The sequence below is a fragment of the Pseudoliparis swirei genome, chromosome 12 (genome assembly GCF_029220125.1).
Source record: "Pseudoliparis swirei isolate HS2019 ecotype Mariana Trench chromosome 12, NWPU_hadal_v1, whole genome shotgun sequence".
Lineage (NCBI taxonomy): Eukaryota > Metazoa > Chordata > Actinopteri > Perciformes > Liparidae > Pseudoliparis > Pseudoliparis swirei.
In genome coordinates, this window is record NC_079399.1 from 12,256,064 (window position 1) to 12,326,621 (window position 70,558).

The window sequence follows — 70,558 nt, forward strand, 5'->3', positions numbered from 1 at the left end:
AATATTGTCTTGAGCAAACAACAGCTCTAAATATTAAACATGTCAAAGAGTGTTCTTCTTCTAATGTAAGACATGAAAGAAATGCACCCGTCCTTACATTTAAGTTAAGTCAACAAACAAAACTTTGACAGTGAAGAATGAGTTATGGGGGCACTCATTAAGTATTGGTCTCATGTCCGCTCATTGGCCGACTGTCTTTACGTTTGTGTTTTGCTTTGTCCACTGACGCCCAGAGAGGAAACCCATCCCCATGAGCAAAGTCCATGAGGCGGGTGTTCCCCACCCAGACCCTGGTATTCTGCCCTGTCATTGGTCACCACCAAAATCTGCATCAGTTTAAAACCAGACACCAGTTTCTTCTCTCCCTTCACACAGCACTACCCCTAAAAAAACACAGAAAGGGAGACTGTGAGAGATACGCTGGTCTCAGGATGCCTGCGTACGCCACCAACATGAGGATGAAGTTCCCCATTATAGCCTTGGCTTTGGAGATTATCACCATTATCCTGTTTGCCGTGTTTGTGGTCTATGATGATGGGAAAGGTCACGGTCACGGGCACGACGCACACTCCAATGAGACTCATCCTAAACCGGCACAGCCCATGGAACTCTACCCCAGTAAGTCTACGGGGGGGGGGGCTGCTGAAAGAGGGATGCTCTGCTACTGGATGCCTCTATTGGGTCATTAGGCTCAAAAGGATGGAAAATAATATTTTTTGTCAGATGGTTCTAACACATTGCCTTCATTGAAGCTTTGATATTGACAGAGGAAAAAAAGGTCATTGTTGTGCAGATTTTCCGTAGAATATGACACAATAGTGTGTGTTTGGGAATATGCTAAAACTAAGAGAAAAAAATTATTTTAAAAATCAATCAATCTATGAATCTCCCATATTTCTAAGCTTCTTTGAAGAGTTGATCAAACTGAAAAGGGGCTATCTTTCCTTCATTGGAAGAATGTTAATGCTGTTTTAAGGGTATAATGTTCCAATTATTTTCAAACAGAAATAGAAGAATTTGGAGGCTGTTTCCAGAACAGGTCTGCTGATTGCGATAAGGAGTCACGGGGTCACATTCCCATTTCTCACAAAGTCTATTCACACACATGCAGCTGGAGACTAAAAGAGGATCCTACTGGGAAAAGTGTCAGGTCTCATAGAGTGGAGGTCACATGTGATTTCAATCAATGTGCCAAACACACAGATAACAGAGAGTATTAGCAGATTATAGATATGGGGGAAGAATACTGAATACTGTGTGTTTTATTAAACTAAGGTACTCATTGAGCAGAGAGCGGCTTCTGCAGTTATGGGGGGAGTTATCTGCATTAAGATGTCACAGCTGTTGCATGTCTGCTCATGATTGGGTGGGGCAGGTGTGCGCCAAAGAGATTAGCTTATTGACCATCAGCTCATTATACCTTCTACTTTAAGTAGGATAGGCTACTACAACATTACATTACATTACATTGCATGTCATTTAGCAAACGCTTTTATCCAAAGCGACTTACAATAAGTGCATTTCAACCTAGAGTACAAACTAAGAACAACCAGAATACAGGAAGTAACATTTCCTCAACATAGTCGAACGACTAAAGTACCATAAGTAAGAGCTATTTAAGTGCCACTGAAGTGAAAATCTGTGTTTTAATCCAGATATAGTCGGAAAAAACATGCCGGGCATTATAGTCATTCGGAATTTATATCACTATTGTGGGTTCCTCTTTACTTTTGGATCACACTGAGTGACGGTCTTCATGACACACATTAATCCTCTCCTCTCTCTGTAATACGGTTTCCCCCCCAAAATGTTTATGCTGCAATGTTAAACATTCCTAAAATTATTCACATGCCAACATCTAAGGGAGGTAACCATAAGCCATTAAAAAAAGAAGGTCTACCTTCAAACTGTTGAAGGACATATCTGCAAAAGCTTTTACATTTTTTTTTATCAAGAATTCAAATTGTGATGAATGAGCCATGACCATTTATAATGTAATTGGATACCGTGAAGACTTGTGGTTGCGTGCAAAGAGATCGGCATACCAGGCATCTGTAGCTACGGGATCAAAGGAAGACGTATAAGCAGAGCCAGGTGGACCACTTGGAGTGAGTTAAAGCACAGGCGGCTCAAATCAATCATGAAAAAATGTTAACGGACAAAATACTGCATGTATTTATAATTAAGACGCTTTGAAAATCATTTTATCTTAATAAGGAGTGGATTTGAAGAATGAAATCATTAAAGACGACAGCTCCAGCATTTAAAAAAATGAAGTCATAATTGATGTTTCAACACCGGTTGCATCCGTCCTCGAGCGTCTGCTCGGCAGTCGGTCCTGAGGGGATTCTCTGGTTCTCGGATTGGCTCACCCAGTTCTTCAGGAGACGACTGGGTGTTACCCAACATCTGGGCGTGGTGCCAGACACGGTGGCTGCTTTCCAGCTTTACATGCTCCCCATCCTCCGCCTACTGTTCACTGGAAGAATAGAAATGCAAAATACTACAAGAAAACAAGTCTGTCACCCGACTGAGTTTGGGAGGGGGGTCGGAGTCCAAATTGAAGGTTTTTTTCAGCTCTGTGGATGTGAGCCAAATCAATATTTACACCTCAATTGGCCTGTGGCGACATCAGCGCTGACCACATGTTACGCAGCGCTATGAGTACATCAGGACCTTTTTAAGAGGATCATTAACACATATTTCATGATTATTATTTTCTTGGTAAATTATACAGACTCAATATACCATTACACGCAATACAAATACATTACTTACAACTTAAAGAACACTTCATTTATTATTATTTGTATTATTATTATTTTATATATGGATATGATAATTATGTTTCCACCTATTTGTGTATAAAACAGTCCTGTATATTCTTTATTTCATCAGTCCAGCTTTGTTGTTGACTATAATGACTTTAATCATCCCTGAATACAAATGTATGATAAGATACTCAAAGTTAAAACGTTGCCATGTGTTGTTTTGTTGTGTTGTTTTTATCTGAGTGAAATAGGGTATTTTTTCAGTTGAAAAAAGGGGAAGTGGTAAAACATTAATCCCTTTAATTTGTAAAACCCTAAAACCACTAAATAGATATTTTGAATATGGAGCACTCAGTGAGATTGGAGCAGTTGTGTTTTTATCTGATTGGTTCATGATTAAATCAGCCTGCAGCATAACATCTGTTTTCTTTATTATAAAAATCAAGTGAAACACAACACAGTTTTTACTCTGTAGCGTATTTGGATTTAGCCTAACTAAAGTAGATATAGGTGTTTCACTTTATTTCATGACATATTAAAATCAGCTGACATGTAAATATTGCTTTTGAAAATAGATCTGGATGAATTTAATCTCCCTCATACTATCATTCTGAAGTGGCTGCATGAGTGCCTGCAAGATATTCAGTGTTTTATATGAAGTAGATACAAATATTTAAATGATGCCAGTGTTAGAGGTTTTTCTAATAAACAAACAAAAATCATATGTACTCATATTAAAATAATGTGTAATGCATACCAATTGCATGTTTATTTTTATTTAAAGGAATGGTGTTGTGAGATCCGCTGAACCCTAGAGGCCGGTCTAGACAATAGGGAATGCAGCACATAGTTTCTTAGCCGGCACACCTTCACCGTGATGTATTTACCACATGCAGGGCTCAATCTATCAAGATTAAAGGCTTTTAGGAAATAGGAGTTCTACGTAGGTCTGCCGTACAACGTATAACCTCCTCTTATAGACCCTTGTCTTGTGTTCTTATTGCTGAAAATATAGAAAACACCAGGAACTGAGGATGAAATAGACTCCAAACCCGGTTGTCTTTGTCCGACTGTTAACACAGAGCAATAGATAAGTGTGTGCTCAACCATAAGTGAAATGTATTAGGGTCATATGCACTTAATAGAGACCGAAACAGCAGAAGCATTTACCCAAAATCCCATTCATAGTGTGATTGAATTGCTTTTGCAGCTGACAGGTCACGGCTGACCCACAGCCCCTGTGGAGGGAAGAGACTCAAGCGAAGTGCAGCAACTGCTCAGTAAATCATCTCAAAGTCAAAATAATACCACCATGTCAGGCAAAGTTTAATTTATAATTAAAGGCGGGGGAAAAGAAACATGAAAGTGTGTCATGTAGTTAAATTCCATGTCAGCATTTAGCTCAAGTGGCCCTCTCACAACGAAGCAGCAGAAGTGACCTCCCTTCTCATGTCTCCAGTGTTTCAGGATGTCCACGTCATGATCTTCATCGGCTTCGGGTTCCTGATGACGTTCCTGAAGAGATATGGGTTCAGCAGCGTCGGCGTCAACTTACTCCTGGCGGCCTTCGGCCTGCAGTGGGGCCTTCTCATGCAGGGTCTCTGGCACCTGGAAGATGGCAAGATCAAAGTTAACATCCTAAAGTAGGACTTTTTTTCTCTACACCTGTTGATTTTCAGCAACTCCCTGATGAACAATTATACAGTGATACATACATCAGCAACTGAGGAGCTTCTCAACGACCTGTCATGTTGACTGCTGAGTAACGAACATAATTAGCTTCAGTCAATGCTGAATGTTGAACTGTGCTGGTTTGGAGACACTCTTCTCCTCATCATCCTATAATGATGTTCTCCTAAAGACTTGTGTTCCTCACTATCCTGCAGAATAATCAACGCAGACTTCAGCACAGCCACAGTCCTGATCTCCTTCGGAGCGGTTCTGGGTAAGACCAGCCCTGTACAGCTCCTCATCATGACCATAATGGAGATCACCATCTTCTCCATCAATGAACATCTGGTGGCCAATGTCCTCGCAGTAAGCAAACAATGACACGTGCATGCGTTGCTGAACTAGACGAGCAAAGTACGCTGTCGATCCCTGCGGTACGACCCGGAGAGTTCATCGTGTGTCCTGAATTTGAATGAAGTGCATCACCTCGTCTTCCCCAGGCTAATGACGTCGGTGCCTCCATGATCATCCATGCTTTTGGAGCCTACTTTGGCCTGGCAGTGGCTCGAGTACTTTACCGACCGGGTTTGAAAAACGGACATGATAACGACGGCTCTGTTTACCACTCCGACCTGTTTGCCATGATCGGTAAGAGACAGGTTCAAATCTTCCCTCGCGGGTTCTTCACTGGCCTCCTGAACATGTACGACTTATGTCACCTCGTGGACCGAATAACTATGCAGCGTGTGCAGCGATGTTATCCATCCTGTTCAGGAAATTGCATAAATCCTTAAATCTATAAGTACGTTGCAGTGTGATTTGATAGGAATGAGATTTTTAAGACCAAGTGATACAAATGCGTTTTTTTCATCACCCTCTTCTTCAGGAACCGTCTTCCTGTGGATGTTCTGGCCCAGTTTTAACTCGGCCATAGCCGAGCCGGGCTTACCTCAGCTCACAGCAGTGATCAACACCTACTTCTCCCTGGCGGCCTGTGTGCTCTCTGCCTACGCCATCTCCAGTCTGGTGGAGCACCGAGGAAAACTGGACATGGTCAGAGAACCTTCAATTCACATCTAATAACACTCGTTGAAAAGTAAAACATCATATACTTATTTACATATATTTATTTACGACAGGTGCACATTCAGAATGCCACCTTGGCCGGTGGCGTTGCTGTGGGAACGTGTGCCGACATGAACATCGGGCCATTTGGGGCCATGCTGATTGGTTTAGTGGCCGGCATCATCTCCACCCTGGGCTTCAAGTTCCTCTCTGTAAGTTGAAAGTCAAGCCAAGGTGCAACATAAAAAAGGCTGATTTTAGGTGTTATGACATATTTGATGAGTCAATTAATCAATTCATCTTTCCCCCCTATAAACGTAATGATGGAGTAATTGTTTCAGTCCATTTTTTAACAAATGTATTAATTTCAGTTTCTCAAGTGTGGATGTTTCTGGTGTTCTACTCTTCTATGATAGTTAATTGAATATCTCAGAGTTTGGGACTTTTTGTCCGACAAAACAAACATTTGAATGCATCGCCTCTGGCTCTGGGAAGCTGTGATGGGAAATCTGTTTCCATATTTATTTACCAACAATAAAACAATAGAATATTAGGTAAACTAATCCTGGCCCAAAAATGTATGTCAGCTGTCTTTGAAATGTCGACATGTCCTTGAATGTTAGTTACTGCTGATGTGCAGGTGGTGACTCGACTCGAAAAGCGCTCCACAAATACAGGTCCAAAAAAGACACTAATTTGGTGACAACAAGGGACCTTTTTTCTCCTCTGCAGCCGATCCTGTCATCCAAACTGGGCATCCAGGATACCTGTGGCGTCCACAATCTGCACGGCATGCCTGGCATCCTCGGTGGATTGGCTGGAATTGTGGCCGTGGCTCTGGGAAAAAAAGACGGGTAAGGGCCGCAAATCTCACAGATACATGTGAATATATATATATATATATATATATATATATATGTGTGTGTGTGTGTGTATATATACATATATATACTAGGGCTGAGCTTCTAGTTAAAAAAAACTGTCGGTCATAGACTCATTTCATATCTTTATGACAATATATGGTATGTTCTCTGGAAACTCCAAAATGTTTCTACATGTACATATTTGACAATCAAGTATATTCTCATTGAAACAAGAACTTGAGTGTGAAATGATCAGACCGGAGGAGACACCTGAGTTATCACAGGCTTGTTATTTTCAATTCAAAGAATGTAATTGTGCATCACGATATCTAAATATATAATCTCATCCCAATACGATTCCATGGAAAGACAGTAAATTATCAAATTGAATAATTACACAGCCATAACACACACACACGCACACACATATATTGTGGGCTTGAAGTAATTGTATGCTTCAGTTAAATGTCAGCGCTTACATTCTACATTCACGTCCTCCCTCCTCCTCCTCTTCCTCTTCCTCCTCCCCCTCAGAGGTGATGCTGCCATGCAAGCTGCTGCCTTGGCTTCATCCCTCGGGTTCGCCTTGGTTGGAGGGGCTGTTACAGGTGGGTGGAGATGAAACTTGAGGCCATCAACGTGACACAACAGTTACATTCATAAGCACAGAGAGTGTGTGCTCGTGTCCTCTTGTGATTTCTTTAAAAGTCAGAGCAATCAAACAATGCCTTTTCTTCTTCAAGGTTTAATAATGAAGTTGCCGTTCTGGGGCCAGCCTCCAGATAAGAACTGCTATGATGACTCTATATACTGGGAGGTAAGACATCCCACTTCTCATTAATATTACCTCTAGTTCTTGACTGCCGAGCATCACAAGTAATAGAAGCAGTAGCCTGCATTATTTATTTATGTATATATTATTATTATACGTGAGGTTAGGATGGTACGAGGTGATTCAAGATGACATTGATAGATTAGAGTTCATCCTGTGGACATGGCAGCTCCAGGGTGACGCTTGTTTCTCTCCTGCTGACACACGAGCCAATAGCTGTTCGATGTCCACATGACGTTCACCCATGTTTTATGAAGTCTCTTTCATTGTGCTACGGACCAATCATTTGGATGTTTTCCAGGTTCCTGAGGAGGAGCATGAGGAGCATGAGGAGAGCTTGACTCACGCCGATCACTCAAAGAACAAAGCAGAGGTTTAAATATCTGCTCACCATCCATTCAGCTTGGAAACTATAAAAGGAAAGGACTATTAACCTGCTCCACCATGTCCACTCATACCAATCTGTCAATAAATGTAAAGTGTTTTTTTGTTTGTTAAATAGATGATTTGTTGTACTAACCAACACACGTACACTTTGAAACTGTTTAGTGAGATCTACAGCAGTGAATCTCAACGTACAGTTTAAATGTGAAATGTGGGCAGTGAAGGTTTTACACAAGTCTCCAAAACACACAAGTATTTTAGTTTTATTGTTAGATTTTATTCATTTAATTTACATTAAAAAACTACTTTTTAAGAATTTGAAACAAGGACCTTTAGGGATTTTTTACACAAAAAATTGTAATCAATCATTTTGAAAGCCCAGTAGGTCACTCCATAGATTCACTGCTGATACAAAACTACATCCCACAAGCCTTTCCTTTATGTCGTTTTTATATAATACAATGACGCATTAAACTATGTTTTTAGATATTAGAATAGTTTTCTTCATACATTATTTGATATTTCCAGACACCTCATGTGTATGTCGGCTGAAGCTTGGGTCAAAGAGGAGTTGAATCTGCTTTGATCTTCTGCTTCACGCCACCTCACCGGAGCCCGTCCTACTGCAGGGAGTCAGAGTCCGACTGTGGGAGACCAGCAGCGAGGCTCTGACATGCACACGGAGTCACAAGACATGTTGACAACTAATGAAGCTCTGCGTTGCTCCCACTGCTTACAATCATTTTCTATCCATCCAACGGCAGCGTAACCATTTCTTTAAAGCAAAGAGGAATGCATTGAGCATTAGATTGCCTGTCACTGGGCAAGCTAACGTTATTTTTTGGGTTTTCAATTTATATCCCATGTATTCTTACATGTACATATAGTTTAGTGTATACATGAATTGACAAGGTCAGTTTTATTGAAGTCCTGCAATGTAAAAAAAAAAAAAAACTGGTACTGTATATTTTTCAGATGCCTAAAAGATTTCAACAGGAACTGGCAGTTATAGAAGATGGAAATGTGACAAATAATACACTTTTTTATACCATATTCATTGTACCATTATATCCTTTTCCGCCCCTCGTCTCTGTAGCTGAGTTACTGTTGGATTCTTTTATGGGATTTTAGTTAGTTTAGTTTTGAACTGTGCCACTTGCAACAAACCTCCCGTGTACATCACTGGATTGAAGCGCAGCATTTGCTTACTTCTATCTCTTTAAGCTACATGGTGTCTGAGTGATGAAGGACAGATTGTTTGTATTTTACATTAAACATAGAACTGCAGGGCAAGATGGAACTGACCACACACATAGTCGAGTTAATCAATATTTTGGTTTGTCAAATTATGTATTATGTCGGGAACACATCAAGATTTTGTCTTTTTATACAGTGAGGATGTGCTCATATTTGTATAATATACTAATACTGTCATAATAAATATGGTTTTGTACAATACCAGCGATTCTTGTGTTAGTGCTCTTGCATTTATTTGCAGATATCAGTTGAATAACTTCTTTACATTTGACTGTAACTTTTCACTTTGACTTAATTGTGCAAAGTGTGGTTTTGAGTGAAATATCTCATTAACCATCACATCTATGAACATGAAAAGTGGTTCAGACATCTTGCCCCTCCGATGATCCCGACGTCACCTCGAGCACCACCAGCAGGACAACATTGGCATTGGTACAAATGTGTCTACTTTGCGTTGAGCACCAACTTGTACTAGAGCTCGATGCATTAACCAACACGTCAGAAAGCGGATTAAACTAATTTGTATGGAGAAACATGTGTTTGTAAAAGAAAAAGATGCAAGTTTAACTTTTAACTGTAAAATGTTCGACATCTTGGTCACAATGAATACTCCAAATAAATCCTGTATCCTGAACATCAGAAGCATTTCGATGGTTATATGTAGTTATTGCAAAGCTACAGTGTTAGACTGCTTTCCTTTCAGTTTACGTGACGTGTGACGTTGCTTCTCTGAAGTTACAGCTTTAACTCAAAGTACACAGCAGCACTGTAACCAGTTCCTCTTCCTCTTCCTCTTCCTCGGCGCTGTGGTCACTCTTCGCTCCGTTGTTGTGAACGTACGTTCCGCGGTGCATCATGGGATACAAAATGTCTCCCAAGAGTGCTGGCTAATGCTAATTTGCGAGAGATAATCGCGAATGCATATATATATATGACTGTTCTTTCAGCTGTTAACGTGTTAGTGTACATATATGATAAATTAACGGTGTTCTGCTGTCGCCATGGTGAGTACAGAACTTCTTTCACCAGCATTAGATCATTCAACGCCGATAGCGTAAAGCGCATTTTAGCTTTAGCTTAGTAAACGTAGCCTTGTTAATCACAAGTGAAAGGACATTTAAGGTAAGCGTCAATCATTTCTGAGTATCAGTTATCAGATTTGTGTCTCAACAAATAAACGATTATATGCAATGGTGTCCCTGTTTTGAACGGTTACGTAGATGTTGCCATGTGTAGCTTTATCACGTGAGCTAATGTTAGCGATTTCTTCCACGGAGCGAAGATCAGATTTCAATAAAACAACTGCCTCGTGTCACTTCCAGGACGGAGACTTACTCGAATACATGTGGTATCACATATGTGTCTTTGTTTTTAGTCAACGAAAGCGGAGTCGAGGGTGTCCAGCTCCAGCTCCAGAACAGACGAGAGGAGGAGATCGCGGAGCACAGGCAAGATCCTCGACACACGGAGCTCACCGTCACGACTAAAATACCTCCAGTCACAGTTTCTGCGACTTCCACTGCGGTCTCAAGTGCATTGTGGTGTGCTTGTTACTCTAGAACTGCTTTAGACATCTTCTGATTGCCCTTTTTAGTCTCGTCTTCTGAATGTCCCTCTAACCTGGTTACAACGTTGTATTTGTAGACTTGTATCGTGGCACCAAAGGAGAATAGCATCAGGTCACAGTGTAGTTCATCTTCTAAATGTGCAGTTATTAGTAACGACAGATGAGTAGACCGCCAGTTAACGTTTTCTTATGTCTCGTTTTTAATGTCATTTTCTGTGCAAATACAAAAACAAAAGTGTATCTTTTAATGCGTCTGTCTTCTGTTTATTCAGGTCGAGAAAAAACGAAGCGGAAACGCAGTCGAAGTAGGTCTTCCTCGTCATCCTCTTCTAGGTCGTCTTCATCGTCATCGGCATCCTCCTCTTCTTCCTCGGGCTCATCAGACTCATCGAGCAACAGCCGGAGTAGCTCGAGCAGTAGCGGTAAGTGTGTCTGTAAAGTCTGCTATCGGCTGAACATGTTTGGCAGGAACATCTTTGTTATAGTTTTATCATTGTTGAATTGTATTAATGTCAGATGTTTTTTTAATGAACGTTGTGCTTTGTTTATCCACATGTTTTGCAAATGTGTTATCGTAACGGAATAAATATTAATAAATTAACTCGATGTGTTTTGTTGTTTGTAGACTCTGACAGTAAATCCAGAAAGCAGTCTAAGAAACGGAAAAAGGAGAAACCACAGAAAAAAGTAATTCTGATCATTTTTATCTCATGAATTTATAATTAACAGCAAGTTTCAGTGTAAGTGGCTGAATGGTTTCATAATGGAACATAATGTAAAACTAAGTCTTTTGTGACCTGCAGCAGAAAGGAAAGAAAGAAAAACGGCACAAACGTAAAAAAGACAAGAAAGCAAAAGGAGTCGAGGAAAACACGGGACCTGTACAAATCTCCAAGGTAAACTACCCATCAAGGTCCCAGTAGACAACGAAATAATGTAAAAAAAATACATTCTACACATTATTCTAGACGGTTTCTACATTACGTTGTCACTATTTGTTTGATTGAATTCCACTGAGTTCTTAAATTAAGTCCAACCCGATACGTTAAACCCAAACAGGCTCCAAAATGCATCAAACCACACACGGTTGTTATCTTTCTTTATCTCAAAGCAATTTAATGGGATTCCAATGGTTGTGGATGTTGACCGTTATAGAACATCTTTGGAAGTGTTTGCCAGTCCTCACATGTGCTAGTATGAAATGCACTTACCGAGTTACATTTGTAATCAACAGCTTTGTGTTTTTGTCAATTTGTTGAAATCAAATCCTGTAAACTTACATTTGTTTTCTTTCAGTACTTGAATGACAAGAAAAAGGGCAAGTACAGCATGATTTCAGGGAAGAAGATAAAGATGAAATTAAAGAAGTCAAAGAAAGACAAACAGGTAATCTCACATTGTTGCTATCATGGAGGCAGCCATGTGTGAGGATGGATTGTTATTTGCTTCTTTTTTTTTGTTACAGCGCGATAAAAATCGAGCACAACTTCTTGAGTTCCTGAACTCCACCGTGTGATGCCACGGTGGAAGGCAGTAATAGTGCTCCGACACGTCGGCAGAACTCAGGAAACAACAATTTGGCTTTCCAGGAGAACAACAATGAAGAGTTTTCTGAGAGAGAGATGGTGAATACACCTTGCATTGACACACACGCAGCACCAAGTGTGACGAAGGGAAGGAGCTGTGTTCAGACCACTGGCTTCCACCGCGGCGCTGTCCAGGGGGCGGATTCTTCAGCTTGGCCCGGTAGCTTTTGTGATCTGAGAATGTTTATGATGAGCAGTGCCGTGAAACATTGTAATTAACTACATCAGAGGAAGGCCAGTGACTGCCAGCGATCAGCTTCTCAACTTTGTGGTTTGAATGTACGGTCACCCCTTCAAAAGTGTACTCCACCATTTGAGCTTTTTATTCCTATGACATTGTCGGACTCACAGTGGACCAGAGAAATATTCTTCTTCCATCTATTTCATTTTATGCATTCTTCTTTAAAACCAGTCGCCAAGGAAACTTGACAAGCCGCAGAGATCTGGTAAACATCTTTCTAACCAGCCGGACCCACTCTGACTCGAGTGACATCACTTGAGTCACTCTATCAGACTTCACGCAGCTCCTTCTGAAGACTCAAAAGGCCTCACACCACTTGTACTCTCGCATGCGCAGCAGTACTCAACCCCTGAAACACACTTTCATGTGTAAAATTCATTCTCCTTTAAAGTTCAGAATATGGTTTACCTGCGGGCTCCGTTAACCGTTCTACATGTAAGATTGCCCATAATTATCCTGTTTTTGTAGATAATAACCATGATGTTTCCACAGTAAATGTGAGAGCCAGAGTGTTATCAGCGTGTACTGATATTTAAATGTGTACATTTTGTTTCAAATTATATGGGAATCAACTTTGATGGTCACTGTATGTCTTATTTTGAACATTCATTCCCCCAAATTCGTAAATATTGTTTCAACATCAGTCATTTTGTTAAATTGAAATAAATCAATCCACTTGAAAGCTCATGGAGTAAACCTGTAGAGTTGTGATGCGGGACAAACGGAACAGAAACCACAATTAACTGCTGGGAAGATTCTTCTTTACTTACAAAGGTCTGGTAACTTTATTGATCATTTCTAAGCGTCTTTTCTTTTCTTTTTTTACGCCCTCAAATAAGCTTTCAATTTGTCGACCTTGAATGATGAAATATTGTTCAGAGTCTTTGTGTTTGGAGAAAACTGCAGGATGTACAAAGGGAGCATGAACCACCCTCTGAATGACGTTGACTATTTACAATAACTTGAAAATACAATTTATATATCTGTGTTTCTGTATACATACGTACTGTCACAAAAGACCGGTCAGCTCTGCATCCAGACCTACATATTGTGTGCGCTCCTGCATTATTTAGGAGTCAAGAAAGCCTTAAAATTACATGAATACCCAGGGCTCCAGACTAACTTTTTTTACTAGGAGCACAGTGGCCCCTAACTTAAAATTTTAGGGGCGCAAGCAGAAAATTTAGGGGCGCACACAGGGTTTTTCCTGGGTGAAAATGGGTCTTCGGTGCTCCCCAAAAAAAATGTTTGCGCGCTGTGCGCGCACCGTCTATTCATGCAGGTCGAGCTGTTGAGTGAGTGATCAGCAGCTGGCCGCTCTGTCCATTCACGCACCTCACAGTTGTATATTGATCAGACAAGAAGACACGCTTATCAACTCCAGTGTTTCCCCTACTATTATAACAGGGTGAAATCTCCACCCGCCACTCTGTAATTTTCGTCTACCCCCCCCCCCCCGTCAACAATTCTCGGCTCGCGTGACAGAGCGATGCGCGCGCCGACATCGAAGTTCGTAGTTTTTTTAATCGCAGACTTTTTTTTGCCTTAGGCGCTCGGGAAAACGGCTTAGGCGCGCGCCCAAATTTTCTCTGCAGGAAAAACCCTGACACACTATAAATCGACTTGCAAAGTTTTCCCATCATTTTTACTGTATTACTGATAAATAATTTGACAATATACAATCTTATGCCTGTTTGCCTTCATGAACTGCAAAACATTCACAACAGAGAACTCTTCAGAAGTTACTGTATTGAGTTTAAACATATTTTAAGAGAAAACATACCTTGAGCATGTGCATGTTGCATTTCGATGTGGCCAATCAAAACATGTGTTGGTTTCTAGAGATGCACCGATCAGGTTTTTGGTGCCGATCACCGATCACTGAAATCAGTATCTGCCGATCACCGATAATACCGATCACCGATCACTGAAATCAGTATCTGCCGATCCGATAATACCAATCACGGTGTTGATTGAAGCATTCTATTTATTGTGTAGCATTATTGCCTAGGACTATGAGGAAATACATATATAAAGCAACTCAAACATTAAAGAAATTACCGATTTCTTTAAACATTTAGGACTTTTACTTTGAAAAATGTCCTAATTGATACATTAAAATTGTTTGATTGCTATTGTAGGGGATTTCAGATATGTATGGAACACATCTGCATTATTCATTTCCTGGAACTCTTGGGGAATCTATAGACAGGACTTTTCTTAACATACAAAAGACTGACTAATTTTTATAAACTCTTCCTTGGTCCAGTAAAAATGTTTTAATGTTAGCATAATTTAAGCTAAATCTCAGAAACTATCTATAAAGATACAACATCAGTTCATTGTTTACTTTTATATGTTAGTGTATGATTTGTCGACATCTTATTTTGATAAACGGATGTTGTTTCACGTGGTTCTTTCCGCTAACTTTGCAAAACCGGATGTTGTCACTTAAATCCTTCCGCTAACTTTATTAAAATCCTCGCGCGCTCCCGATCGAATGTGTTTACCGTGAGCATCAGTCTATAGGGGCAGACATGTGAGAGTCGGCTGAGTTGACCCAGTGATTCAACTCGGGGGACGGGGACGCCGCTCGGTGGTGAGGATCCCCTCGTGGACCTCTCACTCTGCGGCCCTCGTTGCGTCTCCGCTGCGGTGCGCCTCTTTTCACACATTAGCCCCCCCCCCCCCCCCTCTCACACACAGGCCAGCCTTCTTCTTCTTCGGTTTTCGTCTCCTTTCTTCTTCTTCTGGAGTTAATGTCGGTTAGCAAACCAGTCATTCAGGCATTACCGCTAACTATAGTGGGCTGAAGTGTAGAACAAGTTTGTAAGCAACAAAAATATTTAATAACAAAAAAAAGAAACCTGCTAATTTACTGGTCGCGCATGCACGAGTTGATGAAAAATTTACTCGCACTGTGTCTAATTTTAGGCGCAAAATGCGACCATTTGGTCGCAGTCTGGAGCCCTGATACCCGAGGCCAACAGGAAACGGCCCTTAATGCCTCGATACCAACGTCTACAAAATATAAGATGCATCACCACCAGAGGCGATACTCTTACGCAACATTTGAACCGTTTCAGTTACAAAAAAAGTGTCAAGTTACAGAAGATCTGAAGAAGACGCCCGGTGAAGGTAAATCAGTAACTGGGCCTCGCACCGAGAAGAGGAGGACGGCCTCGTCTGGTGCTCGGTGGATTTGCTGCAGCGGCGGCTCCTGTCCCTGAACGCCCCGCGTCAGACGACCTTACTGCTGCTGGCTCCTTTGTATCTGAAGTCGGGCATGCTCCACACCCTCTGGGACCGCTCCATCCCCTTCTCCACATCCGCCGACACGGTCTTGAGGTCACTCAACCCGGTCCCGTCCGTCACAGCGGAGGTCAGGCCCACCGTGCTTCCAAACGGGTTGATCTTGATCCGGGACCTGAAGTTCATGAGGGACATGCTCACGGCGCGTTTGTTGTTCCACTGGTGGGAGAGCCGCTGCGCCTCCTGCTCCTCCTTCAGGTTGTCCAAAGTGTCCAGGAGGACAGCGCGAAACAGCTCGGACACCTCCTGCACCTCGGGCTCATTGGCCTGCAGGACCTCCCTGAACCTGTACGGGACCACGGATCAGCTTTTAGGTTTGGAGGACTCCGCCGACATTGAAGCAGAGATATGGACTTCCTAAAATTACAGCCATTCTTCTTTCTTGTCAAAACCCGGAGCCTACATCATCCACAATGCAACTCAACTGGTGCCAATTCACACATTAAGTCCTGTGAGCTATTTCAATTATACAGTATAATGTATATACAGCATGTTGACATTTAATAGGAAAAATATTTGGTCAGAAGTACAAAACCAATGTATTCGGTTGTCTGCCTCCACATACACGACGACTAAGAGCAAGACTGAACCCCAATGTTACACCTGACCTTCTGTAACAGATGACAAGGAAGTACACAACTGAAACATAAATGTATAAACACAAATATGTCAATTAAATAATGAAACAGTTTTAGGAAATGCATATAATGCATCACAGGGTTGATGTATTATTAGTGACCTGCACACTCCGGCTATTACCCCAATTACTGCTCTCCTGAACAAGAGGAGCAGAGGCCTCAGCAGACCTTTAAATAGATGGCTATTTATGAATCTGCTTCCCAGTAAGTGTTCCCAGTTGATGATTGTCCCACTTGACTCCACTTTGACACAAACACGTGTTAGCTCTGAGGACACATTAAGGGTCAGAATCATATTCATTCACCGAAACCTTTCAAGTTGAACTATAACTGGCATTGTTAGCATTGAGCTAAATGTTTTAATGTGTTCAGATGAAAGTGGAAAGAAATTCAATTAAAAGGCTCAATTCATGGTTGAATTGAGGATGACAACTTGAAAATGCAGGACTGAGAGCTGCTGTCAGCCTCAAATTCATTGTTTGACCCTCAATTTACACTCGATAATGACTGAATGAAAGTTATTGATTAAGCATGAAAGGTCATTCTTGAAAACAGTTCTAAAACACCTGTCTCTGCTGTCTCTGTTACACTATTTATTCACACTTTTAATTCATCATGTCGTTTATGACCCAGTCTCATTTTTTGGTAATATTTCTTAAAGCTGCACTTCTGTGAATTCACATATATAACTTATGTAAATTCACATATATAATTGAGTATTACAATAGAAGCCATCTTTCTCATGGAACTATTTTAATTTTCCATTTTTTTGTAATAATTGTTGGATAGGAAAATACAATTATAATTTTTACTGTATGTGTGGTATAAGGGAAAGAAAAAAGTAAGAATAAAATAAAATAACCATCACGCAATTAAAACTCATTCTTCCCCTTTTTCATGTATGTGTCTATCCAAAATATTATCATTTTGTGCATCCTGCTTCATGGAAGTTAATGGGATTCAAAATATAGAATAAGAATAAGAGATAAAGACACACACACACACAGATACACACACGTTAATTGCAGCAGGAAATGTGTGTGTGTGTGTGTGTTGTCCAGCGTTGTTCAGTGTTTAGCTCCTCCCATTAACACCAGCAGTCAAACTGTTTCTCAAAGAACCGGAACAGTGTTTGGACCGGATTTAATGTTTAATTGGCCTCAGCTGTTTGCTGATTGTTTATCAGCCCAGCTGGGGCTAATCTGTGTGTGGGTGCCTCTGTCCCCATAGAGGAGGAGCAGTAGGGACTGAGGAGCGATGGAGTGGAGAGCAGAGGCTCGGTCTGCAGGCGCAATAATATTGGTGTTTGCTAATTCTTGGGTTCTCTGGGGGGGAGACCTGCCTGTGAAAACCCCGAGCCTGTTACAACGTGGACCATAAGTAACTAAAAGATATTCCCAACAGTGGACCTTCATGGCCAAGACCCTGAATGTCCTCTTCGTCAAGTTATATTCATGGTTTCTCCTTACTTGAGTACGACCGGGCCGCAGCACGGCGCCGGCACCTTGGAGCAGAGCTCCTCCAGGCCGAGCCGCTCCCCGGTGCTGATGTTGTAGGAGCACCGCGGCGGGTTGGCCAGCCAGCTGTAGTCCACTCCGGTCTTCAGGCGCCGGTCCTCGTTCTCCCGCTCTCGCTGCTGCCTCTCGGCCTCCTTCAGCTGCCAGCTGAACTCCAGCATCAGGGTGTCTGTGACCACGTCCACCGGGTCCCGCCGGGGGCTCCGGTGATACGGCTCGTTCCAGCTGAACCAGGAGGCCATGGCCTTGTCCTCCTTCACAGCCCCTGAGGAGACGATCACTGGATGCATTTGAGATCACACCAACAATACTCCTGAGCTGTTGAAATAGTGGCTCAGATTAATTTGTTTCGAGGTGACTGGAGAATAAAAGTAGAAAAAAAACTGGAGTTTTTTTTAATTATGCTTATTAGATTAGCTGCTTTTATGAAATGTAATGGTTTGTCAATGAAAGGTAAAACCAAAGAAACCGTTCAGAGTGACAGTGATGCCTGTCATAATAAGCATGTCATTGATTGTGAAACTCAGTTGAATAAGCGGGTCTTCTCAAGGTGTTTACCACAAAGAGGAAGCTTGGTGTTGCATAATCAGGCGTCATTTATATCACCACATGCTGTTTCAACATCTGGACCCCCCCCCCCCCCCCAAATGACTCTTTGTTCTACAGCTGTCACAGCCGCTGTATTCATATCGGTGAGCCTTTTGTTTGCGTTTCTTTTTGAGATGAAAGGACGATTACGTAACAGAAGAGGAGTCTGAGGAAGATGTAGAGATTTAATTCAGAGTAAAAGGTTTCAACGGGAAGACATGACAACGATTAGTGCTGAAATGATTCAACGATCGACAGGAAATATATCGGCATCGATTTCAATATTCAAATAATTGTTTGCCATTTTTCAATAATGTTAAATATTCTCTCGTTCTAGCTTTTTGCTGCTTTTCTTTGTCATTTCAGGTTGCACACTGAATATTTTTGGTTTTGAGCTATCCAACCAAACAAGACATTTTAAGATGTCACTCTGGGCTTAGCAATGGGATTTCTATGACAAGCGGTTAATCAGTTAATCAAAAGAATATCCATCAGATTAATTGATAATGAAAGTAATCTTCAGCTGCAGCCATACACTGAATATTCGTGAACAGACAAATCAGCAACTTGAAGAATCAAGCATTGATCTTTTCTGATACTGTGATTAGCATTCTTCATTTTTCTGACATTATTAAAGTCAAATTACTGATTCATAAAGGAAAGATCGGTAATGAAAATAATCATTAATTGCAGCAGAGATCTCCTCAAAAGTGATTCAAAGCTTAAACTGTGTAGCTCAGCAGGCATACACGTTACCTTCGTGTTGTACCTTTACACATTGTCTAATCTCTTCATTCTGTACTATCTTCTTTTCTCGCTCCATTTAGTTTCGTAGCTCTCCTAATCTTGAGTTAATCTGTTCGTCCTCCAAACTACAGCAGCTGTAAAAGCTTCCTTTGACTCCTCGAAGGGTTTTTTCTGTTTCTGGTTCTGCAGTTTAGATTAAAAAGTTGGATTAGTAGAAGCCTGTAGCTGCTCTAACCTCTGGACACAACAGCTTCACTGACTGGCCCTTCAAAATGGACTCACTCACATGCACACAAGTCTTTCAAACACGTTTGTAGACCAGTTTGTGTTTTCCATAAGTGTTTACATAAGAAATACATGAGCAAGGCTGCACTCATGATGTCTTCATTGCTAAATAATCTGACAAACAGAAAACAATGAAAACAGAGCCCGACGTGATGTATTTGAGTGTCTTGTTTTGCCTGACCAACAAAAACAGACAAAATATTACATTTATTATCAAGCCAGGGCGAGGAACCTGTAACAGTAACCTGTAACCTGTTCAAATTTGACTTATTTCCCGGAGATTATAGAAAACTGGTCACAAAAGAGAAAATACATTTTCCAACTGGCTTGAACTTTCTCTCCCTCTTCATATCCTCAGGGTTCAGTTACACAACATGTACCCATGCGGCCTTTGACTGATTCTCATGTGTTGAACCATCTTTTTTTGGTCCAATGTGTTGCAGTTTTTACTCCAAAGCAGAATTGAAAATGAACAGTTGTCTTACCTCTTTGTCTTTTGAAAGTTTTCTTAGACTCCACGAGAAACAGAATTGATGAAAAGCAGAATATAAAAGGTTGCCAGACATCCGAAGGGTCGACGGATGCTGAAGAGACGAGACCGGCGAGAGCAGGGAGAGAGAGGAGAAATGGATTCTCCCGTCCGCTCTCAGTCCCACAGCATTATCTCTCTCTCTCCTCCCTTCTCCCTCCCTCCCTCCTCCTCCTCCCATGAGCCTCTCTGTCCTGCCTGTACTTGTTGCAGGAGGTGGGGGGCACTATCTCCAAATGGAGCCGCCAATGGATCACAGCCCCTGATGAAGTGCTTATGAAGCTTTTTACGATTCCGCAGTTGCTATAGTGACGGTCCTAAGCCTATTTGTCCACAATAAGCTCCATCAGCTGAAAGGGAGCTGGAGAGCGACGAGGAGGCAGATAAAGAGTACACACACAGCGGGGTGAGCGGCGAGATGGAAAGAGGGAGATAAATCAAAAGGATGTAGTTTAGGGTTAGTGCTCACAGCGAGAGGTCAGCCGGTGTAACTCACACAGAGGACGAGTCCCAGCGGCCCAACAGGCTAAAACGGCTAATTGGAAGAGGAAATGTGTGTGTGTGTGTGGTGTGTGTGTGTGTGTGATGATAGAGAAGCAGAGAGGTGGATGTGCAGCCGTTGTGTAGGAGGATATACCGAGGCGTGTTGGCTTCCTCTGAGTGTAGGTGTGAGCAGAAAGCTGGTTTCCTTCTGCATATATTTACAGTAACCTTGACATCCCAGTCACACCACCATCACAACACCACCACCACCATCCTCCTCCACCTCCTCCTCCTTAGTGTTGCTAAATAGAATATGGGGTGAAATCTGAACTCTATGAAGTCAGTGCAGAAACAGCAACATCCAACAGGGTGAACAGAAGAACATTGTGATTTATAAATAGCTTCAACTGGTCCTTAGAGCTCTTGAATTTAAAACAAGAAATTATTTTAAGACAATTGTGTTCAAACCATCTATCCATCTCAAAGCAAGTCATGACACGAATAAAATATGCTCGCACACATGTGTTTGTTAACATAACACACTGTAGTAATAATGACACAAGTAAGAACAACAATAATCAAGTAAGAAAACAAATAAATATATTTCCACCTGAAGAGTCTTTATTATAAATGATAGACATACAGCAGCTATATGAAGCAACCTAGTAACCTATATGTCCTAAATTAATTGATTAACTTATCTTCTGCACTTTTTTGTGACTATATAGGTATAAAGTTTGATCTTTTTAACTGAAGAAAAATGTCTGCCGAGCCTCATTTACCATGAACATATTAGACTTTATTAACCATTTCAAACATGTACCTAATTAGAAAGAGGTATTGATCAGTCGAGCTAGATGCATAAAACTGACTTACAGTATTATTGGAGTCCAGGTTGAGTTTTGGTGGGTTTACCGTAAAATAAATCCCTGACTTTCCTCATCTCATTCAGCCAGTTTACAAACAGTACATGAAGTACATGAGAGGTAAGAAGCTAACGAAGACGAGGAGCTCAATCCAAACAACGACGCGGTCCAGTTCAGGGCCACAGGGTCATGAATCTAACCTAAAAAGATTTTTAAAACAAAGGCCTCCGTCACGTGAAGACAGTGTTCTGAGCTCATCTTGAAGGTGACAGATGGGAAGCTCTCCCTGTAATCCACACAGATGACTGGGATAATCCTCTAGAGTGATTCCCTCCACCCACTCCATGTTTACCTCACTGTCACCGGGCTCTGATGTGTGTGGGGGGGGGGGGCTGGAGAGACACCTGTGCCTGAAAAGAGCCCGGTGCTATTCAAATGGATTGCACCAGGGTGACACCAGGTGTTGGTGTCTCTTTCATTGCTTGATAGATGAATGACATTAGGATCGGACATGAAGCTCTCTTTGCGTCTTTGCGATAATTGGAATTACACTTTGCTCTGATGTTATTGCTCACCGGATATCAGATATGTCATTTAATAGATATCTTCCTCCTTCCTGGTTGGTCAAACACGTGTAATCCGCTAAATAGGGAAACTGAAAGTGAAGTGGTTAAAGTAAAATTTTCTTTGCCATTATTTTTGTTTTTAAATTTCATGTTAAAACTGCATCCGATGGTCTTTTCTTTTACTGTAATAGAGACACAGATGCTGATCCTGATATGTACGCCTCTTTATTGCCGAGAGGGGATCAACGGATGGCATGTATATATAGACAGTGAGTCAGTGTGACTCAAAGGAAAACACAAGAAGAGCCTGAACAACACACAACACTGATGGGACCAACAATCTCCAGCATGCTATGAAATGCAGATGTTTTTTTAAATTAAGCCTGGTGTGTGAATAAAATTCTGAAAAGAAATTCTGGTTCAACTCATTCCCTTAACATAAACCATTTCAAAGATAACAAATACTGCTCTTAGTCACTATGGTGGTTATAAAATGCAACTGACACAGCTTTTATTTTGAAACTAGAACAGGATGTCCCTTCACTTCCAGGTAAAATTAAATAAATGTATTAATTTATCTTCTGCACTTTTAATTCCTTTTTTATATATGTGTTGCAACTTATCACTGCAGTGCTGTACTTTATATGCATTTTATGTTTATGATATTGTAATAATAGATTATTTACTTACTAATTGTATTCTATTTTAATTAATTATTTTATCATGATCTTACATGTTATTCTAATGATTTGCTTTACCTTATGTAAAGCACTTTAAGTTGAATCTGTGTTTGACGGGTGAGATATAAATAACTTCCCCCTGTTAAGTATCTTTCGTAAATAATTAATAGATGAAACATGAAATCTATTTTTGGATGCCATCTATTTTGGATGGGAAACCCCTCTGACATGTTGACGTTTAAAGCAGCTTGTCTGCACACACACCGCCACTAGAGGGGAGCTTCTCACCACTTCAGCTGCAGAGGCTTCATGGAAGCTGGTAGCCTCATTATTTCTTTATCTCGGCTGTAATATCTCAGTTTGGTGGGAAGCTAATCCTCCCAGGTGGTGTTGTACAGTATTGGGGAGAAGAAAGAAGAAAATAAACTTTTATTTTTTTGAGAACTCATCGGCTACTTCACATTCTTGAGATGAAAAACATAATAAGTTTGATCAAACAAAGATGTCACCACACCTCCTGAATAAATATCCATCTCCAAACATGAACACATTCCTGTACGGAGCTATAACAACAGAGCAGGGGGAGGGGGAGGGGCTTCACAGGAACATCAGGCAGAGAAAGTTAGTGAGATAAGTGAACAGAAACAGACTCTTTGCATAACATTGAGCCGCCCCACTCTTTGTGCACTCCACACTGAAGTGAGCAACAATCACATGATGAGCCGATCTCACAACATAAACACATTCAAGGTCCATTCCAAAAAGACATGGAAGATATTCCCTGTTGTTGAGATCTCGCTTCTCGAGATCAATAGGAGTGTCCATCTGTGTATTTATGTGATAATCGTTGAACTCATATATATTTGTGTGACAAATTGCACTTCTTATTAATCTAAATGTCAAGATCATTATCAAACAACTGGAATAAACTACATTAAAGACTGATTCCAGAATATGTTAGACTCAATATAAGGAAGACACATTTTGACACTTAGTTCTCTTTTCTTGTCAAAGGTTAGATGAGAAGATGTAAATAAATGTACTTTCCAAAATGTTGAATAGTGTCTTTAGATTTTAAAAAGTCACTACAACATTAATAAGTACATTTACATTTACGTAGTGCACTTAGGTACACTTGAGAGGTCTTTTTTACTCCGACCGCTATAAATAGTACTTGCTGAACTGATTATTCCTCCAAATAATATCATCAGTTAGTGAGAATTACAAGATAAAAAGCTGCAGCAGCAGGATAAGGAGGGAGTTCCTGGAAACAGAGGGGAAGACATTTAAACAGAAGGATTATGATCTTCAAAACACCTCAGGGTGTGAACGGCTTAGTACACCAATCTAAAGCTGCATAGTCACATGTCACTGCCTGTTCAGTACATTAACTCTGGTCTTACAAGCTTGAAATCATTTATTCTTCTTCCATGAGCTTCTTCCTTATCTTTCTCAGTGAACAGTCACTAAGAATACCCCCGTGCTCAAAGTTCATGATGTAATCTAAAAGCCATGAAATGACAGACATGTCCTATAACTTCTGACTGGATCTGAAATCGCCTCGCTGCTTTCTGCTGTGACTGGAGGGAGGGAAGTTCAGGGCAGATCACATGAGTGCAGTGAAAAAAAGAACAACTCGGATTTGCTGACATCCATTTTTTCATTGGCCTTTGTCCAGCATCCCGTTGCACTAGAAAAGCCTCTGTGGACTGAGTACTAAGGTCACTCTGTACTGGGAGCTGAAAACTCTCGTAGCTCATATGGATGTTGGATAAGCCGGCATAAAGAACAATTAAGATCAGTGACACCTCGCAATGGCCAGAAGGTTCACCATTTTGACAAATTTCCCCTTGGGGATTAATAAAGTATATATCTATCTATCTATCTATCTATTTTACAGGTCCTACGTAATTGATCCCATGTATTATACTATCCATTTATGACCCATGAGGTGTCCCTGTATATAATTGCAAATTTAAAGGAAAAGTTTAACATTTTGAGAATAATGCTTACGCCATGTGGAATGGTAGAAGAATGCTACGTTTAAGACTTTCAAGTTAATTGTGTGGTTGAAATTCCGTTCCTGACATGAGACATCCATGTTGGGTTTTTTCAGGCTGATGAAGTCAGACACTCCGATATGACAGGAGCGTGGCATTTCTCCCTTTCTGGCCAAAAGTTAGATAAGAAGATTAACATCTCATGTGTGTGAAATAAAAGAATATTTTAATCACAAAATCATAATTTGTTTATCAAATACTCACCCTGTATGATTTTCTCCCACGTGAACAGGGAATCAAAAAACGGCTGAAAAGTCTGGATGAAGTGCAGTAACGGGCCACGTTCAACGACAGCAAAACTATATCAAAACATCCATTTACAAACTCTCACCCAACTCATTTAGAATAATCAACGTCTCGTTTTTCCAGTCGTATGATCGCTACTTCCCGAACGCATGCACCTTCAATAAAACCTTGGGGTCGTCGTCCTGTGGGCCAACCACGGCATTAGGGTCAGGTGCATTGTGAGGCAGGCACTAGGCAAAAGCGTGGATCTAGGTGTCTAACCTCTGGCAGATTGAGTCCGTGGATGTGCAATGCCACCTTCATGGCGGGGAAGGAACTGTAGCTGGTGCAACTAAATCCAGTTGGACTCACCTCCAGGCATAGCACTGGTTCTGGACCCAAACTCCTCGAGAGGGGTAATGGGAGTGTCTCCCTCTGTTCGACGGAGAGTCACTGGTGGCGTCCTGGAAAGGGCGCCAACCGAGGTCTCTATCATTCTGCTGGGGGATATAAACAACGTGCCTGTTAGTAAAGGGCTGCCTGAACTTAAATGTGGCTTTGTTGTTGTATTTCTGTGCAAATCATGGATTGACCTTAACAAACACCATGTCGGAGCATCGGGCACTTCATACGTGTACTTGGTACCAGAACACCCTTGGCCAAAGATTGATGAGCAAATGAACAGAACTGACCACCACCTGCAGGACAGACCTGACAAACCCAACGGCTTTTTTTTTATTTGATTGAATTTCTGTCCTGACGGTGGGACAGGATATCAGCTCGTTAAACTTGCCGGGCTGTTTGAGCTCCAGGAATGATCGGCTTATTGATTGTGTCTGTCTTGAAAGTATTTGATCACACTGCAATCTCAGCTGCAGTCAATGTTTGCTGAACAGTTGCCTCATGACCTTGTGAAAAGCACGGCATCCAAGCATCCAATATCCTGATGAAATACATGCTTTTTTAAACCTTGCTCAAGATTGTTTTTAAATAGCATGTTTTGTGCAAGAAAATGACCGAACTTTAAGCTCCATCCACCTGACTGTTATCAGTCAAATATTGAAATGTTTGTTTATGGGTTTCCCGGGACAGAGGATATCATATGTGTAGAGATCGAAAAGCCTTCTTGGAACAAGACTAAAGGCGGTTTCACACAGAGACCGGTTGCGGCTGACGCCTCTATTGTTTTCAATGTAAGCACATCGGAACTCTGCCGGTGGTGCAAGAGGAGAAGTCAGAGGATCACGTAAGTCAATCGGTTTCTGTGGTGATGTGGAGGCTCAAGGAACAGGTGCCGGGAAGAAGCCTAATTGGCCTCAGATGTGGGGAATCAGGTTGATCTTCTCTCTGCTATATAAGCTGCGAGGGAGATGGAGGGATGAGACCGGCAGAGCAGAGCTACAAATAAAGTATCTTGCCAAATGTTACACTACGTGTCTTCATTCCTTGGTGCTGGGGGGAAACCCGGGGAGACTAACAAGTCCTGATACACTGGCGCCCAACAGGGCCCCCCCCCCTGAATTAAAAAGCATATGGAAGGAGAGGAGCAACACCCAAATATGCCAGAGCAGCCGATCATCGTTGGGGCAGATGCTCGGTTTGATCGCAGCGATGCAGCGGGACCAGGCGGAGGCAAACCAGCCAGTTCCTGGAGGCACTCCAGTCCAGGACCAGACTGAGAGGCAGACCTACGCGACTCGGTGGCAAGTGCTAGGACAGCGGAAGAAGCTGTGGGTGGAGCCACATTTCATGGAAACAACCATTGTTGTTACGACAGCTGCCGAGATGGATAGATAATGAGTGTCTTTTTGGAGATTACTACAAGATGCAATAAGATATTGCTGTACTATATTGAATATTGTTTTGCTACTATGTTTCACTTCATAATATATTACACTTATATACCATAATATGTTTACTGTACTCGCCTTTTTTAAATAAAAAAAATATATATATTTTTCCATGTCATGTCATACTGTTATATCACCATTATGAGACTCTACTTTGAGGAGACGGCACTGTTAAGTCCGAGCTAAACACTGGAATATTTGTTCCACCAGGTAAACCTTAACATGCACACCTCTTAAGTGTGACCGTGCTCAGGAGTGCCAGTAGTTGTCAGACAACTCCAACCACGTTTACGTGGAGCGTAGTTATTTCTGGATGGACTATTAACATTTTTATTATTATTAGTTGTTAGTTATTACCATTAGCGTTGGCAATTCCCTTACTTCTTCTTTCATTATTATTCTCCTATATCCCCTGCTGCTAGTATTTAAGAATAAGAATATAAGAATATACACTTTTATTAATCCCCAAGGGGAAATTAGTTCTCTGCATTTAACCCATCCTTAGTTATACTGAGCTAAAGCCACCCCCACTGAGCTAAAGCCTACTCCTCATCATAAGAATCATTGTCATATTCATTGAATGTGCTGTGACTGTTATGATGTTCATTCTGTACATATGACATCTATTGTGCTTATGTCCACCCTGATGATGGGATCCTCCTAATGCTCTTCTGAAGGTTTCTTAATTTTTTCTCCCCATTATTGTTTTTAATGTGAGGGTCAAAAGTCAGAAGATGTTGTATGTGTACAGATTGTAAAGCCCTCTGAGGCACATTTGTAATTTCTTAATTTGGACAATAGAAACTCATTTGAATTGAATAATCAGAAGTGCCAAGCTTCCTCAGGACTGCCAAGATGTCAGTTTATTTGGAAAAAGAATTTCTGAGGTTCTGTGACGCTTGAGTTAGGTTTTGTTTTATTCTGCTTTCAATGAAAAGTGCTGTTGAAACTTTATGCAATTAATGTGATGGTTAATAATTAAATACTAAGCCAACATTAGTTACACATTAAAGCACATATATTTGCTGAATCAATAAAGCTACAGTTGTCATGGGTGTGAACAGTAGATGGAAAGAACCAGACGCAGAGAAAGTCAGGAAACAGAGTTCACAGTATTTGTAAATATGTCATCTATCCTAATGAAAATGAAACTGAACAGGTCAAAAAATATGAGAAACTCCATTTAAACATATAAAAACAACATAAGAATTTACCTACAAATTAATAAATAAACATGCCAGAAATTCTGCTCACAAAAAATGCTGTGTCTGTCTGGCGGTGAGGTTGCATGTTGCAACCTCTATCTAATCACACAGCTAAAACGAACCATCCACCTTGTAGCTCTTGTGCATGAACTCCTCACAAAACATGTCATATTCACTCTGATATTCAAAGTTCAAGACAAAGAGCCTTTGTGCTGCTTTGTTGTCTTCTTCTTCTTCCTCCCCTGCATGTTCTTTTTCAAGGTTTTCTATGGCCTGTAGCTGGTCTGCCTGTCGATTAGTGTCACATCGGGCAAAGTAACTGTTGCCTTTAGAGTCCTGGTCTGGCAACATTTGGCAGAAATATGTTATTACCGCACAAGACAAAAATAAGTGTGTCTCAATGTTTTATTAATTTTTTTTTCACAAAACACCGAAGTATTGACAATGAATTTATTTTCAAAGTACTTGTTGAAACTCTGTGCTACAGAGGTTGTATGTTTTAAATACCATTCATAGTTTATGTGGATTAAACATTTTTTTTGTAAAGTCCGATAAAGTATGACAGTTTAAACCGTTAACAGTTAAAGCAAAATTGCAACATCTCCCCACTGTCTTTAAATTCTTAGGGAGTCGACAATATCAGTCCCTCATGTCTATTTTCTGAGGTGCACATGAAAATACTGGACGACTATGCTTCATTGGGTCAAGGACATGATTTACCATAAATAAAAGTATTAGTAGTATTAGTAGTAGTAGTCATAGTAGAAGAGGTTTAAATATGAAGTATTATATCATTAATTAAAAAGTCCTGGTTTAGTTATCTGTACTCCCTGTCATCGTCGGCAGAGATGAGGCCGACGATTGCAGAGTCGTCAGAGAACTTTTCCAGGTAGACGTTGTCAGAGTTGTGCTTGAAGTCCGAGGTGTAGATGGTGAAGATAGTCTTAAAACATATAAGAAGGCCCTCCGTAATGCCAGAGCAGCCTATTACTCATCAATAATAGAAAAAAATAAAAACAACCCCAGGTTTCTCTTCAGCACTGTAGCCAGGCTGACAGAGAGTCACAGCTCTGTGGAGCCGAGCATTCCTATAAACCTTAGTGGTAATGACTTTATGAACTTCTTTAATGAAAAGATTTTAACTATTAGGGACAAGATTAATAATCTCTTGCCCATAACCAGTGCCAATCTGTTCTCAAGTGGAATGGCCTTGGAAACCGCTGTATGCCCTGGTGTATATTTGAGGATTTTCTCCTATCAACCGTGACCAATTATTTTCAACGGTTTCTACCTACCTGTCTCTTGGACCCCATCCCGACGAGGCTGCTTAAAGACGTTTTGCCTTTAATTGGCGGCTCTCTATTAGATATTATCAATGTGTCTCTGCTAACAGGCCACCTCTCCTGAAGAAGCCCACTCTGGATCCAGAGGTATTGGCTAACTACAGACCGATCTCTAACCTCCCCTTCCTCTCCAAGATCCTTGAGAAAGTGGTCGCAAATCAGTTGTGCGACTTTCTACATCATAATAGTTTATTTGAGAAATTTCAATCAGGATTTAGAAAACACCACAGCACCGAGACGGCACTGGTGAAAATTACAAATGACCTCTTAATGGCAGCAGATAAAGGACTCCTCTCTGTCCTGGTCTTGTTAGACCTTAGTGCTGCATTCGACACCATTGACCATGACATCCTGTTACAGAGACTGGAGCAGTCGATTGGCATTTCAGGCACGGCACTAATTTGGTTTAAATCCTATTTATCAGATCGATCTCAGTTTGTATTTGTAAACGATGACCTCGATAACCACCAACGTTAATCACGGAGTTCCACAAGGTTCTGTGCTTGGACCAATTTTATTTACCTTATACATGCTTCCTTTGGGCAATATTATCAGGAAACACTCCATAAACTTTCATTGTTATGCAGATGACACTCAACTATATTTATCGATAAAACCAGAGGAGAGCAACCAACTCTGTAAAATTCAAGCATGTCTTAAAGACATAAAACATGGATGACCTGCAACTTCTTGATGTTAAACTCAGACAAAACCGTAATTTTAATCGGCCCTGAGCACCTCAGAGATCAATTATCTGGTGATGTGGATTCTGTAGACGGCATTGCCCTGGCATCCAACACCACTGTAAAGAATCTTGGCGTTATCTTTGATGGGGACTTGTCCTTTAACTCCCACGTAAAGCAAATCTCAAGGACTGCATTCTTTCATCTACGTAATATTTCAAAAATCAGGCACATCTTGTCTCAAAAGATGCAGAAAATTGGTTCACGTTCGTTACTTCGAGACTGGATTACTGCAACTCCTTATTAGCAGGCTGCTCTAATAAATCTCTTAGGTCCCTCCAGTTGATCCAGAATGCTGCAGCTCGTGTTCTCACTAAAACTAAGAAAAAAGATCACATCACTCCTGCACTAGCTGCTCTGCACTGGCTCCCAGTAAAATCAAGAATCACTTTTAAAATTCTTCTCTTAACCTACAAAGCCTTGATTGGTGATGCTCCATCATATCTTAAGGAGCTTGTCGTACCATATTGCCCCACTAGAGAGCTACTAAATGCGGGACTACTTGTAGTTCCTAGAGTCTTAAAAGTAGAATGGGAGCCAGAGCCTTTAGTTATCAAGCTCCTCTTGTATGGAACCAGCTTCCAATTTCAGTCCGGGAGGCAGACACAGTCACCTCGTTTAAGAGTAGACTTAAGACCTTCCTCTTTGACAGAGCTTATAGTTAGGGCTGAATCAGGTTTGCCCTGGTCCAGCCCCTTGATATGCTGCTATAGGCTTATAGCTGCCGGGGGATCATGAAAATGGCACTGAGTACCTATCTCCTCTTTTTTCTCTCCTTAAGGATGAATTTTCATCTCTCAATCACACGTTACTAACTCTGCTTTCTCCCCGGAAGTCCTTTTGACTTTACGTCTCATGGGGTCATCGGACCCTATGAGACGGCATAGATCCTATCTGCCTGATGGATCGTCTGGGTCGTGGAATTCCTGCTCATGACTACGCCACTGTCCTGTTGAGACTCCTCCTCCCCACCGCCATCTGCCTGATGGATCGTGGAGGTCTCCATCGTGGAATATGCCTACTATGAACTATTCATACACTCTGTCATATTCATTGAATGTATTTTAACTCTAAATCTGTCCTTCTGTACACATTACATCTATTGCATCTGTCCATCCTAGGAGAGGGATCCTCCTCTGTTGCTCTCCTCCAGGTTTCTTCCCTTTTTTCCCCCCTGAAGGGTTATTTGGGAGTTTTTCCTGGTCCGATGTGAGGTTTTGGGGCAGGGATGTCTATGTGTACAGATTGTAAAGCACTCCGAGACAAATTTGTAATTTGTGAAATTGGGCTATACAAATAAACTGAATTGAATTGAATTGAAGAGGAATGGAGCCAGAACGGTTCCTTGAAGAGCCCCCGTGCTGCAGGAGACCCGGTCTGACTCACACCCCCTTATCCTCACATACTATGGACGGTTAGTGAGGTAGTCCAGGATCCATGCAGTGAGGTGGTGGCCCACCCCGGTCTGCTTAGCTTGTCCCTCAGAAGCAAAGGCTGGATGGTATAGAAGACACTGGAGAAGTCAAAGAACATGACTCTCACAGTGCTTCCAGCCATTTCTAGGTGAGAGGCATCGCTGTCGCAGGAAGATGAAGGCGTCATCCACCCTGATGCCAGGTTGGTAGGCGAACTGAAGCAGGTCCAGGGATGACCTCACCAGGGACAAGCTCACCTCCCGAGGGTCTTCATCGGGTGGGATGTTAATGCCACCGGCCTGAAGCTGTAGAGGTCCTTGGGCCGCAGAGTCTTTGGTACTGGTACCACACATGAGGTCTACCATAGCTGTGGTACTTTCCCCAACCTCAAGGTCAAGTTGAAGACAGGCTCCACGATCCCGCACAGCTGGTCTGCGCAGGGTTCGAGTAGCCTTGAGCTGAAGTTTCTGGGCCGTGGCTTCTCACCTTTTTATCCTCCTCACCTGGATAAGGGACACGCTGGGGGGTGGGGTGCTGTGACGTGTTGGAGTGGGATGGGTTGCTGGTCGTAGAGTGCTGAGTATGAGAGGTGTGAAGGGGAGCCGAATGTTTTGGAAAGGGGGGGGGGGGAATCCACAAGAGGTGTAGGTGATGGGGGTTGCAGCAGCATCAAATCTGTTGAAGTTCACCCACTTTTGGTCCCCCACAGGCTGTTGGTTGGGCCCCTTGAACCCAGACATCGCCTTGAGGCCCTTCCAGACCCCGCTGATGCAGCTGGTCCTCCATCTTCGCCCTGTAGACATCTTTCCCCTCCCTGATCTTCATCCTCAGCTCCCTCTGCACAGTCCTCAGATCCTCCTTATTACCAGATCTAAAGACCCTCTTATTCTGATTGAAGAGGGCCGTTATCTCCGGAGAGACGCAGGGTTTGCCATTTGAGAAGCACCGTACAGTCCTGGTGGGTACAGTGCTCTCAACACAGAAGTTGATGTCGTCCGTGATGCAGTCGGTGAGACCGTCAATGTCCTCCCCATGGGCGTCACTAAATACCTTCCACACAGTAGACTCAAAACAGTCCCTCAGAGCCTCCTCGGTTCCCTCAGACCATCGTCTAACTGTGCGGGTCACAGCTGGCTGCTTCTGTGCACGGGTGGTGTACACAGGCAGGAGATCTGCCCAAGGGAGGGAGAGGTGATGATGAATATGCCTCCTTGGTGTTAGCAGAGAGGAGATCCAGTGTCTTATTGTCTCTGGTGGGGCATGTGACATACTGGGTGAAGGTGGGCAGAGTGGAGGACGGAGGGGCATGATTGAAGTCCCCAGAGAGAAGGAGGGCATCGGGGTGTTGTGTCAACAGCCTGCTGGTTCCTGAGTGGATGGCGTCACAGGCCGCTCCAGCGTTAGGAGAGGGAGGGACATACGCAGCTATCACAATAACGTGCGAGAATTCCCTCGGCAGATTCAGCTAACGGCTCAATGTCCGATGTGCATGTCTGCTCCTGAACAGAGTTACACCATCGAACATTCACAAACACAGCCAGGCCTCCTCCCTTTCTCTTGCCGCTCTCCGTTGTCCTATTCGCCCGTATGATGCGGAACCCGTCGAGTGCAGGAGTTAGCTCCGTGAGCCAAGTCTCCGTGAACACCGTGAGGCTACACTCCCGGTACTCGCTCTGTACAGTCCACCTTGTTGACGAGAGACCTCACGTTTCCCATGATGATGGAGGATTTAACCAAGGGCTACTGGCAGATTCCTCTGTCGCCAGAGTCCAAGGAAAAAACGGCCTTCACTCCGTTTGGTTTATACCAATTCACCGCACTTCCCTTTGGGTTGTTTGGGGTCCCAGACCCTTTTCAACGCCTCATGGACCGGGTGCTGCGTCCGCACACTGCATATGCTGCCGCCTACTTGGATGATGTGATCATACACAGCACCACCTTGGCGAAGCATGTGCAGCGGGTGGGTGCGGTGCTGGAGTCCCTGAGGCAGGCGGGGCTCACCGCCAACCCGGGGAAGTGTGCAGTTGGACGGCGGGAGGTACGGTATCTGGAGTACCACTTGGGCTTTGGGCAGGTGCGCCTGCAGATAGACAAGACCGCCTGCCAAGGGGTGTGGCCGTTTCTGTTGCTGGCGGGTTATTACAGACGGTTCATCCCCAACTTTGCAGAGCTGACCAGCCCCTTGACTGACCTGACCCGGCAAGGTGCCTCAGATCCGGTCCAGTGGACGGAGCGGTGCCAGTTGGTGTTTGAGGAGGTAAAGCAAGCTCTCTGTGGGGAACTTTGTTGATGACTTCCTCTCCCGCTCTCATGGGGGGGAGGGGGAGTAGGTTAGGCCTAAGTCGGGCGGTGGGGGTATGTGGTGGCTGGGTGTAGTTAGTATCAGCTGTGGAGGTGTGTGGGGGAGTGGCTCAAGGAACAGGTGCCGGGAAGAGGCCTAATCGGCCTCAGATGTGGGGAACCAGGTTCATTGTCTCTTTGCTATATAAGCTGCAAGGGAGATGAGGGACGAGACCGGCAGAAGACAGAGATACATGATTGTGTGAGCGATATCTATTCACAAATGTGTCTGTATATCTGTGTTTGTGTGTGGGGGGTGGAAGTAAATCAAAGGCAAATAAGTCAGAAATGTGCCATGAGCAGTGAATCTGCTGCTCTCACATAATTCCTTGTTTCAACTATCACACACATCATTGTGATAGTGTGTGTGTGTGTGTGTGTGTGTGTGTGTGTGTGTGTGTGTGTGTGTGTGTGTCTGTTTGTGTTTTGGTGTGGGAAGGGATGAGCTATGCAACAGCAGCCTTTGTTTGTTTTCAAAGATAAATGTGAACCATAGAGATCTGTGAGCTGGAGGAGGAGGACATCAGGAGTGAGAAAGAGCTGCGAACACATTGTGTAACAGCCAGAGTTGACTGCATTGTGTGAAACAAAATGCATCACATCAGAGTAATCACTGATTAGGCCTGATAGCAAAACCTGAAATCAGTCCAGATGATTGGTTTCACACGGGTCCTAAACAGCAGTCTGCAGGGTGTGTTGAGCATTCACCCGCACCTCGCCCTTAACCATATGGAGTGAATAGACAGTCGGAGTTCTTGAGCCTCTCATTGGTGCATCTAGTGGGTCACGGAGATACTGTCAAATAGGTAGATTCAATTAAAGTATATATATATACAGGCACGTGCACAGATAGAGCCCTAGTGGTGCTCAAGCACCAGCCCTTTTTCCCTGGATGAGAAAAGTGCCCTTTTTGCTGGAGCCCACTTTTTTTATTCATCAGTATTTAAGAATAAAAGTTACTCTTTCTGTCATCAAGTCCCCCCAAATGTGTTTTAATATCCGACGGGGCATTTATCTGAGAACTTCGCCCCGACATGCTCCGCGGCGCTCACGAGCTCATTAAATAAATGTATTTCTACATTTCTGTATTTCTTCATTTATTTATATCTCTATTTATGTGTCCACACGTATTTCTTCATTTATTTATGTGTATGGAGGACTCAAAATGACTTAAGTATAAATAAATAAATAAATGCATGAATAAATATAGGAATAAATGAATAAATGTTTAAATAAATGTATAAATAAATAAATAAATGCTTAAATAAATCTATAAATAAATAAATGCTTAAATAAATGTATAAATAAATAAATAAATACAGGAATGAATAAATATGTTATAAATCAACAGGACATCATTAAATAAATATATTTCTGCATTTCTGTATTTCTTCATTTATTTATTTATCTATTTATGTGTCCACACGTATTTCTTCATTTATTTATGTGTGACATTTATGTGTCCGTATATTCAAATGAGCTGGGGCGGTCCGAACCTCTGTCTAAAGCATGATTGGTCACAGGAGTGTGATGCACCTGGTGTGTTGTGCTCTACTACTTCTGCCTGGCACATGAAGCTGAAGTTGGCTCGCTCAGCTCACCGTTAGCAGAAGTTAGCCTAGACAGCTTTTTGACTTCAGCCGTTTATCATTTCCAAGTACACTGAGTACAGACTCGTGTTTTCCTGGAGTCTGGTCTTTGGAGTCCAGACTCTCGAGGACGCAGGACGGTCTTTCTGGTCTTGTGACGTCACCACATCAACTGTTCTTGCGCATGAATTTACTCCAATTATTCACTGTAAAATACTTTACAGTGGAGTAGAATGTGTTGCGGTGTTCACTGTTGTTTGGCGTAGGCTACGAATAAACGGTAATAAATATACAACGTCTCGTAGCTTTCCTGACCCAGGGTCGCTACAATATGAAGTTATGAATCTTAACCCTCAGTCAAATTGACGTAACGTTATCTTTTAGTAAATAATAAACTCGTTGTGCTCTTTAGATCCTCAAAAACCTAATTATATCTCATGTTTAGCCGCTACGGAGACGTCAGAGCCAGCGGAGCATTTCAAAAAGTCCTGCCGAGATCAGGCTTCTCTCGGCGGCCACACAGCGCGCTGAGGGTCCGGAACTCAGTGGTCCCGCGAGCAGGACCTCAAATCTCCGTCGCATATCCTTATTAGGCTGAATCTCGAGAAACCGACCACAGATTTGATGCTTAAACTACTAACTTCTCGGCTGAAAACATCCTTAAATTACATTCCGTGACTCAACAACAGTAGTATTTAGAATGTACAGACAAGAATGCATAATAAACGCTGTTCGTCTACAGATCCAAGTGCTAGGGATCGATTGCTTCTGTCTTGCTCCCTGACTTGACCAATCCTGTTCAACAATGAGGTTCGGACCGCCCAGCTCATTTGAATATACGGACACGTAAATGTCACACATAAATAAATGAAGAAATACGTGTGGACACATAAATAGAGATATAAATAAATGAAGAAATACAGAAATGAAGAAATACATTTATTTAATGATGTACTGTTGAGTTATAACTTATATTTATTAATTTCTGTATTTATTTCTGTATTTATTTATACATTTATTTAAGCATTTATTTATTTATTCTTGTATTTATTCATGCATTTATTTATTTATACTTGTCATTTTAAGCGCGGAGGAGGAAGTGGAAGAGGAGGGAGGGGTGGGGGGGGCACGTGAGCTCGTGAGCGCCGCGGAGCATGTCGGGGCGAAGTTCTCAGATAAATGTCTCGTCGGATATTAAAACACATTTGGGGTGACTTGATGACAGAAAGAGTAAATTTTATTCTTAAATACTGATGAATAAAAAAAGTGGGCTCCAGCAAAAAGGGCACTTTTCTCATCCAGGGCAAAAGGGCTGGTGCTTGAGCACCACTAGGGCTCTATCTGTGCACGTGCCTGGGGGGGGGGGGGGGCATGTCTCGTGTTGATCTCCTCTCTTCCTGGAGTTGTTCGCACTCTTTCTGTCACTGGGATGAATTGATTATTGCTGGTTCAACCCACTCACTCCATGATCAAAGTCTGAGAGCTTAGTGAGTGACGGTACAGTATGGGCAATCAGTGAAACATTAACCCAAACATATTTCCCCCCAACACTGCCCTTACAAAGCACTCTTGATTGGTTTTTATCATACAGAGAGGAAACTAAAACCTTTCTGATTCATCTTACATCCTTAGCTTCTTTTTCTATTAATTATTTACATTTAACATAGCATGGGATCGTAAAGTATTGATGTTATCAGTCAAAGAGTTGTAGCCAGGTTTCTGGGTTTTCTGAGGTCACGACGTCTCCCCTCGAGGGAACAAAATATGCATACCACCACTATAAAGCTCACTAATTCATAATTAAAAGTTTCGCACATAGCCTCCAGTAGAGACACACAATTGCTGTTTTTACTCTTTTGGTTTGTACGGACTAAACAAAAATATATTTTTTAATGGTTAAAGAGTGAGCTTTAAAGTTATGATTTTGCAGTGTGTCTATCTTCATAAAGAATTTAAGGCTGACCATCACAACCAGAGAGCTGGTTCTCTTAATCTCTCAGAGATAGACACGTTTTGTGGGTACAAAGGGTTAAATATCTTGCTTAAGGACACATCGACTAGGGCGGGGATTGAACCGCCAACCCCCTGAATGACAGACCTGCTAACCCAGTCACTCTCGTTTTCTTTCACTCTATGAGACAGAAGTTTTGGATCTCCCTCTAATAAACTGAGACAAAAGTTAAGTGCAAAATGCAAATTACAGCTGAAGCTGATGGTAATGTTGTTGTTGTCGCAGGTATTTATCTAGTCATCAAGTATTTAAGGATAATGTATTGCCATTATGCAACACAGGCTCGCACAACCAAATGTAGAAGTCCATTTAATACACAAGGAAACATTACCCAACAAAAACGATAGAACATTCATGTAGTGCATTTTATTGATGTTAGTGGATTACTAATATCATTATAATTCATAATTCATGAGGGGGACGTGAATACGTGTACCAAATGGCAAAGGCAATCATCCATCCATTTCACTCACAACCTTACATTTCCACTTCATGGTGGCATGGTTGATGGAAAATCAGGGGATCACCGAAGTCAGGATTCATCCTCAGGAATTAATCAATCCATTTAATAGTTGAGATGTTTCAGTCCAGGGAGCCCAACATTATAATCAATGGAGCCACACTGCTCACATTGCCAAAACCAAAACCAAAACGTAATGAAACAAATACAAAGGAATAAACAGCATGGTGTCGGTTCAGTCCGGTTACTACAGAGTTTTAAAAAGCCCGACACTGAATGAAGGAGGAAAAAAAGTGCCGTGAGAAGGTGCAGAAAAAGGAAGCAAAACAAGCTGACACTGACCGATGAAACAGCCTTTATTACATATTAACTGGTTAAATGGTCAACATGTGTTTGTTTTGGGCCACATGTCAGTGTTTCAGTTCACTATTTCTGTATTTGTTCCATTAAAGAAAACATGAGACATACCAGCCACACAGCTCACTGTCACATTCTGATCAAGGAGAACAAGTGAAATCCAAACAAAAACATATGTTAGCAAGAGCTGCTGAAGCTGTTGTTGTTTTAGGTGATTTAGTAAAAAACAGAAGTTTATCAGGCCCTTTGGAGACAAATTGTTTCGATCATTGTTGCGGCACAAGTCCAGACAAGTCCAGCTCTCGAGTGAATTGAGCTCCCGCAGCAGTGAAACGGTGTCGTCTATAAACGGGACAATAAGACACGGTGGGCTCTCAAAGCTCCGGGGTCACAGACTGCAGCTACAACTCGTACTTTCACTCTCAGTGTGATTCCCCTTCTGTCTGAACGGGACAGAGGAGAAACTGTGACTCTGCCCAAAAGCAATCCCTATTTATGACCTCATATAGTGCATGTATTGTATCCATTTAAACTGTATGCACAACAGTCCAGTGTTGATGGCATTGATTAAATATGCTGCAGGGCTCTCAAGTGTCACACAAATCTCTGACACAAGAGAGAGAACGTGCAGGAGTTAAGCTTCATCGGGACGCCTCTTCGGGGGTTCTGTGTGTACGGCGTGTTGGTAAAGGTGAATCCATTTAGCGGCAGAGTGACCTCTCACCCTCAAATCCAGTGTTCCCTCCGCCCCTCCCCCACACGCCCCTTAAACTCAGCCTCATGTCCTGCTCACTCTGTTAGAAAATACACAGGGACAAAGCCAGAGACAGATGGCCTTGTGTGACCGTCCACACACACACACACACACACACACACACACACACACACACACACACACACACACACACACACACACACACACACACACACACACACACACACACACACACACACACACACACACACACACACACACACACACACACACACACAGCTACACACAGTAGGGTCAGACGAGTACATCAGCTCGGATGCTTATTGGATCAGCTCTAAAGAGTCTCTAAAGGAAGAGATCTTAGCACTTGGGAATGTCCGCCATTTGGCAGAAATAGACATTTCACAATGAACAAGTTTGAAAATGCTAAAGACACTATTTTTGAGAAGAATTAAAAAGCCATTCAACCATTTTGCAATTAGCCAGATAAGTTGAATAGTCACTTAATCATTATGTTAATAAAAATCATAACCCGATTGGCTTCATGTTTTAAGAAGCAGGGGTCAATGATCCAGACTGTGGTCAGCAGTGGATGCAGACTCTACCGTCTGCAGTGAAGAACACCTGACTTTAACAAAGAGCACAACAATAGAAACGCTTTCTGTCCACATGAAAAGGGACACGCAGCGAGGAGAGCGCGGCCCAGCAGCAGTGAGGAATGCTGGGTAGAGCCCCTTGCTTGTTGCCTTTGGAATGCCCCCGGGCCTCTTACACATTCACATTTAACCCAGCAGCCGCTCCTTTGGGACGCTGCAATTATGGACTAAATGTAATTGCAGCGTAACACTTCACAACTCTTCTGACTTACTTGTGACCATTATTACTGTTTAACGGTCTGCGGTTCGGTAGCTGGACAGAAGACATGAGCCACACGCTTCCTGTGGGCCTTGGAGATGAATCAGTTTGTTCAAGTTGTTTTCAACGTCAGTTTGAGTTACACTCTGTTGATGATATCAGTTATTATCAATACATGATCTATGGTCTGTTACTGTCATTCTATTCTTTACCTCAATCAACTTGTTTTAACATACATTAAAAAACATACATTTCCTTAAGTAGCACAGTGTTAGTATAGTTTTGAGACACTAAACTTAAACTCCACCACATTTCAAGTGAATATTATACATTTATCAGTAGTCATTGTGTTATGTTTAGTTGAATATTCTTCTTCTAAACTACGATGCATTGTTCAGTGAAATAAGTAAGATTAAAAAGTAAGTAAAAAGGAAAAGTATTTTTAAACTGTGTCAATGCAAATCAAATTGTTGCAAACCTTTGCTTAATTCTTGTGAAGAAGCCTTTTAAAAGAAACTGGAGGTTAGGCTATTTGAGTTTATTAAATGATGCCGTCCTGTGCACAACCACGGCTCCTTTAAACCTGAATCGCCTCTTTAATCTCCTTTTTTTGTGGGTTAACTCGGCAAAAGTCAACTTCAGACTTAAAGTTTGGATCAGTAAAAGGTAATTCAAGACTTTAAAACAAAAATAAGTTACACCAGTTTCACTTTTAGGGATTGATTTCTAAATTTTACTCAACATACGTATAAGGCACCATCACATGGTCAGGCACCTAAAGCAGCTGTAGCCCAAAACGTTGTGACCAATTTAAAGGACGGCTTCTTGACAATAACGCACCGCACAGTATTAACTCAGTGGAATAAATGAACACTAAATAAACGTAAAGTATCATAACATGAAACTATAGCAACTAATCTATAGATCCTCCTGGGAACTGAGGGGAAATAGTGTCTTCCAACTTCTTATTTGTTGTGATTTCCTACCTATTTAGAGTTAAATGAACATCTTGAAAATTATTTTTGCTTTTAAATTTTACAGCATGCCCACTGTCGTGGACCAGAGGACGATTTTCATTCGAAAAGACAGAAAAATATCGAAGATAAACTAATAAATTATGGCTGTAGAGTGATAAACTAATAATTTATTCAACTTGATTATTAAACAAAATCAAATGTCATCTGGATTGTTTCACTTGTTGGTTGAAGGATGCTAGAACATTGTATATTAAAACTGAACGTTTTATGTCCAGAACTAACTTATACATTTACTTTATTTTCCTAAACTAATCTTTTGTTGATCATTCTTTAGTGTTCTCCATTTATTATTTTGCATGTTTTATTTTTAGCGGTGATATTCCTGGATATAGAGGAATATCATGCATTTGGTTCACCTCACACAACGATGCCGAGTCATTAAATACATACATTTGGTCCTGGTGTCCACGATAATTGACATTCAAAAAAGGACTATAAATTTAATAAACAACTGAAATTCTTTCAGAACTAGATATCATTCCTGACATTTTAATAAACAATACATGCTAATGTTGTAAAAAAGACACTAAAGCAATATTTGACTTTACCTCAAGTGTGCTGACGAGCGTCAAACGGAACAGGAAGTAGTCGTCATCCCACCCCGCCACACACGCGGCATCACTGGAAAGCCCAGGACGTCGTCTTTAGAGGACAGCAGGACTTGAGAACTCGAATGAGTAAAAGAAGATACAAAAGCAAACTGTCCACCACAGAGGAGACCAATGAGGGCGTGGTCTTAAGATAGGCATGTACAGATTGTCATCAACAGGCCCCCAGATACACATAAAATACATGTGTACATTCACAGAACCCCCCCCCCCCATACAGACAGCAATAACAGTTTCACGACATTTGTCATCTTTGTGGTCGTTGTCTTACCAGCTTTTATTTTGATTAGTCTCTAGAAATAAAAAAAATAAGGCAAAGGACACAGATGGGGTCTTCAACTGTACCAAACAGACAGTTTTTTTGATTTATTTCACAATGACACATTGGACAGGTACTGTAGATATATATATATAGTATATCAAAACACATCAGTTGACATGTCATATCTAAAATTAAAAAAACACTTGTTTTCAATTTGCACACAGAGCTCAAGTCTTAAAAACAGAATAAAAGTGACCAAACATGAACGAATGAGTCATAATACATGTCTATATTGCATACACATTTACTCAGGAGTGGAAATGTTAACGACATCAATGGACCACCAAGAGATGAAATATGTGGTGATGAGGGGAAATTCACCAATTGCAAAAAGGCCACCGTATGGACTTCAGTTCAGAAAGAAAAGAAACAGCCTGCTCGGCAGTCCAAAGGAGAAGACGGAAAAGCTAAAGAACGAGTCATTCTCTAAGTTATGCGTAATGTTGGCGGATACCAGCAGGTACTGGTAAGCAGCAACTGGTGCTCCTGAACACTAGGTCTCAGTGTGGTCATGCAAACGTAGAAGAACGTAGAATGAACAACGACCAGCAGGACGCTCTCCGGTTCAGATTGAAACAGTCGTGTTTGCGTGACCGCATCCAGCGCTCATTCCTCCACAACACAGCCGACCTTCGGGCCGGGGGCTGGCCCAATAATACTTGGTGCTCTACCGGCAGCAGGTCTTTGCATTTAAAAAGGCACGGCAACTGTATCCAACTAAGGACTGCGAGTCAAACCGAGTCGCGGCCAGAGAAGCGCCGTGAGAAACAAAGAATCATTAGAAAATGTCACATTTGAAAAACTGCCTACAGCATAGATGGTCTGTCAAAAAGTTTGAGACGGAAACATTGCAAAAGTGTTGCTATCATCCAAACGGCATTTACAGAGAGAAATATATCCTTTCTAATAACTTAAATTATTAAACAATACTCTTCCATTTGGGGCCAGAGGGAACGAAAAAAAGCTCTGCTCAAAGAAACGTGTGCCAACCGGCCGACGGGCTAAACGGCAGAACCTCGTGGCGTGCGCTCCGACCGGCATGTGTCGTCCGTTAGAGGAGAGGCCGTCTCTCGCATCCCTTCGGTCTGGCAGCGTGAAGCTTTGGCACGTAAACACCGGCGGACGAGATGCCGCATCACAAGGAGGAACAATCATGCAAGTCTCGCTCCAGTCCTGGAGGAAACACGGGATGTGAACCCCAACATGCATCAACGCCTCGAGAGAGGGAATGGAAAGAGGTACAGAGAGAGGAACGGCGACGAGAACGACTCAAACACAAGGGCACAGGGTTTCAGTGAGTGTGTGTGTGTGTGGGGGGGGGTTCAGCCATAACGGGGTAATGACGGAACAAAAGCTATGGGAAATGCTTTCTCGATCGGGCCGCAGGTCAAAACGATAACAGCGGCCATGACCTCGATGGCAGCCCAGTGTGGTTTCCCAGCGTTTCCTTCGTTGCGCTCCACCCCCTCCATCTCACAGAGACGACTCCACCTCTCTGGTGACGGTGGTCTCGGCCTCCGATCGAGGGAGCGCCTGCGCCACTGCAGCCTGCTCCGGGGTCTCGAGGATCACCTCCAGGGCGGAACCGGCGACAGCCCGGCAATCGTCGCTGGCGCTCCTGTCGGCGCCGGCGTTGGGCTTGTCTGCAGAGCCGCAGCACAGCTTGGGAGCGCACTGAGTCCGACAGGAGAGCTCGCAGAGCGAGTCCCGAGACTCGGAGGTGAACGTGACGAACTCGGGCTGGATCGTGGTGGCGTGAATGCCCTCGTCGTGGAAGAAGTCCTTGATGCGCTTCGCCACCTCCATGTAAGACGTGGGGTCGTGGCACTTGATATGCGCCGTAGCGATGATGCGACTGCCGGCCAGCTGCCAGATGTGCAGCTCGTGGATCGCCAGGACGCCGTCCAGACAGAGGAGGCGCTCGTTGAGCCCGTGCACGTTGATCTGCTTGGGCACGGTCTGCAGCAGGATGAGGGCGGACTCCTTGAGCAGCGGGTAGGTGGTGTACAGCAGGATGCACACCATGATGATGCAGAGGGTGGGGTCCAGGTAGAGAACCCAGCAAGGGCCCGCAAACTTCATGGCCGACACGGTGGGGCCGTCCAGCAGGTCCACCAGAGTGTGGTTGACATGATGGTGGTCGGTGCTGTGGCTGTTGATGCACCGGTTCACACAGGCCTCGCCTTCTATGCAGGGCTGCCACACAAAGGTAAATATTAAGGAATTGACCACCACAATGACGGAGCCGAGGGCGTCGCCCAAGACGTGCAGGAAGACGCCACGCATGTTGAGCTGCCCCGCGGCGTCATGGTCCATATCCTCATAGTGGGGGTTTCCATTGATCTGCACTTCGGTGTCGTCCTTACAGCCGATTTCTGAAGATAAAAACTAAAGTTTAGGTTACCAGAACTTGAACACTGATATACGACTGCAGCATTCAAAATAGATGTACAGACAAAACTGGAACTATTAAAAATAGAAATATTTCTTTGAGAAATTCCAGGTTAACAAATAACGCTCACAGGAAATCCAAAACGACTTAGCCAACCAGACACGCGATGCACTGATCAGAGGCAGCCAGTTGCTTAATTGCCGAGTTACATCATTTGGGGTCAAAGCCCAGGCCCATTTGAAACGTTAAACAAAGGCCAGAACTTGACCTCTGATGTCATCGGGTGAAACATGTTGGAGCTGCTGCATCAGAAAGTGCAGAGGATGATGACTCCGGGCCATTGACGAAGACATTCAGTCCATTGAGTCGACAGCGGTGATGCGTTGCCTTGCCAACAAAGCTCCAGCTTTGACCTTGGGAGACAATGACTGACTGAGTCGGTACTATAACCGGTCAGCGCTACAACGGCCATGCTGAATTATGTGAAAGGAAACGCCCAGCATTTAGGATCCTAAACGCGACGAAACAACCTGCAGTTATTCACGTCAAGCAAATTCAATTCGTCCTGGCAGGCCGCGGTGGCGTCCACCGCCGAGGGGAAGGGACCCGAGCAATGGCTGCTCCCCTCCAATCCCAGGATGCCACCGGGTCATTCATCAGCAGCTAATGGTGTGGCTGGGGCTGTCGACTCCACATTACACTGATGTATGACCCAGTAACAGCCATCAGTGGGGTGTGTGTGTGTGTGTGGGGGGGGAGCAACGGTTTGATGCACGGCTCAACCCTTCCGGGGACACGGGCGAACTTTTGGGGGTTGGTCGGGTGCGTGTATGGTCAGTTTTTAACTAGTGTATGAATCCAAGGGTACTTTGTCTCAGAAATTGCGAACATTAAGATTCGAGCACGAGGGCTTTAGGAATGTGATCGATGAGACGCTGAACTATCACTTCACGGTGTGGCTGTGAAACGCCGGACGCAGCGTGTACGTCTCTCCAACTACAAGCCATCCGATAGTCGTCATTGTTTCAAAGCCTGAAATACGAGGCCGTCACTAAAGGGTGGCCACGTTTCCAAGGATAGAATAACCCACCGATAAATGCATGATAACACACGCAATTGTCTAAATGCGTGTTCCACCGCTGACACGATGAGGATTAGTCATTGAGACCGGGTGTCCTCCTGGGACAGTGAAGAGATGTTATGCAACCAGGACGGCCAACAATGGAGAAGTATGGCACATGTGTCGCTGTGGGGCACTACATACAGACATGCGCAGTACACTTAACATCACATTCTTCTACATGGGAAGATACGACTCGACACTCTTTACGCACAATGGCTACCGGTACATACCATTTCTCAGTCTCACGTCACCCGGGCTGTTGTGATTCCCCACCAGGTTGTTCGTTTCCTCTCCTGAAGACCCGTTGCCAGCCTTCTGGGACTTACCGGTTTTGCCCCTCTTGTTTTTATTCCCATGCGAGTGACCTCCGTGCGAGTGCCCGTGGCCGGCGTGGCCGCGGAACAAGCAGAGTCCGAGCAGGTTGACCAGAAGCCCCGCGGCACCGACTCCGGCGACCACCAGCGGGCTGTCGATCTCCTGGGGCTCGGTGAACCGCTCGACAGCCTCCAGGACGATGGTGAAGCACAGCGCCGTGAGGAAGACGGCGTTGACGAGCGCCCCCATCACCTCCGCCCGGATCCACCCGAAGGTGTTTTTGTTGGTCGCGTGGGTTTTCTCGGCAAAACGCACCGCGACCAGAGCCACGATCAGCGCAATAACGTCCGACAACATATGAAAGGAGTCCGACAGCATCGACAGGGATGAAGTCATCCGACTGACCACCACCTCCACAATAAAAAAAATAAAAGTCAATGAGAGCATGCAGAGCAGCCGCAAACGATTAGGCTCGCAATCCATGTTTTCTTCTCCTCGGTCCTTTTTGTCGAGTAAAGTTTCGAGTTAACGTTAAATAACGTTTTACTTCGTCTTGTAACGAGCTCACCGGAACATCAGCTACCGTTCGCTATCTCTCAGTTAGAACACCGATCCGTGCTAACGACTGGTGTTAAGCTAGCTGGCGCCCTGAGACAATACGGTCGATGCTAACATCGTCTTTACACACTGCTGTTACCCAGCGACGGAAGCATCACTCGGCTAGAGCTGAAGACAACCAAAAGTCAAATTAATCCGGCAAATTATTCGAGTTCCCGTTCACATATACCGAGGTCGACACCAGCGTATTCCAGATACGTTTGCCGACGAGCTCAGGTTTGCAGACGGCTGAAACTTTGCACCCGAACCGGTAAACTTTCCACACGGAACACGGCAGGATAATGCCGCTCTCCGGACGATTCTTATTGGTAGACATGACACAAGATTTAATCTGATTGGTCAGATCGTGCGACTCTCCGAAGTAGGCGGAGTAAACGAACCAGACAACAGCGGTTGCTAAGCACGCTATATGCGCCTGTAATCTCGCGATGTGTATGAATCTAAATAGCGGCACCTCGTTTAATAAACCTGATTAAGATTACATTCTGCATGTTTTAAGCGGGGAAGCGCTTGTCCTTTGACATATTCATCATTTAAATTGATTACCGTAGTGATTATCATCAATAAACGAGGCTATAGAAGAAGAAAAAAAGTTATCATTTGTATAACTGTCTGTTAAATATTGCTTTGGTCAATTATTTATTTTTGTTCATTAAATACAGCCTAAATCTTTTTTTATTGATGAGATAATAATTTGTTATTAGTGACAATGTGATAGTTGTGTTCTCCTACTGTACTGGTGTGAATACAGAAATATATTCACTATTTTGCAATGATGTTAAACCAAAAGTGGTTATGTCTTTGTCAAAATAAAATATATATGGAAACAATTAGACCTATCTTTCATTGTTTAAACAACTATCAAAAATCTTTTTATTCAATCAACCATATCTTGGAGTCCTGTTATTGGACAAAAGCTCACTATAATGATACCCTTTAATCTGCTATTAATCAAGACCAAACGACTATCAGGTGTGAAGGCGGATTGTATTCCCTGTGGCCAATAATCATTGGCAAAAGCTCAACTGAGTAACTGATGACCACTTGTGGGGGTTGTTTGTATAAAACATGTGTATTTGTAGTAAATTGTAGTCAAAATTGAAAAAGATTAAGTTTATAATAATTTTTTGGCAAACTTTTATAAAGTAGATTGGTATGTTTCATTTGACTGGATAAATAGTACATTTTACTCTGCATACCGAGTATTTTTTGCAGAAGATGTCATTAAGGACAAACAATAAATAATCGTATAACTACATTAAATCAAAAATATGCAAGACACAAGTTTCAATCATTCTTTCAGCAGAGTTCATTCTCAAAGGTTCAGCACTCTTGTCTAATCATTTTTATATTTTCTATTATATTTAAGTGGAAAACAATCAGTTCCGTCTATCAAAAAGGAACACATCTGCATCAATGTCAAAAAAATAAAATAATCAGACACTACCAACCATGTAATATCATACACAGGATTGAAATATTTGTCTTCACTACCATATTATTATAAATAAAACTTAAATTAGATCCAGTTATTATGGCTACTCTCTTCCACAGATCAGTCACAAGTCAGACAGAGATGTATGCTCAGCGGATGCCCAGTATCTGCCTGCTCTTGAACTGGCAGGTCTTCTCCACTTCATTCAGTGTTTGAGCTCGTAGATTAGCCGCGTGCAACCTCCTCATAATCAGCTCCTGGGATGCCACACTCTGACGGCTGTCAGGCCGCAGGTTCTCCTTACTCTCACCAGCAAAGTGGACCTTCTTCTTGCCAGGGGAGAGGTTCTCCACATCTAGGAACAAACAGTAAGGAGTCACCGATTAACATGGATCAACTTTATATCAGGTGGCCCATACAACAATCCAACATGCGCGATATTTCAGGTGGGTAATAATTCTTTATTGATATACAAAACACACTTAACATGATTTAAAAAGTGATAAAATAAAAAATATCCACACTTAAAAGAGAAGCATGAACCCATACAAATTGGTCAGTTCTGGTCTCGGTTCAGTAAGTCCAGAGGTCTTCTAATTCCCATACCTATATCTTTGCCATAGCAGAGTGCCAGATCCCTCTGCTGCTGTCGATGGTAATTATTCAGCAAGCTCTCTGCCCTGTAACAGCAGATTGGGATAAAGCGTTTTCGCCAATCAGTTGGTAAGATTGACAGTTTAGAATGATAAAAATAGGATACATGACAAAAGTAATTATTGTTTGATTTCTCGCCATTAAAGAAACATTTTACCTGGCAAGCCTCTCATTTGACAGTCGTTCACGTCCACAAAGCTCCTGCTCTCTCTCTGCGTCGAGGGACAAAATAAAAGCCTTTATTTCTCAAATTTCCCCTGCTTGCCGTGTGACAGTAACCTTTCTGTATTTGCACATAAACATTTTACAACATTTGGATGCAAAACTTGTCACAAGCTACAAACAATTGTTCCAGTTGCAAGTTTACTTGTAGAAAATGCATCTTAGGCCTCGAGTTTTAATGTTAAAAACACACGACTTTAAAAAATATAATTTAGCACCAGAACGATATTATAAAAATATTTTTTACAAAAGAATGTTTTTCAATGTTGTGACAATCCCAGCTACAGGTGAGCAGGAGCCATAATGTCACACAAATGTGGGTCAGGATGGCACGGAGTAGAAATACATTTTAAAAGTCTTACTCTCCAGCCTCTCCTCACGTTCCTTCAGTGCCTTTTCTCGGTCTCGCAGTGCTCGTTCTCTGAGTTTGAGCTCTGCAGCAGCGGTGGGCATCGGTGCAGCAGCGGTGGGCAGCGGTGCAGCAGCGGTGGGCAGCGGTGCAGCAGCGGTGGGCAGCGGTGCAGCAGCGGTAGGAATCGGTGCAGCAGCAGCGGGCAGCGGTGCAGCCGGCCTGTTAAGGGGACAGTCAGAGTCTATCGACCTCCTCCGGAGCCGCACTTGTGCCCTCCTCTCCTCCTCAGCAACTGCAGAAGCCAACAGGCTGCTCTGCAGAATAGACTCCACAGAGGGCCTCAAATAGTCCTGACAACAAAGAAACAAACCTGAACCCTACTTGAATGAAAACACAATCTGTTTCGCTGGAAGAACACGTAAAGATTCAGAGAAAAATTATTAATTTCCAACCTTCAGGTTGAGCATTTTGCAGAGTAAGGTGTTCAGTTCCTCAGAATATCGGAATGGGATCCTCCTGAACTTGCCCTCTCTGATCTTCTCTGCCAGCTCTTTTTGGTTGTGAGCAGTAAACGGAGGGCTAAACAGGAAGAATTCAGGGAACATGTCAGATTCAGTCAACAAACCACATAGTGGGGAAATCCACTCAGGAGGCGATTTAAATATTTTTTTACTTACGATAAAGCACAAAGTTCATACAGCAAACATCCCAGTGACCAAATATCAGATTTTTCGTTGTATGACATACGATCTATTTGTTCCTGAAAGAAAAGAATTGTTGAAAGATAGTGACAAATGAGACTTCCATCAATAAGGCCAAGGGATCAGGTCAAATATGAACAAAAAGCTAGTTTGCAAGTGAAAATGTAGACACGGCAGGATTAAACAACTCACTGGAGACATGTAGTAAGGTGTTCCGACAAATGTCTTTGCAAAACTGGTGTCATGATTCAGGATTCTTGCGAGGCCAAAATCCCCGAGCTTCACATTCTGTTTGATGTCGAGGAAGATGTTGGCTGGTTTCAGGTCTCGATGAAGAACCGTTGCTCTGCCATCACTGCGTCTGTGGCACTCCTTCAGGGCCAACATGAGCTGTGCCGTGACGCGCAGGACAAAGTTCTCATCCAAATAACGCCTGCCATGGTAAGAACACATGCTCTTAATTCTGCATATATTTTTAGGAAGCATAGATGTACAGTACCGTTCAAAAGTTTGGGATCACCCAGACAATTTTGTGTCTTCCATGAAAAATCACACTTTTATTTATCAAATGAATATAAAATATAGTCAAGACATTGACAAGGTTAGAAATAATGATTAATATTTGAAGTATTAATTTTGTTCTACAAACTTCAAGCTCAAAGGAAGGCCAGTTGTATAGCTTATATCACCATCATAACTGTTTTCAGCTGTGCTAACATAATTGCACGGGTTTTCTAATCAGACATTAGTCTTCTAAGGCGATTAGCAAACACAATGTACCATTAGAACACTGGAGTGATAGTTGATGGAAATGGGCCTCTATACACCTATGGAGATATTTCATTAGAAACCAGACACTTCCACCTAGAATAGTCATTTACCACATTAACAATGTAGAGAGTGTATTTCTGATTAATTTAATGTTATCTTTATTGAAAAAAAGTGCTTTTCTTTGAAAAATAAAGTCATTTCTAAGTGATCCCAAACTTTTGAACGGTCGTGTATAAGGAAAGAATACATAACTGACAACACATAACCTGCAGTACTTGTGTAATTCAAGACGACGGATCATAGTCACCTTTCCTTGATACACCGGGTGATGAGACTGGACAGGTCCCCACCTTCACAGTGCTCCATAACAATGTATAACGTTGCATTGGTCCGGTCGATGATGCGGTCGTAGTACCGAACTATGTTTGGGTGCTTGAGCTCCCTCAGGAGGTTCACCTCCGACACCAACATCTGCTTTTCACTCTCCGCCATGGTGCCATAGTCCAGCTCCTTCCACACGAGGATCTAGGGGCAAAAAAGGTTTAATTATTAAAAGAGAACTTAACATTTAAGATAAAAATGGAGTGTGAAACAAGTCCATCATGATTTCACCACTGTTACAAGTCAGGGATTGTGTTTATTCTCGTTTCAAAAGCTACAGTCTTGCTTTAAACCTATACCATGGCTATTTTTTACTTGTCAGACACAGAAGTACCTTTAACCCCAAAGCCCACAAGACTAATCTGTTTAGCTGTAAATGTTGGCAGTAGATCAAAGAGTCAGCAATTACTAGAGCACCTGAATGGAAAGAAGCCGACATGAAATTGTAATTAATTTACGTAACTATGCACACCTGGGGTTTGTCTACCGACACCAGGACTGACCTCTTCTCCTGGCTTTTAACGTTTGTGCGGATATTTGTTGGTTTTGGTAACTAGAATAACGTAACATGACCTGCCATCTATTTATATTGCCTTTTCAGCACACATTACCCTTAAAATACAGAATTTGAGTGCCTAAACACTATTTTCATTCATCTTCCAGTTAGTTACTCAACGGAGGTTGTTGCTCGACCGTTTTTATTTCAGGTTGTGCTCAAACACTCACAGGTTAAATATATATTACACATATCACACTATTAATCGTATCACAGACGGCAGTTTGTACTCAACTAACGTTAGTTAACGTTAACTTTTAATCGAGTACCGATAGCCAACGACAGGTAACGTTAAACGTGACGTAGCTAACGTTACAGGTGGGCAGTGGTTATCTAGCGTCATGTGCAAACTAAGCGTGTGAACGTTACTCACTTTGCCATCATGTTTCCGTCTTATTTTCTGGCACCTTCCATAGGAGCCTGAGCCTATCGTGAACAACACCTCGTAGTCCTCGACACGGGAGGGCATCTTACTTTTTAAAACCCGAATCTAACGTTGAAAGTTACCGGACTTAAGCTAACGTTACGTTTAACATAGTTGCAGCTGAACATAAAGCGGAACCATCGACTTCAGAATTAGTCTCAAACTTCACGTTTCTGCCGGGGTTGTTTTTATTCCCGTTGAAGAGTCTGAAATAGACCAAATGTTTGGTTTCTTTGGTCGTTCACGAGTGTGTTTTGAAGTAACCAAAACAGGAAGCGTTTGCTCTAGGTTTAAATTGGTGCCCGAATCCTCAATCGTGATTGGTCAGCTCTCTTCTCAAGGGGATTCCTGATTGGACAGGGTGGGGATACAATTGAGGTGGTTGCTAAGCGCCTGAAACCCGCGAGAGTAGAGCGGGTGGATGTTGCACGCTCATCTCGCCACGGGTTGGCGCTGAAAACACGGGCACGTCATAGCCACGTTTCCAGGAAATAATGTTAAGATCATTTGGCGCATTCAATTATTTAGAACAATTGATCCCAAAAAGATTTGGAAGATCATTTTGAAAAAAAAGTAAGATGGATGACGGTACATTTCTCATTGATGTTCAATAGATTTGTCAAGGTCTCACTTGAATGCAACATGTGGTAGTATTTGGACAACTAATCAAAACTTGTTGAGGTTCATTCCTGTTTGACCACTGCCCCATATACAAATGGCTTGTCTATATAGGACACCATAAACAATGTCATTATCTGTTTAGATACTGTATATATAGGCAGTATAGTCACATACTTTTTGATGACATTGTATGGTAGGCCTGCTAAAGGGAATTCTGATTGTTTCATTAACTGACTGTGTTCCCCTTTTGTATTTTATAATAAGGCTTCCATTTGTTGGACTGTGCCTAACACTTCTCCATTCAGTACTTAAACAACACTATTCAATTAAAGATGAAAGATGTGAAGCTTCATTCGCCATGTGCCCAGGTGTGCTGCATACTGGCAGAGTGGGCCCTTTAACTGGGGACATTTTCTCCGAGCTGAAGCCCTGGGACTTCCGTTTTCTCAAGGCAGAGTAAAAGTAGCTGTCTAGAAAATTAATCAAGCAAAGGTAAGAATAGCTCACTAAAAATATCCAAAGACCAAGTCACATTTGAGGATATTATTTTGTATGCTCTAAAAGCATTTCAACGAAAATAATCAGGCTAACTGTCCTTGCGTGATGAATACATTTGTAAATAAGAGGAGTAAACATGATTTTTATTGCAATCAAAAAGTCTATGATAGTGACTGATGTGATCTTCAGGGTTTTGTTTTCGTGTAATCCCCAATATTCCTGATTACAGTAAAAGGTTGCAGGCTGTCTGTCGTCAGAGTTTCTATGGCTGCATATGAGAGACACAGGGGAGGCTGATGAGTCTCAGTGTCAGCATCATTTAGTCGATTGACGAACAATTAATCCTCAAACGTTTTCATGATCGATTCCTTGCTTGCGCCATGAATTAAGCAAGAATTCCAAAGATATGTTGGCTTCAGCTTCTCTCTCTTGAATGTTTCTGTAAATTGATCGTCTTTGGGTTGTAAGGCAGAGAGAATAAGCTATTTTGAGATGTTACCGTGAGAGAGGGGCACTTTTCACAAGTATATCTGACATTTTACAAACCAAACTATTGATTGTAAAAGTTACAGATTTAATTCATAAATATAACATTTACTATATTCAAACAGCCCTTTTTAGATATTCAAATATGTATTTTTCCCTTAAAATGTAAGTTGAGTGAACACCCAGATATCAATTTAGTTTTACAAAGAACAAATTTCGTCTCCTCTGCACGGAGCTTATGTCGTGATATTGGCCTTCACATCAGAGCAATATTATGTCTAAATTGCATTGACATAAATATCATCTCGTTGAAACACACAGAGATCAAATTGGTTAGATCTGGTTATTGGCTCGAGAAATATCATGATGGTTTTTTATTACATTTCGGAATTCCTCCATTATACAGATAAAGGATTATTTTCTCATGAGTTTAATTTTGATATGTGATCCCTGCTACACGTCATCTGTCGGTAACGTCTCCCTCAGTAACAGTTGTGTTCAAGGGATCCTCTCTGCTCTCCACACACGGACAAAACTCACGCCACGAGAGCGTGAGCGCCGGAGCCGTCAGTCTGCCTCTGCAAAGGTCACTCCTACAAAGAGCAGGAACAGTGGAGGGAGGAAGGGGGGAGTGAGGGAGAGGGAGGAGCAGAAGACCTACAGTTAAAAACAACAGAGACAGTCAGGTGCCTGAGGCCGCTCCAACATCAGCTGCTCCTGTTAAAGGCCGGGAGTTAAGAAAGCGTGACACAGCTACATCACAGGATGACCTCATGACCTTTGCCGAGGTCACCGTGCAGCTTTATGTCGGTTTCCATTTGACTTTCTTTTTGAGTGGTTTCCCCACAAAGAGCCTTCTCAAGACAAGATAACGGAGGGTTTCCACTGGCTGCTTTCTTTTCTTTGGACCTTCAGACTCCAGAATGAAATGCTAATAATTAGGCTAAACGGGAATGTTAAAGGAATAGTTTGTCACTTTTGCATTTTTTGGCAAGAGTTAGATGAGAAGATTAATACCACTCCTGTCTGGTTAACTAAATAAATAAAATGTATTAACTAAATCCATATCTGCGCCCCTAAAGCTCACAAATCAACACGTATAATATGGATGTTTCATTTGTGCCAAACAAAGTACAGGAACAACAATTACCACAACAAAAGTATAGTTTCCTTTTTATGTGCAGAGGTTTATACTGAGAGATGATGCTGGGGAGACGTTTTCAAATTAAATTCAGTTTACCTCCATTGTATTGGGCTGCAGACAGACAACTGAAGTCATCTGCATAGTTTGACACTACCAGGGGCAAAGGAGACACTATTTCTAGGGATTTTGCTTGAAGCTGTGGCTTTCCGGGAGACCCTCCACATATCTCAACCTGTTGGTGCTGATAGGAACTCGTCAGCCGGCGACTGCAACTAAACCCATTTACCCGAGTACACTACGTCCATTCTTTGATATTATGGCTCACCCTGATGGTGGTTATGAAACAATTTATTGTCCTGAGGTCTTTACTGGTTGCCGGAGCACTGGTCCCAGTCAGACAATACAGTACATCTTAATGAGGGAAACTATTAGACACATATTTGGACAGTGTAAGGCTAGCTGTTTGCTTCAGTTTCCAGTCTTTGTGCTAAGCTAAAGTAAGCTAAGCTAACTGGCAGCCTGCTTATCAATATCTTCATATCTATTATACAGACAGCGCGGTATCAACCAAAACTGATTATATTAATAACATCATGGATTATTCAGTGGAAGAAAAAAAACACGTCTCATATTATTGCACAGCTGATAACACATTCTGTAATATACTGTATATAACAGTATTAGTGAGTATACTTTCACTTTTGATACTTTAGAATACTGTGATTTTGAATGCAGGCCTGAGTACTTTCACCTTGAGGTATTTATTACTATCTTCCTGAATATCTGACTGCCCTCTAGCCAACCTCAATATAGTTCTCCATACAGTACTAGTACTACACATGTACAATCGGGTTGTTCCAGACAGGAAACACCAACCACCCCTCCGTGGTTGATGCAGCAGTCCGCCGGGTCAGGAGAGGTCACACCAGCTGGACTCACAACTCGGACACAAAGCAACGACTTTCATCTCTGGTGACCGACACCAGTTAAACGACGAGCTCAGCACGGAGCGAACACTGGAGACCATTCTCAGCCGGGAAGAGGGACCAGACAATGGGAACGTTGACGTTTACATTTGCAGACAGAGAACATCTGGAACAAGAGTGGGATTTAAAGTCAGCTACAAAGGACGCTCTCGTTTGTTTAAATGTCTAGAAGACCCTCAGGATCCAGACTTTCTGTGAAAAGAATGAAAGAATAGGGGATGTAGAGGGAAGCATGCTTATTGTTTTTTGCAGAGTTCACTTTAGATGAGATCATGATACGACTAAAATAATTAAATACGTTAAATACGAAGCCAGCTTGATTAAACATGAGCCAGGAATCAGGGAGTAGTAAAAATAAATAAATATCCAAGTTACATACACCTCCGAGGTCAGTTAACATGACACATAAAAAAGTATTAAAGCAAGTTGTGATTTTTCTAGAGATTATGTTTTGCTCTTTTTCTTGGCTGGAACATAAACCCCTTAATAATATGGATGCAGAATTAAAAATGATCAGATCAAGTCACAAATACAAGAAATAATATACTTAAAATTAAATGTAAAAATAAGTATTCAGCCTTTTTATATTTTTCCCTTTAACTTCCAATCGGTTCAATAAAACAAAAAACATTTTCTCAGCTCCGTTATCTCTTTCTTATTGTTCTGTCAATGTGAACCTTCCCTGATCACATTGAAGTGGTTCTTAAAGGCTCACCTTCCCCCGCTGCTTGCAGTCTTTATGCCGAGCTCAGCTGCAGCTACATATTTAAAGACATTGTATTCATTTCATCGTCTAATTCTCAGCAAGATAGAGAGTATGTATAATTCCAAAAATGTTGAAATAATCCTTTACGCTTCCCTTCAAATGTCCAACGCATTAATACCTGAACACTTTTGACTTGAGGACCCGAAACCCAAAGGAATTCACTGTTCAAGTATCTTAAACGAGTTAAAGAAAAGCAGAAGACTGTTGGGCTTCTTTATTATGTTTTATTCCAGCACAATTCGTTTGTGTGGTAAAATGGCTGTGTAGCTAGGAATTAAAGGAGAAGTACAAAATGGAAAATTACAGACAGCTCTAGTATAATCTCTTTAAATCCCTATTGTGTTTTTTTCCTAAAACCACATCTAGGAAAACATCATTTCCCTGCCTTCTTTGGAAACATGGTCAGAAAAAAAATGTTAGAAAAAAAAGAAGTGAAAAGGTGGAGAAAACGAAAAATGAAGCTTTATTTCAAGTGGCTCTGGCGGTGGAGGGACTCTGGCGGGGCCGCTGGACGAGTCGCATCGACAGCCTGATTCAAGAAGTGCTTTTCCTTCCCAGTCGGAGCCCTTTTTCTCTCCATTTCACACAGTTTCTACTAACAGTGGCACACGGGCGCTGTGAAATACTCAAATGCACATTTTATGCATTCGTTTACGACGATAACGATGGCTGCTCCTCTATAGTTTCCCGAATTTAAGCAGGCTAAGCAAATTACATTTAATGGACCTCACAACCACTACACAAGTGTATTTGAGAGAGAGAGCAGCTGCGTCACTGCAGGGCCCTGCCAGAGTTTCCCTCGTTAAGTGAAGAGCCATCTCTTCCTCACCGGCTCGTCACCGACACGCGATCTTTAAACACACGCTTGCCGAAGAAGTGTGAAGAAACAGCATTATTTGGGGTCGCGGTCCACCGGGATATCAGGTAAGGCTTGATGTTCAAGGTGTTCCACTAAATCCTGATGAGTTAAAAATGTACAATGGTACAAGTTTGGAACTGGGCCCGTGTGTCCAGCAGCACGCGGACGTCCAGACGCTCTAATGTCTTGAAGCACACAACAACTTCCTGTCAGGAACTCGACAAAAACAAACAAAAAAAAACAAGGTCAACACTGAGAAATGAAGGGGAAATCCTCGTTTTCTTCTTCTTATTATTATTATTTTTAAACAGATTATTTTCAAACTAAAATTCTTTATAGTTATCGCAGAACAAAAGAGAGAAACGCCATCGTCATTTCCAACAATGAAAACTCTTCCTCAGCTTTGTTATGTACAATATTTAAACAGACCGTGACATGAGGACGACAGTTTCATGTAATTTAAAATGAAATGAAATTTGACCACTAGAGGTGAAATTGCCGCCACACTCCGATATCACAGAGCGACACGACATGAATCATAAATCTCAAAAAAAGGGGGAGGGGGGGGGGGGGAAGGACAACCACACACACTCACTTAGGCAGGTTATGCTGTAAATGTACAGTAATGACACCTATAGTTCTGGAAGCCAAAATCTCCATTTTAGAATGCTGAACATTAGAGTTGCTTTTTATAAAAATCTGATTTTCCCCCCCCATTTCTTTTCCCCTCCTGACAACACAAAGCATATGGCTTAAATATTTGTAAAATGTAGTCCAATGGGGGGGGGGGGGGGGAGTAGAGTTTCTACCTTCTCAGTCTGGCTTGCTGAGATGATCCTTCACGACAGACGTTTGCTCTGCGGTGTGTAGCTGCACATGGCTGTGTGCACATGTTTGTGTGTATGGAGGTTGAAGAGCACATCCACAACGGGGGTGTTCCTCTTTCGGGGATCAGACTGCAATTCTTGCTCTATGTGCCGCCATCTTATTTTCCCCTTCCTTTTTTTTCTTCTTTCTAAATAAGCACTTCAGCACCGTCTCCTCTTCCTCCCGTCAACGCCCGTCAAAGAAAAAATACGTGAATCAAGAGCCGCGTCATAGCCGCCATTCCTACGGGCTTTCAGCAGGGCTGCCAGTGTAAACATGATCCTCCGTTTTCAGTGAGCTCAGAATACTGCCTCAACGGGGAGAAACCGGGGAGTAAAGTCAACAAAAAGACGTCAACAACAAATACAATGGCCGTTGTTGTGGAGATATGCAGGTTAAGGGAAGAAAACAAAAGAGATGAAAACATCGGCCGCTACCACGCAGGAATATTTCCTGGGAGGGGGAGCGGTCGGGGCAGTACGGATCCTTCGGGCAAGGAAGGCCAGAGGAGCAGCGGCGCCTCAACGTTCATACGGCTCGCTCTGGAAGGTGTGGCCAGCCGGCTAGTAGCAGCTGAAAGAGAGGTCCAGTGGGCTTCATCGACTCTCGCCGGGAAGAGTAAGGGCAGACATTATGCTTCTAGTCACAAATATTCACTCACACGCACGCGTCCATACAAACTTTATACTCTGTAAAACTACTACGGCGAAAGCCTAGGAGGGGAACAGAGAGCGTCCGGTCCAGAGCGTCGTCTGGAGGAGTCCTGAGCCTCATTTAGTTCACTGCGAATACAAAGTGATGTACCTGGGAGCGTCTACGTGTATGAGGACGTGTAAACATCAAAATGTGTGTCTTGACGAGTGCGAGAGATTCTTCTGCTCGGCCGTTGGAGCGAGTGTGTAGTGTTAGGGCTGTGTGCAAGTTAGCTGCGCCTGTGACCAGGTTCCTATTGTATTGGTGGGTTTGTCTTCTTCATACGTTAAATTTTTTTTTATTGTTACGTCTCTCCACTGTTGTAAATGTACATTCACCCATCGTAGGGGGCAGGTTTGACGCTGGGCCACACACCAGCGGATCCTAAGGCTTTTCCAGTGGTCCAATAAAGACTCTCGGCTCATCAGCGCACTCAGAATAAACAGCGGTACAGGTACTGGAGGACGCTGTACCACACGTAGCCGGAGGCGAACGCAAACGACTGGATGATGCACAGCCACATGGGGTCCAGGGTCATCTTCCGGGAAACCGCCTCCTTCTGCCCGTCTTGAGAGGGGAATGATCCTGAGGAGGAGGCGAGGAGAACAGACGCGTCAGAACTGTCAACATTTCCCCCCCTAAATATTACAATTAATGTCTTTGGCGTTTGTCTTAACTTGTGTACTTATTGTGAGAGTGAAAGTTCCCATATTTCTTTCAGCTCGTGTCAATACGATGTGGGCGGGGCATGATTGTTGTGGGACCGTCTCGTCATTTGAAGCCACGACATCTGGACCCATGAGAGACGGCCAACGCTAGCTTCAGTAGAACCTCTCTTTGCATGGAGGTGTCCGTCATAAAACACACGTTGCTTTCTCGATAAAGCAGATATATTGATCACCGTGTGCCAAGAAACCCGCTTTCCATAATCGGGGTTTCCTGGAGAAACACCATTTCTTGATCATGCATGCCGAGTCACATTTTTAATTGGTTTATCAGATGCTCCGCATCTCCGTTCTCCACATGCCTGCTCACCAAACCGTTGCCCTGCAGCCACTCGGGGCCGTAATGGATGAATAAAGACATTGTGCATGTAAACAGTCATTATGTCTCCTAGCAATAGTGTCCCTCAAAGGTCAGTCACTGTTGGCATGGGCAACGCCCACTCAAGAGGGTTGAAGCCAAGATAATGATTGTATACAATACTAAGTATTGGAAAGTAGAAAACTAGAAAGGCACCATAGCTGCCGTTTCATTGAACGTATTTGTCTTTTCAGCAAATTGAGGAGACCTCAGATTTCAGTTGAACTTCAACAAAGTGACATGTTTGACTGACCTGTGTTGTAGAAGTGGGTCAGCAACTCTTCCTTCTCCACAAACCTCTGATACAGCCAGTCAGTCAGGGCCGCCGCCTCCACGGGGACTTCTCTTATTGGGTACATCCTGAAGGAAAACACACGAGGGAAAGACTGAAGCCTCGATCGGCACAAGCATTGATCCGCCGTGAAGGCTGCGGTCCAAACTCAGGGTGTCGGTTTCAAACTGGACTCCAGTGCAGCAGCCTGTGTGTTTACTGGAGTTCAACATGTCTCGTGGCTTCATGAGCCGGTCGGCTCGTCAGTTTTGACCGGGGAAAAGAAAAATAAGTTTTTTTTTAAACCGATGGATTAAGATTACAGAATGTTTCTAGAATTGAAAAGTTTAAATTCACATTTTTTACCAATTAAGTGTATTTAGTTGAAAGATTTACTGATCTAAAACAAATTATGTTTTTTGTTTTACACATTGTTTGTATCCACGATGAGAAATTATATTTTGTAAACATAAAAATAAATAAAAGCGGGCCGATAATGTTTCGTTTACTCTGTATCCATGGTGATTTAACAGTGACATGAACGGTGCAATTGAGGAAACTAGAAACAGCCTCAGACGTCCTGGTCAAAGACCACATGACCAACACACTGAATGCAACACGGTGCACTGCCGAAACATTTGGATCGGCTCCCTTTTAGCTCACTAGTTTGCACCTCCCATTTGTTCCTTCTCAAAGTTAGAAATAGCCCAAAACCCCTCAAATATTCACTTTACCATCAGAGGATGACAGAAACAACCAAATCCTTAAATTAGAGAAGTGGAAAATATTTTTTCCTTCAAATCAATAAAATAAAAGTAAAAAAGTTCCATCTCTATTCTTTAGCCTGGCTGACATCTAATTGATGAGCTCCATGAGCGGTTTATTTCTCAAATGAAACATCTCAAGTCGGCTGAAACACAATGACTGATGATGCACTGGTTCACATTGTGAAGATGATGAAGAATCCCTTTTAGGAGCCATTAATCGGGTCTGATGAAGTCTCGTCTCCAGCCAGAAGGGGTCCCTAGTGGGCTGCACTCCCACACTGGTCACCTTCATGTGGAGGGTGGAGTCTCCAACCCAAGACCAGAGCTTCCTCTCCACTCAACATTTGGATAATAATCTTAACCATTAAAGTGTATCTGTGCTTAGGGGGGAAATCCTGTAAGACGGTTGTAATACGTGTTACAGTATTGATCAATATATACATTTTAAATGCAATCTAATTAAACTAACAGCATTCCTTTCAGGACGATGTCTTAACTCCGGTTCAAGAACACATGTTTCCCCACTGTGTTGCAGGTAAAAACATATCAATACATGAGCCACCATACATACAAATTAATTACCATTATTACAAAAATAGATTATAATCAGGAGTGAGTATTTGAAAAAGGGTCATAAATGAGGTATTTGTGCTCAGAATGAGGCTTTCTTCTGATAATTAGTGATCTAAAATGAGGCAGAAAGTGAATCTGCAACTAATTTTATGAATGATTAATTGATCATCACGCTATTGTTTCAGCAAAAATGCCCAACAGATTTTGATCTCTGGAATTTTGGACTCAAAATTATAAACATAATATTATTGACTAAATAAAACGATAAACGCAATGAAAATACATAGGGCTGTCCACATGACAAATGTTATGACAAGTGAAACACATTTTGTAAAAAACATAACCCTTCTAGAATATATTTTCCTGGACATGAGCCAGTCTGATTAAAAGGTTTCCATAAAGCTTTCTTTTTCTCGCCAAGCTCATATCTGAATATGATTGGTGTAAAAGGCGAGGACACAGAGCAGTACACCATGGTCTGAGTCCTGAAGCGGCCTGTACGACCAACCCAGGAAGAGGCTGGGCGTCCTGGTGCCACAGGTCAGACGGGCAGGCGCTGACGACTCAGCAGACCTCCGCTAGGTTACAGTATTTTAAGTGGCCATCTACAGACCCCTCTACTTATTATCCGTCAGTTCATGGTGCGGGTGTTGCTCTGTGGAAAGTTTGAACAAGATCCTCTTTGAGTAGAGCAACTTGTATGTCCCGAGAGGCATGGCCCTCTAGTTAAAGACGAACATCCACCAAGCTGACCGTTTGAAGATGAAACAACTTTCAACACCACCAGGCCCTCCGAGTGGATCTGGCTTCCCAAAACTGGAGCCTGGCTGCCGTGGCCTCCCGATAGGCTGATCAGTGTAAAGCAAGACGTTCCACGAGCTTTCTCCCACCGCGTCGGTGGATATCGTCTTTTATGTTCCTGGTGGGCCGTAGGAACCAACCACGAGCACCGATGGATCCTCAAAGCACCAGAAAGGAGAAGTCATTCAGAAAGAGGCTGAAAATGAAAGACGCACCAGTGCCCCTTCAAAATAAAACCGACATGATATGTGGACGCAAAGTAGAACTCAAGCAAACCACCACGAGAACAAAAACAGCGCCGATTGTGTCCTGTTCTGTTGTCGTTTTGGGCTGTACATGCATTTCCCATTAAGAGTATATTACTTCACAGCAGGGATTGGGGAAGGCGTTGTCATTAAATATAAGTAAATAAATGAATTCATTATAAAACACATGGGAGCCTGGAGACGTCACAGCAGCTCCAGTCGTCCTTCTACTGTACTCTTCAATGTAAACATGAAGCACGTAATCCCGTTAAGTCGGTTTGGGACAATTAGGTATAAATCTGTATCTTTTGGCATCAAGTTGAGGTTAACGGAGGAGCTGCTGATTCCGTTCCAGAGCAAATATGCTCATTGGCTTAGGAACCAGGTTTGTTTGAGGAACAAATGTCTTTCGACCCTGACGGCAAAAATCAAACCGCATGTTGAAGTTCACAGGACTCATTTTGCCAAAACTCAACGACTTGCTGCGTTCAGGCGGCTGTCAATAGTGCCGTCTGGCTCCAGTCATATAGGTCGTTACAGATTAGGGCGACAAGTCCCCGTCATTAAATCCTCACATTTGAGAAGCTGGAGTGAGCAAAGGTTGGGCGGTAGTAGTCGCGGTGTTGGTGGCGACGTGTTGGCCGGCGGCCACGGCAGCGCTCTCATTTCCTCCCTAACCCACTTGGCAGCGGCCGGCTTGTTAACCGGACACCACGGACAGCTGCAAGAGGGAGATGCAGTTTCTTCTGTAAATAACCATTAATCTGACTTGTACCCCATGTGTGTGTGTGTGTGTGTGTGGGGGGGGGGCAAAGTTAAGCTGTTTGAGTTCTGCTTTAGTTCAATAAATTAAACGATATAATCCATTTTCATCAAGTTGTCATCCTGGATTACTCATGTAAAGTCATATTAAAAAAGTTACTACCTTGTTTTCATCCCATGACAAGTCTAAACGTGCCCACAGGATAAAATGGTGGTCTTGCAGTAAACCAGGGTTTTTCCTAAATCTCTCTTGCTGTGAAATCTTGAGAAGCAAAAGGAGGGGCCCTGGGAGGCCCTGGGAGGCCCTGGGAGGCCGGCTCTCGGGCAAAACGTTACAGAAGGTGAATATTGAAATGAACAGCCAGTGTTGCTTGGGGAGCAGAGAAGTCTCTCATCCGGCTTCCCGTCTCTTTCTAGAGATCAGCGCTCATATCTGAGCAATGAAGCTCAAAATCACAAACTGCTGCCTTTGAGTTCTTTCTCTCAATCCTCTTGTGGCAAGAGGGTCAGTTTTACCAGCTAAAGCGATGCACTAAAACAAATATTACATGAATTATGCTGAAGAATTTACAAGGTTTTAATTACAATGCTGCTGTCCTTGTATAACTTCCCTTTCCCAAAGTAAACCGCTCTGCAGATAAAAGTTTGGTATCGTGCAAACAATGAGAGAAAAGTTGAGGGACAGTTGGAGTCCACTTATTAATCGCTCCATTTAGTCTTTAATCGCCTTCCTCGTTTGCTCAAGGCCGTCTATGTTCCAGGAAATAGTTTGGACAAGAACAAATCACAGACCCAATCACAAATTGCATCAGTGAATCTTCTTTTAATGAGCTGTTGCATTGCTGCTCAGTATTGTTGGCGACTGATGAATGCACTTTCATTATGTTCTACAGTTATAAACAGCTGGTGGCAGCCTCAGCTCACACACATGATGTCACACTGCACTAGTGTCCTGTTGCCATCAGGTATTCAAGACCCCGTAAATATCGCCGTGGCGCCCTACGTGGCCGGAGCACCCTTTCCCCTGGTCACTGTGACCAGGTGAAAGTGCGTGGAGGTGAACAACAGCTCTACACGGGAGCGTCGACCTCTTATGGGTCCAGAGGTCAGATGTAGGAGGGCATAACACCTCCGTCACAGGTGGATATCAACTGCGGCGACTTTGTGATGACATCAGTTTGAGTCACTGATGTCAGCACAACCTGATCTTTATGAGGGAGCATGCTTGACGACAGCTTCAGTGTAAAGTAGGATGCTCCTTTCAAAGACGAACCCTCTGGTCTACGATACTCGTTTTCTCTTTGGCAAATCAGAGCAAATCCTTTAAAACACCAAAGTTACAAAACAAAAAAACCTAAGATTTCCGTGGTGTTTCTCCCAACCTGCATATGCAGAAGCTTGATAAAATAGATGATTCATCCCATCACCTGCCAAGTATTTTTTGAAAAGGCTGCCCTACAAACGGTTTCCAAAGTTGGCTCTGTGTAATAAACCAAAGACTAAATTGAGATCAATTCAGCTTCTAAGGGATTTGCTTTTTCGGTGAAGTAATGTCTCTGTATTCTAAGACCTGCAGATACCCCGTCTTCCCCCCCCCATCTATTGAATAAAGTCAATAATGGTGGGGGATGACTCCTGTAATGTGTTTCTATGGCAACCGATGTCACACACACACACGAGAAAATAAAAAATCTGCCTCAGGTATCTCACAGCGGGAACGGCCGTGAGCTCAACTCTTCTGTGCGAGTCCCTCGTCTCGGAGAGAAAGCCAGGTGTGCAGCTAGAAAGCATCTTCGTGATGACCAGGCAGACTCGGACACAATAAATCATGTCACCTTTCAGATACTCTCAAACAGCAGCTTTCAGAAACACACACATCAGCACAAAAAGAAAGAGAGGAGATGGTGCATTTAAAAGAAAAGTATTTCAACATATTTAACCCCCACCGCTGCCCTCGCTCTGCCTTTATACACCCACCTAGCTCTCCCATTCATAGAGGGCTTATGATGCTGCAATCTGGGAGACAGATTATATGGCGAGAGAGCAGGAGACACCGCGAGGCAGCTGGAGGTATTAATGAAAAATACTTGACATGGATTCTTCTAGAATATTGCTAAATTCTCAGCTGCCTGTTTGAAGTGCAGGAGGGATCTATAGAGCCCAGCAAAAGGTCAGATCACATAGAAACCACCAGGCTGAGGCAGGCGGCTTTAGGGCCCCGACACACCAACGCCATGTCGTCTGTTCCAGCTTTGGACTTTAACGCACCAGAGAGACTACAGCCGACTCCTGTACATCTACATTCAGTGCCTATGAGGGAGGATAGAACTCGTCAATGGTCTGTATCAATAGCCCCAAAGACAAAAAGAGCAAACGCCCCACAAAGATAAAACTAAAAACAAAGCTTGCCAACCATTTTCATGATATTGTAGTGCAACGGTCTTCCTCTGCTTGGAGGCATATGCAAAAAAATAAAAGGAGACACCTCACTGAATGGGTTAAGTCACTGATTTGCAAAGCTGAACATCCAATCAGGGAGCTCTAAATCACACAGTATGCCAGCTGCAGATCCAACATGCCGAATCACCAATCGGAGCCGACAGCTGACACTCTGCTCGCCGTCACTGCCCTTCTGCTGCGTGCGAGGCCTGAGGTTTCTCTGTTCTGACCAAACACCATGAACTGGAAGGTTAGAAGAGAATAGCAATAACTCACACACCCTGAGGGGGGAATCTTAGGTTGTTTGTTTGTTTTTGAGTCGAAGACAGCTCAATAGAAGCTTTTTAACTTCTTCAGAGTGAAACTAATTGTTTGAGTTATTCTTGTCATGTTGGGTGGCCCTCCCGTCTGCGTCAGCAAAGTGCATCACATGGCTCACTCCCCCCCAGTGTTCCCTTGATCGGCAGGCAGATTAATCCTCTTGTTGACTCTGAACCTCTGCATGGGCCTAACTTCTGAATGATCAGCGTCATCTACGCAACTGGAACCGATTGTGCACGCTTGTCACAGGAACAGCGGCGCCGTGAGCTCGGTTAGGGGCCGCCCTGTTCGTTGCCTGCAGAGCTGTTGACCAAGCGAAGATAGCCGATTGTATCAACGGCCGATGAGTCTCAAAAGGTGGGGTGGGACTAGTGCAGCCTCTGCTCTTCTAATAGACGTAATGAGTGCTTAGCTTTAGCCCACGTGTAAAGAGAAGCCTCAAGACAGGAGCGAGTAAGCCAAGGTTCATAAATCATCTTTAACTTTACCCGATTATATCCTTAACAGAGGTACGCACGTGCACACACTAGGAATGCGCGATATAAACGATATACGATATAAACGATAAAAAATGGCCTACGATAGAGATCTTAGTTATATTGCTCTATCGCGATATTGCATGTTTGACGCGATCTAGCCATGACCCGCGAAATATAAAGTGCCACGAGTGTCACGATGTGTACAGGATGTGGACCCAGCGGATGTGGACCCAGCGGGACGGGCGGTGATCGCGGGAGGCGCGAGGCAGGAACGGGTAGGCACTAGGCAGACGGATGATCGGCTGGCTGCTAACGGAACGAGTAATCCTCTGGCGGGTGTACATTACGTATAACAATAACGCATGTGACAATAGTACAATGATCCCACAACTCGTGGGTGTCAAGCTGGGGTTCTTATAGTCCCGTTGATTTGTGATTGCTTGTCGGTGTGTGCGCGCGGCAGCGGAGTCCGGCCACGCCCCCACCGCGTCAAGCCCGGTGACACGGTCGCGACCGTGACAACGAGCTGCAACCGTCTGCAACGCATCGTCCGCGACCCGCGAAATTTAAAAAGAGCCACGAGCTGCGACCGGCATCAACGCATCATCATCTAAGTAAATATGGCTGAAAGCCAAATGGAGGAGCTGGTGAAAACGAAAGGTGCAACTTCCATCATTTGGAATTGGTTCGGATTTAAGCGGACCGACGAGCAGCAGCAAGCTATACTCTGTAGAGTGTGTGGGGCAACAATTCTGGCTAAGAGCGGTAACACGACTAACCTGTTTTACCACCTCAAAACGAAACATATCGGTGAATACCATGAGAGCCAGGCAATGCAGCCAACCCCAAGCTCAAGTCCGAAGAACGCAGTAAAGAAAAAACAGGAACCGATCCAGTCCTCCAATTTTATACTTGAAAGTAAACATGTTCTTTAGTTGACATATATGTCCCTTATACTGGAAGTGTATTCTTTATTCAAAAAATGTATTATACTAATTTCATGTTCATTTCAAAATTGTATGTGTGCACAATAAATGTTCTCAAAACGACATACTAAGTTTCTTTCTTCTTTTGTTTTATACATTTAGCAGTTTGGCTTTCCTTAGAGTCTATGTAACCTGTTCTGAAATGGTTCTATTATGATTTACAGTATATATCGTGATATATATCGGTATCGCAATAGCTGCAATGTATATCGCAATATGGATTTTAGGCCATATCGCCCATCCCTAGCACACACGCAAACACTTTAGTCAGCAGGCTGTTCAGGACAACGGCACTGGTTGACTGCTGCTTGAGTTCGGTTACATCACTTCTGATCAGCCCTGTCTAGACAATGCACAGAGGGCCACATATATCCCGAGCGGAGCCTACAGAAAGTGTAATCCTGGCCCACCTTTATCATATCCTCGAGTGGTCTGGATTAGCAACAGAGGGCAACCTGGAGAACACCGACGGCAGGACAATATGGAGGGGCAAATGCATTAGCTCTATTAGAGAAGGTATGTTCTTGGCAACAGAATACAGGATGGGAAATGCATCACACCAACAGTCTCAAAGTCAGTGTTCCAGACCAAAGTGACCATAACCTCCATTACAGACCTGTGCTGAGACTTTCTGGTTCTATAGATTCCTCCTATGATGAAATGTATATTTTAGTCGGGTTTGTTGTGAAGACACAAATACGAGGTCTACAAGGAGGAGGGCAGGAGCAAACTGCAACTGTTCAGAGTATATTAGCAATAATGACCTGATCAATACGAATATTCATTATTGAAAATGCAATGACAGAAAACGTCGAGACCTATGTTGCACTTATCCAATGATACAATGAGGTGCATCTTCATGTGATGCAGTTCCTTTGCATGTCAGCCGGTGAATGTAAGGATCGACGTGTTATTCTTACCTGTAGTGTACATGTGTGACTGTCGGAGGTCTGTAGCCGAAGATCCAGGTCTGGATGTCCATGGGTCTCGCTTTGGGGTACGCGATGGTCACGTCTACTACCCACTGCAGGCCTTTACCTTTATTACCTGCCACGGAGGAAATGCAAATATAGGAAGTCAGCACACACCTTAAAAAGGGCATCGAGGCTCAAAGTTGAGCCAGTATTTGAAGGACAGTATCCTCAAATAATCCACACAGTAAAGCCGTGTTGGTTAGCCACAGCCAACAAGGCTCTGAGGTCAAGGGCACACGGCTGATTGAGATTCAATGGCGCTTCAATGAACCCTGGCCATCCAGCTTAAGAGCAGAGACTGGCAGTTACAATTATGAGTCAGTGAGATAAACATGAAAACAAAAACAGCTGACAAAAAAAAAAAAAAAAAAAAAAAAGACAAGCGGACTAGAAGGCGACAGGTGGAAAAGACAGCAGGACGGAAGCTGACAGAAATTGAATATTTTATGCGGATTTATAAACACTATGCAGAGTCAGTTCTGTGCTCACCTCTATGCAACCACAAATAAGATCAAATAAGGTCAAGCAAAAGAAAGGATGCTGTACTTTCTCCCCGGTAAACCTCTTGTTACTCATTGCAGGACTGAGGTTACACGATGCACTGTAGTCTTCACTGTGTGACTATTGGGAGGGCTGAGAAACAAACCAGCACTGTTGAAAGCCGCACTTCCTCTTGCATCCAGCATTCGACCTGAGCCATTTCAAGAGAATCCCAGATCTGCCCTTGTACTGTACACAGATATAAAACGACCTGAACACCTGCCTAAGGGGGGGGGGGGGCAAACAAGTGCATGAGCTAAACGCTGAGGTGTTCCTTTCAGCTCAACAAGCTTGTCAAACATGGAGGAGAAAACACCAGCAGCCTCAGTCGGCGTGGCCATATCTAAAGTGAGGTTGATATTTGCCGGCTTCTCTCATGTCGCAGGCTGCCGTCACTGCCCTCCGAGCACACTGGCGTCTTTATGCCAGTTAAACATACCGCGCCTGTGTGACAGAGCCGCGCTCCAGTTTTACAACTGATTGGCCAAGTTATCACACCATAAGTCAACAGCAGTAAAACTGGAAATGTGGCTAATCAGTAGGAATTCAAACATTTTCACATGCAGTCAAATCTGACTCTTTTAAATGAGACATTACCAATTTATTGGAGAACAGACATTATTGCATCCTCGATGTTGGAACAATAACACCGCTTCATGGCTCTTAGTATACATTGGCTGCCAGTTATAGTCCTTCCCTCACAACAGAAAATGCTACAAATAGAAAATAAAAGTCATTTTGGAGTGCTAGCTACAGGAATATCTTGAATATGAAGTGAGACCATGAGAGAATATAACAATGGAAATAGACTTTGCCGTGTTGTTTATACTCCTTTGACGATATTGGATGTTTACCCATGTTTTGCATCAATTAAAAGCTCTTGTAAAATTCCATGCGTGTCACAACAAATTCCCTTTTACAATACTGTTAGTTTAGCTCTGGTTTACAATATCTCAACCTTTTCTTGATATGGAACCGCAGGCCTGTCCTCAAATATTTTTTTGCGCATGTTTTGCTCAACATGCAAAGTGAGGGCATGAATGACACAAGGCCTTAAAATGAATACACATCTTGGTTTACTTAGTGTATATACCAACAACAACAAAACAGCTGCCGACTCATTCCCATCAGTGTTACAGAGCCTGGATAGGCCTCCTTGGTACCGAAGGGAAAGGCGAACGCCACAGCGATCCCTGCGTGGGGAACTGGATCTAGAAGTCTGTCCGAGCGTGATGAAAAGCGGCCATCGTCTCTTGTGAGTGGACGGCTGAAGAGCGAGGCCCTGAGCCAAGCTATCGCTGGTACCCTGTGTGCTGTGACAAACAATACTGTCATAACAGCAGACGCGGTCATTTAAAATGGTATCAGAGAGGCCCTGTGCTTCTGTAAACAGTCGAAGGGGAACACGCTGGCAGATAGCTGGCTCTCCATCAGGCCACTCTGCAGGCCAATTACAACACTTGAAACCCACACATGTCCCCTCCCACTGACTACAACAGCCTCTGATTGGGTGGTGCTATTAAAACACATTTACCTTTGGGTCACATGGAGCTCCATTCCCACCCTAAATGACTCACAGCTATGAACTTTGCAAACCTGATAGCTGTAAACAGTTTTATACACACAAACCTAATCAGTCTTAGCTGCACACAGAGCTTTTCTGCAGGCTGTGAACTTCCCCGGTGACGAGTGACCCATGTGCCTTGTATCTGTGCCGAGCAGTGGATGTAGCCCAGTTGACAATGCATAGCTGATACACAGCGACACACACATTTACATCAAATCCTATTTTCTCTAAGTGGCCCATTTGTCTCAGAGTGAGTCAGCAAGCTCTGGGCACCTCTGCAGAGCATCAGGGAGGGTCAGCGGC

The 70,558-nt window shown here is 43.0% G+C and overlaps 6 protein-coding genes across 11 annotated transcripts in view; 2 read left to right on the forward strand and 4 right to left on the reverse strand.

The window, feature by feature from the left end:
• The first annotated feature begins 370 nt into the window (after positions 1–370).
• On the forward strand, positions 371–9,044 carry rhag (Rh associated glycoprotein). Its single transcript, XM_056428425.1, has 10 exons — positions 371–618; positions 4,231–4,414; positions 4,658–4,808; positions 4,943–5,090; positions 5,329–5,495; positions 5,582–5,719; positions 6,240–6,361; positions 6,905–6,978; positions 7,114–7,187; positions 7,504–9,044. Exons 1-10 carry the CDS (start codon positions 432–434, stop codon positions 7,579–7,581), a joined length of 1,323 nt encoding a protein of 440 aa, XP_056284400.1. The 5' UTR covers positions 371–431; the 3' UTR covers positions 7,582–9,044.
• An 800-nt stretch (positions 9,045–9,844) lies between these two features.
• On the forward strand, positions 9,845–12,922 carry si:ch211-22i13.2 (uncharacterized protein LOC553945 homolog). The gene is made up of 8 exons (XM_056428917.1): positions 9,845–9,851; positions 9,934–9,965; positions 10,219–10,291; positions 10,683–10,832; positions 11,036–11,097; positions 11,214–11,306; positions 11,707–11,796; positions 11,876–12,922. Exons 1-8 carry the CDS (start codon positions 9,845–9,847, stop codon positions 11,924–11,926), a joined length of 558 nt encoding a protein of 185 aa, XP_056284892.1. The 3' UTR covers positions 11,927–12,922.
• A 66-nt stretch (positions 12,923–12,988) lies between these two features.
• Positions 12,989–19,980, reverse strand: rd3 (retinal degeneration 3, GUCY2D regulator). Of its 2 annotated transcripts, none has more exons than XM_056428538.1 (3): positions 19,810–19,980; positions 17,657–17,969; positions 12,989–15,835 (listed from the first exon to the last, which is right to left on the reverse strand). In XM_056428538.1, the coding sequence occupies exons 2-3, from the start codon at positions 17,944–17,946 to the stop codon at positions 15,478–15,480; spliced, it is 648 nt and encodes a 215-aa protein (XP_056284513.1). In that variant the 5' UTR covers positions 17,947–17,969; positions 19,810–19,980; the 3' UTR covers positions 12,989–15,477. The 2 variants fall into 2 exon arrangements, with proteins under 2 accessions (XP_056284513.1, XP_056284514.1); XM_056428539.1 differs by having other exon boundaries at positions 17,657–17,984.
• A 21,610-nt stretch (positions 19,981–41,590) lies between these two features.
• On the reverse strand, positions 41,591–46,544 carry slc30a1a (solute carrier family 30 member 1a). Its single transcript, XM_056428714.1, has 2 exons — positions 45,329–46,544; positions 41,591–43,958 (listed from the first exon to the last, which is right to left on the reverse strand). Exons 1-2 carry the CDS (start codon positions 45,894–45,896, stop codon positions 43,057–43,059), a joined length of 1,470 nt encoding a protein of 489 aa, XP_056284689.1. The 5' UTR covers positions 45,897–46,544; the 3' UTR covers positions 41,591–43,056.
• Positions 46,545–47,312: 768 nt separating this feature from the next.
• On the reverse strand, positions 47,313–54,190 carry nek2 (NIMA-related kinase 2). 3 transcript variants are annotated; one of them, XM_056428207.1, is made up of 9 exons: positions 53,673–54,190; positions 50,474–50,691; positions 49,588–49,828; positions 49,372–49,454; positions 49,147–49,273; positions 48,705–49,044; positions 48,278–48,332; positions 48,073–48,146; positions 47,313–47,821 (listed from the first exon to the last, which is right to left on the reverse strand). In XM_056428207.1, the coding sequence occupies exons 2-9, from the start codon at positions 50,656–50,658 to the stop codon at positions 47,616–47,618; spliced, it is 1,311 nt and encodes a 436-aa protein (XP_056284182.1). In that variant the 5' UTR covers positions 50,659–50,691; positions 53,673–54,190; the 3' UTR covers positions 47,313–47,615. The 3 variants fall into 3 exon arrangements, with proteins under 3 accessions (XP_056284182.1, XP_056284181.1, XP_056284183.1); XM_056428206.1 differs by lacking the exon at positions 53,673–54,190 and adding an exon at positions 51,477–51,785; XM_056428208.1 differs by lacking the exons at positions 47,313–47,821; positions 53,673–54,190 and adding an exon at positions 51,477–51,785 and having other exon boundaries at positions 48,278–48,357.
• A 2,042-nt stretch (positions 54,191–56,232) lies between these two features.
• lpgat1 (lysophosphatidylglycerol acyltransferase 1) overlaps positions 56,233–70,558 on the reverse strand; it is a 33,065-nt gene continuing 18,739 nt past the window's right edge. For all 3 annotated transcript variants that reach the window (XM_056427885.1, XM_056427887.1, XM_056427886.1), the window contains exons 6-8: positions 68,095–68,221; positions 59,784–59,890; positions 56,233–59,032 (exon numbers count right to left, since the gene is read on the reverse strand). In XM_056427885.1, coding sequence (XP_056283860.1) covers positions 58,881–59,032; positions 59,784–59,890; positions 68,095–68,221 — 386 coding nt within the window. In that variant the 3' untranslated portion in view covers positions 56,233–58,880. The remainder of the gene's footprint in view (positions 59,033–59,783; positions 59,891–68,094; positions 68,222–70,558) is intronic.

Coding starts and splice junctions, on each gene's coding strand:
- rhag (XM_056428425.1), top strand. CDS start 432: ATGCCTGCGTACGCCACCAACATGAGGATGAAGTTCCCCATTATAGCC. Junction 5,720..6,239: donor TGGGCTTCAAGTTCCTCTCT/GTAAGTTGAAAG, acceptor TCTCCTCTGCAG/CCGATCCTGTCATCCAAACT. Junction 6,979..7,113: donor GGTTGGAGGGGCTGTTACAG/GTGGGTGGAGAT, acceptor TTCTTCTTCAAG/GTTTAATAATGAAGTTGCCG.
- si:ch211-22i13.2 (XM_056428917.1), top strand. Junction 9,966..10,218: donor CAAGTGAAAGGACATTTAAG/GTAAGCGTCAAT, acceptor CTTTGTTTTTAG/TCAACGAAAGCGGAGTCGAG. Junction 11,797..11,875: donor AGTCAAAGAAAGACAAACAG/GTAATCTCACAT, acceptor TTTTTGTTACAG/CGCGATAAAAATCGAGCACA.
- rd3 (XM_056428538.1), bottom strand. CDS start 17,946: ATGGCCTCCTGGTTCAGCTGGAACGAGCCGTATCACCGGAGCCCCCGG. Junction 15,836..17,656: donor TGCGGCCCGGTCGTACTCAA/GTAAGGAGAAAC, acceptor GGTCCCGTACAG/GTTCAGGGAGGTCCTGCAGG.
- slc30a1a (XM_056428714.1), bottom strand. CDS start 45,896: ATGGATTGCGAGCCTAATCGTTTGCGGCTGCTCTGCATGCTCTCATTG. Junction 43,959..45,328: donor TGACGTGAGACTGAGAAATG/GTATGTACCGGT, acceptor TTTTATCTTCAG/AAATCGGCTGTAAGGACGAC.
- nek2 (XM_056428206.1), bottom strand. CDS start 51,572: ATGCCCTCCCGTGTCGAGGACTACGAGGTGTTGTTCACGATAGGCTCA. Junction 49,829..50,473: donor ACCCGGTGTATCAAGGAAAG/GTGACTATGATC, acceptor TTACCATGGCAG/GCGTTATTTGGATGAGAACT. Junction 49,455..49,587: donor CACCTTACTACATGTCTCCA/GTGAGTTGTTTA, acceptor CTTTTCTTTCAG/GAACAAATAGATCGTATGTC.